Genomic DNA, 61,636 nt, shown 5'->3' with positions numbered 1-61,636 from the left:
TCATTTGTTTTTTTCGATGTGAATTTTTCTTTGACGTGTGGGCTGATTGTTTGAAGTGGAAAAAATGACGATGTTAATTACATCAGTATGAAATGGTTAACTTTTCTCAGTTTAAGGGACTGTTAGAAACATGATTTTAAATTATGGTTGCTATCGCGATGCTGTAATTCAGAAAATCTTTACATCACATAAAACTATGACTGATACTATCGTAATTTCGGTTGTGTGGGGAGCATTACATTATCGTTTGTCCATCTGGTTCATTGCTCCTAGGCAAAATCTCTTCCAAATTGAAACATAATCTAACAAGGCAAAAGCATATACGTATATCCTCGGATCTGGATTAGATTTCACACGGTTCACCTTGCAGTCATGATCAAGTTCTAAATAAAGCATTAAAAAAATGATAATCACATTTTTTATATAATTAAACCGTGTGCATCACACGCCATTTAACTTGCTACATGTACAATTGGTTTGGTTGATTTATTTAACCCACAACAAAGAGAATGACTAAAAGGGGACCATTTCTTTTGGAATTTATCAAATAGGAGTGAATTTTGAATTAGTACCAATATAAAGGTAAGTTCCAGGATTTTTTACGATTTCTAATTATAAAATCATAAAAATTTTACGACTTTGCTTTATTTTTTCACTGAAGTCGTGAAAACTGAACGACTTCAATTTTTTTTTTAAATATTTTATATGAAGTGGTAAAAAAATTTGCAACTTTAAAGTCATTTTATTTTTTAATTATTTATTTGAAGCCGTAAAACATTTATTCACTTCAAAGTCGTATTAATTTTTTTAAAATTTTAAATTAATTTTGAACAACTATAAATTAATTTTAACTTATTGTTTATTTAATATTTCTATATTTTTTATTTAATATATTTTACATGTTTTTGTTTATTTTTTTATTTAATATATTTTTATATAGTATTTTCTATATTTTTGTTACTGATATTAAAATCATTATTTTTTAAAAAATTATAAAAATAATGAAATCAATACACATAAACTTAAATAAAAAATAAAAAGTACTACATATATTTGTTTGTAGACCCTGGATACAAGTTGAAAAATATTTACAAAATTTATCAGAAACATTTCATTTATTTAGAAGCTAAATGACCTCAATCCTAAATATGCCTAAGAAATACTTTGAAGCAAAGTTTATAGTGTATGTCTAATCCTTCGAAATGACGAGACACAGCAAAAAGATCAGCCACTGGATGCATGCATAATGAGATGAACGAATTAATCCTAAATAAGCCTAAAAATACTTATTGTGTGGAACTAAAGGACATAATCATAATAATTATCTATGCAAACAAGTTATCGGCTGATATTATTTTTACTTTTCAATTTTATGTTTGTGTTTAATTTGTATTATTCATTTTATATTAATGTATTATATTGTTTTATTTTAACAACACTTTTATTAATAAATTATTTTTTGTTATTAATATTAAAATAATTTTATCAAATAAAATTAATTAATAATATTATATGAAATTATTAATTTACTTAATGATAAATATAAAAACTAATTAAAAAATATTTTAAAAGAATTTCATATTAGTTGATAAATTTTAAGTTTATATTATTTCTTAATATTGTTAAAAATATTGAAACAAAAATGCTAGAAATTAAAAGGAGTTTAAAGTCGTTAAAAATAAATAAAATGATTTTAAAGTCGTAAAAGATTTTTCAACTTCGTATAAAAAGTTAAAGAAAAAACTAAAATCATTCAATTTTTACGATTTTATTCGAAAAATAAGTACAATGTGAATTTTTTACTACTTTATCACAATAAAATGAATTTTTTACGTATCAACAGCATTGAAACTAGAAAGATAATAATATACAAGAAAAAATTGGAGCATGAATCGTAGGTAAAATAAGGTTTTCGACTGTAAATAAATGTAATTTTATAAATTATTTATTAAAATATTATTGAAAAAAATTCAAGTCTAAAAATAATACTTAATTGTCTTAATTAATTAAGAAGTTCCCCTAATACATAAGCTAGGAACTGATTAAAACTAGGTCATGATCTCCCACTAGAAAACAGACCTATTTATATATTTATACAAGGTGGGTATCAAGCATAAAGCACAATATAAAACTAAATGGAAGCAATAAATGATATCGATGTTAATTACATCATGGATGAAACTCCTCTTCACTAGTGATTTTCGTCACCTCCCAAAGAAACCTTCTCATCCAAAGATGTGGCAACAATATTGGCACCATAATCCCATCCGGAGATTAATGCATTATTACAAGTGTTGGATTCTGAATAGGGAAAGCAGATTCATAATCCTAAGCAACCACCTAGAGAAAAATGCTCTCTGCCACCAAGGTCTTTTTCATGGACTGTTAATTAGTAACTCTACACGGGGTTAAGAATTTTGTTTTTTCTTCGAATGTTTTTTGTTTGTTTTACATATATATATAAATATAAAGGATATATATCTTTATGATATTTTAAATATATAAATTTAAACTGAAAATATTTATATATATACCTTTTTCTTCTTCCATGGCCTTAGTTTTTCTGAAAACCTTAAATTTGTAAAAAATAATAAATCTTATATTACTCCTGTTTTCATCACTACAATTTTTGCCTTCTAAATCTTTCTTTTCACGTTTCTTATATATATACACCTAATAACTGCTTGTCTCTTTCTCTCTCACTCTCACACACAAACACATTCACACCTTCGTTTTTTTTGTGGATCCACACGTTGCCTTTTTTTTTCATACACTACCCAATTTTGGCTTCTAAATGTTGCTTTTTCACGTTTCTTTGATTTAGATATACCAAATAATTGCCCCTCTCTCTCACGTCATGATATTTTAAATATATTAATTATTTAAAATAAAAATATTTATATATTTTATCTTCTTACATGGTATTAGTTTTCGTGAAAACCTTAAATTTTTTTTAAAATAAAAAATCTGATATTACTCCTGATTTCATCATCACCACAATTTTTGCCTTCAAAATCTTGCTTCCACGGTTCTTATATAACAAAAAATGGCTGTCTCTTCGGGGACATCTTATATACCAAATAATTGGTTCTCTCTCACACAGGCACATCAACATCCATACATTGTTTAGCTTACCATGTTTTCATTTCCTTGCGTTCTTGTGTTTCAAATCATTTTTTACTTATATTAGTGCTTCACGCCCAAATTTTGGCCTTTTCTGTCTTCTCAGGAGTTTCTTCAAGATGTTGACTGTAGGCCTTGGAACAGTCTTTCAAAAAGAAGGGTTCAACCCTATGGTTATGATGAGTTTCAAGGATTATTTGGGTTTTTTTCATTATCGGTTGCGCCTAAGTTAGTGGAGATCCAACCTTTTTCCAATTTTCACCAAGTAAATAATTATTTTTTATGAAATTGATTGTCCTATTCCAAACTAGTAGGATATGTGTTATAATTATAATATAACAAGTAGATTGCTGGCTATCAGTGAGAAGATTGAGTAATCTAGACTCTCCTTTCTACTTTATTTGGATTTGCAGATTAGGAATGTTAATACCAGACATTGCTTAGGTGAACTTCCATCATTTGTTGCTCCAAAACTTGATAGAATCTCATCATGTCCAACTTTCAAGAATGTTAAAAATACAGTTTTGGACCAACTTACGGTATGCAAACTTACTACTGTACTCCACAATTTGTTAATTTTCATGGGCTATCTATCTTCCCCCTCGATCTTTGCTACTCTTGTCTGGAGAAGCACGTTATGCATGGCATCATTACATTCCACACCACAAGGTGATCACGTTTTGGAAATGATTATGCTTTTCCCCCTTTTAGATGTTGAAAGAAATTGTTACATTTCAGAATCCTGTTTTGTTATCATGGTCTGAAAGTGATTTGTGGTCATTTAAATGGAAAAATCATGAATAGAATATCTTAAAAGGCATGAGGGTGGAAAGGCAAAGCAATCATTTTTTGGCTCATGAGCAAACCAAAAGTTTCCTCAAATTTTTTATATAAAATTTGCAAAACATACCATTTTCCAAAAGATCCTCGTTTGAGAATTTTTATACTTAAGATATTAAGTTCATTATGTATTTGTTTTGTTAAAAGACAATCTGTATTTCATTATGCTGCCTTGCTGCTTTCTTCATTGGGCACTTCAGATTAAGATGTTTTGTAGCTTTCTCACGTGTTCTGTAATAGGGCAACTTTTCTGTGCTAATTTCTAACATTTTTTCCAAGTATAGTGTATTCTGCTTTAAGTGCAATTAGTTGTGTTTTGATAATATATTTTTGCAACTAAATATATTTTCTCCCTCCACAGATAGACAAACTGAATGGCAAAGTGATACGAATGCAGATTAAAGGAAACTAAGCTAGGAAGAATAAATTTGTACTGAATAATCTTCTCCCCTTTTATTTATTCTTTAATGCTTATATAAGAGTTTCCATACAAGATATTTTTGTAGAATTGGTTATAACAGAAATTTGAAATATGCAGATAACGTGGAGTGATGGAATTATCACGTGGGGAATTAAAGCTGAGAGGGAGCTTCTAGAATGGCGCCAATGCTTCACTTGAAATCTTCCAAGTAAGTGGGTTTGCGGGTCACCCTCTTGGGCCTGCTAGTGTCGCCATTGATGTTGTTATTTGGTTCTCTGTTCTGCGTATTACTATCAACACCCACGCCTCCGAAAACAACCTCGTCCTCGAGGTTGTACGATTGCTGCAAGTCGCTCCAAAGTTCCTAGGATGTATCCTCGGGAGGAAGACCCATCCATTGAACGAGGACCATGCGTTGAGGAGGTGTGACTGACAAATCCCATTTCCAGTCCAGGATTGTCAAAGGTTTGACCACGGGGTGGTGATCAACTGCTAAGGAAGGGAGGGGATTATCATTGGAAGGCGGAGGTCCATGATGTGCCTTCAAGAGGGAGACATGGAAGACGTTGTGGATACGGGAATCAGTGGGTAAGGCGAGCTTGTATGCCACGGGCCCTATACGTTCAGTCACCTGGTAAGGCCCAAAGAACCTTTTGGCCAACTTTGAATAAGTTGGGGTCATGGATTTCTGGCGGTATGGACGGAGGCGGAGGAAGACCCAATCGCCGACGACGTAATGTACGTCATGGCGGTGCTTATCATCATTGACCTTCATCACAAATTGGGCCTTGAGGAGGCGACGTTGAAGCACGACATGGAGTTCAGTGCGATCCGTGAGGAATGAATCAACCGCGTCGATGGGAGAGGAACCCATAACATAGTCGACAATGTTAGGTGGTGGACGGCCGTATATGATTTCAAACGGAGTGAAACCGGTGCTGGAATGTACGGTGGTGTTGTACGACCATTCGGCGAGGGATAAATACCGGAACCACTGGTTGGGTTTGTGATGGACATAAGCTCGGAGATATTGTTCCAGTGTGCAGTTGACGACTTCCGTCTGTCCGTCGGACTGAGGGTGGTATGCTGTGCTCATACGCAGCTGAGTACCATTGAGTCTGAAGAGTTCCCTCCAAAAATGGCTGAGGAAGAGTGCATCCATGTCGGACACCAAGCTCCGAGGAAATCCATGGTGTTTGCACACCATGTCCATGAAACGAACCGCGACCTGATGAGCTGTGTGCTGTGCCGGAAAAGCGCCGAAATGGGCTCCCTTGGAGTAACGGTCGACGACGACCAATATGACAGTGTGGCTGTGAGAAGGAGGGAGACCGGTGATGAAGTCTAGCGACAGATCCTCCCAAATTCTCGCCGAAATTGGGAGAGGTTGTAAGAGGCCTGAAGGTTTCTTTGTCTCATATTTAGTTTGCTGACAAATGAGGCAGTGCGAGATAAAATGACGGACGTCAGCCCTGATGTTTGGCCAGTCGAAGCTCTGCTGAAGGCGATGAAGGGTTTTGGCAACGCCGGAGTGATCGCCGAGGGGAGATGTGTGGAACTCTTCGAGCAAGGAGGATGTAAAAGGGGTGGGGAAAGGTAGCCATATGCGGTGGTCTTTGAAGATGAGACCACGGTGGACTGAAAGAGATGGGTGATCTGCCGGTCTGGTTTGAATGGCGGTAAGTAAGTCGCAGTATTGATTATCGGCGGTCAGAGAACGTCGGAAAGTGTCCAAGAAGTCAAAATGAGGCACGGTGAAGGATAAGAACTCCCCTGAGGGAAGGCGGGATAACGCGTCCGCGACAACGTTGGAAACGCCTGGTTTGTAACGTATCTCGTAGTCGTATCCCAAGAGCTTCACCAGATAAGTCTGCTGCTTCGGTGTCTGAATAACCTGGGACATGAGGTCCTTAAGGCTCTTGTGATCAGTAAGTATCGTGAAGGAGGTGCCCAGGAGATAGTGTCGCCATTTACGAACTGCGGATGTGATTGCATGAAGCTCCCTGACGTATGCTGAAGCTCGCCGGAGACGGGGACACAAGACCTTACTGTAATAGGCGATATGATGCTGCTGCTGAATGAGCACCGCCCTGATAGCAACTGCGGAGGCATCGGTTTCCAATACAAAGGGAATATTGAAGTCTGGGGTGGACAAAACAGGGGCACGGGTCATCTGAGTTTTCAGGTGATCGAAGGCGGAGGTAGCCTCGGGGGACCAAATGAATTGGTCTTTTCGGAGCAAAGCGGTGATTGGAGCTGCGATGGATGCGTATCCTTTGATGAATTTCCTGTAGAAGCCTGTCAGGCCAAGGAAACCGCGAAGGTTGGTAGTGGAAGTTGGAATGGGCCAGTCAACCATGGCCTGGATCTTCTCGGGGTCAGGGGCAATGCCTTCTGCGGATATGATATGGCCCAGATAGTTAAGTCGTGACTGAGCGAAGACACACTTAGATTCGCGCAAGTAAAACTGATGAGTGAGTAAGGTAGAGAGGACCGACTCCAGGTGAGTGATGTGAGAAAGGAGGTCCTGACTGTAAACCATGATGTCGTCGAAGAAGACGACAACAAATTTGCCCAGGTAAGGTTTGAGTGTGTCGTTCATGGCGGATTGGAAGGTAGAGGGGGCGTTACAGAGACCAAATGGCATAACACGAAATTCGTAGTGGCCCTGGTGCGTGCGAAATGCAGTTTTGGAAAGGTCGAAATCCGCCATACGAATTTGATGAAAACCTTGCCGTAAGTCAAGTTTAGAGAACTGTGGCTTTCCCGAGATCATCGAGTAACTCATCGACGGTTGGCATGGGGAATTTGTCTTTGACGGTGATAGTGTTGAGTGCCCGATAATCAACACAACAACGCCATGACCCATCTTTCTTCTTAACAAGCAAAATCGGGGAAGAAAAAGGACTTTGCCTGGGTTGAATGAGACCGGAGGTAAGCATGGTGGAAATTTGGGACTCAATTTCAGCTTTCTGGTAATGGGGGTATCGATAGGGGCGCACATTAACTGGTGGGGAATTAGGAAGAAGGTGGATGTGGTGTTGAATGGTGCGGGGTGGGGGAAGTTGGGTTGGTTCGGAGAAAATGGCGAAATAACGGTGAAGTAAGGTGGTGATGGAGGGTGGTATGGTAGTGGCAGGTTGGGTTAAGGGTGAGTTTGGTGGATGGGTTGGGAACGGGGTAATGTGGAAAAGGGCCGAGATACTGTGAGTGGTAGCAAGTCATTTAAGTTGGTGGGCCGAAGCGGGTGAAGGTGTGGGCGGTACATCAACAATAAGGGTTATTGGACGGCCCATATAAAGAAAGGACATGGGAAGGGAGGCGAAGTCCGTGGTGACCGGGCCGAGGAGCTTAAGTCATTGCACTCCAAGGACTATGTCGACACCACACAGGGGAAGGTGGAAGAGGTCGAGAGTGAAAGGATGGGTTTGTATGGTGAGGGAAACCTGGGGGGAAAGGGTGTCACAGTCAAGGGTATGCCCATTACCCACCATTACGCGTAATGGGGTGGTAGGGGAAGTGGAAAGGTTGAGGAATCGGGCTATGCGGGTTTGGATAAAATTATGGGAACTACCGCCATCGACGAGGATTACGACGCGGTAGGGTCCGATGTGACCATAAAGGCGGAAGGTCTGAGGGGTGGGTGAGCCTTCCATAGCGTTAAGGCTAATTTGGGAAATTAGGGTTGGGTTAGGGTCAGGGTCGAGGGGAGTATCGGGAGAAAGGATGTCTTCGTCCGCGAGGAGTAGATGCAGACGGGATTTGCAGCGATGGCCGGGGGACCATTTGTCATCACAATGGTAGCATAACCCCTGGTCTCGGCGCAAGGCTAGCTCTTCTGCCGACAAGCGTTTAACGGGGAGTTTCGATGAAGGGAGGCGAAGAGAGGAAGGGGGTTTGGGAGGGAGGGGTATTGGGTGTGGAGGAGGGGGTAAAGTCGAAACGAGGTTGGGTGTGGGAGGAGGTAGTGGTGGTCGGTGGCCACGGCGGCGGTCCAGTAGCTTGTCCTCCTGGAGTCGGGCAAGTTCGATTGCTTGAAGGAGAGACACTGGACGAAGCGCCTGGACTTCGCATCGGAGTTCCAGGATCAAACCGGAAATGAAGCAGCTCAGCAATGACGAAGGTGCGATGCCAATGGTTCAATTGGCCAAGCGTTCAAAGGCCGCGAGATAGTCACTCACGAAGTCTGTCTGTTGGAGCTTGAACAAGGTACCCTAAGGGTCATCGTAGTAGGAGGGGGAAAATCGGGATTCTAGGGCCTGCAACATCACCGGCCAGGAAGAGAAGAATCCATTCCGGTGCATCCACTGGTACCAAGAGAGGGTGGGCCCGTCCATGTAGAACGAGGCGATGGTGAGACGTTCAAGCTTCGGGATCCCCTGATAATCGAAGAATTGGGATATTTTAAATATCCAACCGAGAGGGTCGTGACCGTCGAAGCGGGGGACATCCAATTTCAGGTGGTGGTGACGAGAGTCAGGTGCCTGAGGTATGAGCGAGGATGAATTGGGGGTGGAAGAATTTGTGTGTTGCAGGGTAATGGCGACGAGACGATCGAAAAGGGATTCGATCTGTGAGGTAAGGGAAGAGTGTATGGTGTCTATTTTGGAATTGAGTGATTGGTGACCCTGGGATAAGGTAGATTGGCCCTCGGTCAGGCAGCTTGGGTCTGGGATAAACGGAGGACTGCTTCCTCGAGCTTATCGGTGGTGGTCTGGCGAGTATGGTGGTCGGGCATGGTTGGGAGTGGCAGGTCGGACCAATTTGATACGAATGCAGATTAAAGGAAACTAAGCTAAGCAGAATAAATTTGTACTGAATAATCTTCTCCCCTTTTATTTATTCTTTAATGCTTATATAAGAGTTTCCATACAAGATATTTTTGTAGAATTGGTTACAACAGAAATTTGAAATATGAAGATAACGTGGAGTGATGGAATTATCACGTGGGGAATTAAAGTTGAGAGGGAGCTTCTAGAATGGCGCCAATGCTTCACTCAAAATCTTCCAAGTAAGTGGGTTTGCAGGTCACCCTCTTGGGCCTGCTAGTGTCGACATTGATGTTGTTATTTGGTTCTCTGTTCTGCGTATTACTATCACAAAGTCATCAGAAGAGCTTTGAGAAGGGTATCTTTTACATTTCGTAAAGTGTGTGGATGTTACGGTCTTTTTTTCTGCTCTTCCTATAAACACCATATTAAACCCCTTAGTACATTGTATTGTTAGTGATTCAGTATCTAGTTGATCAGCACAAGAGGAAAATAAAAATTGCTATTGCTAATAGAATTATTTAAGTAGCTACCACACCTGCTCTTGTTATTAGCGCTTTTCATAGTTATTATGATCGGTTGGTATAGACTATAATTTTCCTGTACAATATTCCTTTAAATACAATAATTAGCAGATTTGAAAATGAAAAAGCTTTAGGAACACTTGGAACAATTTGTATGCGCACGGTTTAGTGTATGTCTTGAACCAACTATCCTAAATAAAAGCTTTAGTTATTGGATGAAAGCAGATGAATGATTTTACAAGTTTAGCATGCCCTCTTCACATACGAGCCGTTTGTGCTTGAAGCTTAAACAAGACAAACTTACTTTATGATGAATTTCAACATATTAGAAGAACAGGGTTGATAAGATTCAAAATCTAAACCACAGTTATAATTGTGACAAGGATACTACTTTGAGAGAAAAGAAAAGCATGTGCTGAAAATTGTGTTTCAATTGCAGCACAGACTTTATATTTTTATAAAGAGTGTAAAATCAAATACAAAGATACATTTTCCTATTACTATGTTTACATGGTTCAATAAATCTAGACTTTTCCTTACTGATATACATTTGACATTGTTGAAATCCTTAGAAATAAGTCTGTGCCTGCAACTTCTCAGTTACAATAACTATTAACTAATTGTTTGTTCCAAGATTTTTCTTGGCTGTCAACATGTTAAAATTAACTTTTTGTGTGTACCAAGTTAGAGAAGGTTTGTGCAAATGTGAATTTCCTCGGTATTGTGATTCTCAAAGATAAGGTTTACAATGTAATGCATCAAATATCTCTTACTGAGAATTGCAACTTGTAAAACCTGAGGTGTGTTCTGCATTTGTTTGTTGTTCCTTGATATTACTAAGTGGACAGTTGTGGGCTTTAGGGTGGTTTTGATCCTTTATAGGCCACCAGCGCTCAACAACTACAGCTTCATTTCAGTTATATCTTTGTCATCAGTTGATGCGCATACACTTCACATGACAGAACTCAGACAACCACCTAGGCTTGTGGCTTCAAGCTTCTAATCCTGTTATCTCCCCTCTTGCTTCCATTTTCAACTTCCAAGGCCCAACGTTTCTATTTCAACCTCCCTCTGATAAGTGTGGAGTTCTACATGAAATATACGCTTTAACTGTTAACTTTGCAATATGTAAGTGGGATACGTGGTTGACTGCAGAGGATAAAAGCCCGTACTCAATCCTTTAGGCATCGTCTCATTTGTACCAGTACACCCAATTGTTTATGTAGGATTTCTTTTGTATTCATTATGCAGGTGACCACCATCCAGCTGATGAATTAGCTTTACTGAAACAAACATGAAAGAATGACAGTGAAGGTAATAAATAACAAGATGGCCATCAAGGCTTGAGCTAATTTTGCGCAGATAAAGATCAATTGTCTTTTCTATTTTGGTTACTGTTTTGGTTGAAGGTATCATATCTTTGTTTCTTAATCATGCAGATATTCCTCACACAAGTAATCCTATCATTATTCAGTTGTAGCCTCACGTGGCTTCACTAGTATATTCAGCTTATATCAATTATGTCCTTGAATTTTCTTACATTTATTCGGCGAGCAATTGATATTTAACGTTCAGATGATGCAATATACTGACCTAATTTGCCATAACATTTTTTTTCTAATATATATATATATGTGTGTGTGTTTGCAAGAATCTCAATGGAATTCAAATAGTACCACTATTTCATTAAAGTTGTGTTAATTCAGTATCAAACATTAGCACAGCTGCTTCCCTTGTTTGAAAACATCTTAACCGTGCCTTTCCCATGCAAGGTTCGCATGTGATTAGAAACAACTATGGCATTGTTAGCTGAGAACAACTGCTTATAATGCTCCCCCCCCCCCAATACTTTTAGAATAACAAAGTATAGACAAACTACACAGATATATTTGCTTTTTATTATCGTCGATATATTTCTTCATGATATATTACCATCCATACTCACATTTCATAATTGCCAATTTTATCCGTTAGATAGATTAGAAGATGGAATGCCGTAGACTTTGGAATTACCAAGCTTGCAAAAAGCACTGTTACAAATGACATTGCACTGCCACAAGGTCATTATGCCCCATAAAATGCCCTACAGTTAAAACGTGTATTTTGCCGCCATTATAGATCTGACATCTCACCTGCAAGAATAGGTAGCTATAATAAACATTAGACGGAATTTTTTTTGGCTGAAAGGATATATAATCAAAGCTGATAACAATGATTTTGAAATTATGAAGCCCTCTTGAAAACACATTCAGTTCCATTAATATAGTAAAAGAAACTTAATCAATGCTCCAGGCATAATTTGTATCAAACTTAGAAATTCTCTCAGACTATACACAATACCCTGAGAGTGATAATTGGGCATTGCCGTGTAAACAAGAGGAAAAAAAATAATTGCAGCAACAACCTTGGGGAATACCATGCTTTGTGCAAGCAACCACGTAAAAAGAATAATTCCCACACAGATTAGAGTAAATTCTAAGGATCCTTACCATGCATGCATTTGACGAAGAAATCCAGTTCAGACAAGCAAACATTTGCCTGCAGCAAAGATGGTTGCTGATAAACAAAGAAAGAGAAGTGCCGGCAATCAGGATCATTTCTGGGCTTTGCCATCTCAACCAATCTCTTGTATCCTTCTCTACCATAGCAAAGGAGTGCATTCTCTCCAGCAGCCATCAACCCACGATCCCAAGCTGAGTTTAGCACCTGTGAACATATAACATACAATCATTATCATCATTCATAACAAATAGGTGAAAACATCCTTGGTCCAAGTTGACCGAAATAAGTTATGCAAACTCTCTAAATAAGCATCATGACTGCCTTCATGAAAGTAACTACAGAACTTGTCAGAAGAATTATTCTCCTGAAGGTTAAGAATGTAGGAAAACAAAATTACCTGCCAACTCAAACCCTCTGGATCAATCAACGGTTCATAAGCTTCCTGACTGGAAAGATGAAATCCTAAGCAGACAAATTTCATGGTGACAGCATGTTTTCTCAGAACCTCAAACACAGGAGAGTATCCATCCTGATATGTTGGATTGTGATATCCTGCTGTCAACTCTGCTGCATGACTAGGAGTCTTATACCACCAGTATACAGCAGGAACCTACATGATATCGTTGTCTTAGACATTTAATCATTAATTTAAAGAAAATGATATAATTTCAGTTGGTGTACTTGTACTTTCAAGGGCAACATACGATTTTTTCAGGAGATGCAATGACTATGCTTCATAAAAGGTTAAATACCTGTCAGATGTTAGTTTTTTTTAAATCTGCTGTCAAATGTTGAATATGAGATTAAGTTTCCTTTGAGATATTGATATTATCTTATTTCCCAGTTGATTTCCTCACAAGCTTTCACTCTGCTCCTCTTTTGCTTTTACTATTTCACTTTTTTAACCAAAATTTTTATTCATACACCCACATTATAATTTTAACAGATAAGGAAATATAGGCCATTAACATTTATTCCATGAAAAGTTTCTCTCAAAATTAAAATGTGTAGTAAATGCAATCCCAGTTTTTAAGGGGATACCAAAGTGACTCTAAATAATGCCAATCCTGAATATACTCAATGCTGGCAGTAACTAACATCACCCAAATTTAGTCATACAACCTAGACAAAACTACTATAGAAAAAAAAACTGATATACCAAGAAGACTACCTTGACAATTATTTTTGTTTCCTCAAAAGCAAGGGTTGCAAGAGACAAAACGTTATCTGCATGGTCTATTAATGTCTGGGAGTACCAGTGTAAGAAGAAGCGTCCATAATAGTTGTCATAATCGCCTCGCTCACAAAAGAATCCAGTTTCATGTGGCATAGAATTGTAATGTCCAGCATTATCAGGTCCTCTAGCCCAGAAAGAGTGACCATGCAATTTGGCTGCTCTGCGCAGACTATTTTGCAGGTATTTATCATAGCACTGTCCACAGAAAATGAGACAAAAAACAGGACTACTTTATAATATGATAGCACATACACTATTTATGGTACAGAATAATGCAACAATTTTGCAACAGGGCCACAATATGAGATACCTGAAACTCACCAATACCAGGATACCTCCATCCCATTCTTTCTGAGAAAGAAGGATATTTTAGCTCTCCAGATGCTCCAAGTCCAACCTCCACAGCAGAAATCAGACCTTCTGCAAACAGGTCATCAAACTCTGTCCGAAAGCTTCTCATCATATCAAAATAGACCTGCATTTTTTTAGAGAAGGCTAATAAGTAACAAACACACAAGAAATGAAAACGCATCTAGATTTCAATTGAGGAATAATTCAAAGAATATAATCTATGTTCACATAGAATATCACACATACTAGAAATGTTCTTTTTATTGACAATAAAGTGTAACTAACAGAGTAAAATCTAAGGCAAAATGCACAACTATACTAGAAATTAGCATGTAAATGTAACTAACAGAAATTTGACAATAAAGTGAATATCAAATCTTTGAATCTAGGAGTGTTGTGTTTAATATTTTCATACCTCAATTCCAGTTCTGCCTTTGAGAACTCGTTCTTTGTCAATCCCCCAAGAAAGGCATTCAGTATTCCTCCGTCCTTCACGATCTGTGAAGAATATATCTTGGTTGTCTTTTCCAATATCCAAAACCCATTGTGGGAGGGAAATCAATGCATCACTAGAATCGTTCCCTCCACATTCATGAAATGCCATAACAACCTTCAGAATTTGAAATAAGAATCAAGAAAGGTTCTCCAACAACTTCAAAGATTCTCCCCAATTCCCATGAAAAAAAATACACATCCAATTAAAGAAACCTGACCTATTTTAAAACAATATGGTATTTCAAAAGGCATGCAAGCGAGGGAACAGTTTTATATATTAAACTGAACTGCTGAAGACTTTTAAGAAATAATACTACTCAAATCATCCTCTAGTTATTATGTCAAAGTTTCCATATCAGAAGTAGACGCCATAGAGTTGGCAAAATCTACTCATTATGAAATGCTCTGCTCCATAATACGGCCTTCATTTTTTTTACTAGTTTCAAGCATTTAATAGGCAGGACTTCTATCAATCACTCAAACCAAAAAAAGCATCTCTAAATGACTTGGACCTATTACTGAAACCCCAGACATGCACCACATAGTACACATAGAAAAAACATACGTGTGTTTGATAATTCTTTTTTTAAAGGACATCAATGCATGTATAAGATTATGAGTAATTAAAATTATACCTGTAACTTCAGTTTGAATTCTCTAATAATGTTAAAAAGCTCCCTATAACCAGACCAGACATATTTCTGTGAGCTCCAGCCTTCAACAATGCCCCACCAACAATCCACAACAACACCATCTACATTTAAAGACTTGATATGGATGAGCTCCTGCTTTATGCCTTCAGGATCAATCAACTGGCAAAATTTGTTAATAATACCAGCCTGCAACAAAAGACTCATTTTTTAAACCTTATAATCAAATAATAGGAAAACAAAGTACTAAAAGGACACACAAATGAAAGTTGTAGATGTATAATTTGTTGTCTAGAAATACAAATTAAACAGGATTGATGCTAGTTATTCAGCAAGAAGCAAATAGAAGACACTTACTGGAAGCTTTACATAAACAGAAACGTATGGCGTGCTAGTAAAGTCATTTTCATGCACCCCAGAATGAATATCTTGCATAAGCTGTGTCAATAAATGACACTGTCAGCTGGTCCTGGATCACATTCTCATATATAAGGCTCCATAGTGCATATAATGGATATTGATGCATAAGTTAAAAGCACTTAATACAGAGAATGATTTAGGTTGAATCCCAAAACTATCTAGCTTAGCAGAAACCAACACAAAGACATTGAGGAACTGAGATTTGCAAAATTAGCATCAGTTAAGTAAATTCAGGTGCAATATTTTTTTTTCTATATTGTTCTATATCAGCATTGTCATCGAGAATTTTTTTCTTACGAAGAATTACAGTGAATTTTACTTATCTTGATATCCAAGTAGTCCCTGAATATCAAGCAATAATACTTCCAACTTCCAAATCAAGGGGAACATATTCTAAATATTAAGTGATCTGTTAACACACTCCATGACTTCTTTCATTTGTTAAAACCATATCTCATGTATATCAGAATCAATATAAAATATGATAAAAGTCCACTAGAATTAATCACTAAATCACCTGATCAGCCTCCAAGCAGTCAACTGTATTGATGGGTCTAGCATTTGTATATTTCTCATTCTTTGAGTCCCTTTCTGCAATTACAACGGAATCAATGGATGCAGGCGACAAGCATTCATCAATTCTAAGCACAGCTGTCTGGTTCTCAATAGTTTCCTTGACAGAACAATTCCTCAAAGAACCACCAGAGAGTTGACTTTCAACAGACCTAGCCGCAAATGACCCCTGCATCATAACTCATTACATTAGATAAAGGTAAAAAAACTTAAAATCAACATAACAAGTCATTTCCCAGCCCAACATTTCATTTTCTCATTACATCTCAGGTTTAAAAGGTATGCACTCTCAATGTAAAATTTTCACCCTATCAACCAATAAAAAAATCATCCTTTGTATGATTTTCAAAGTATTTATTATAAAAATCAACAAACTTCCGGATATTGTTGTTTGTGATGGAATGACAGTGTAAAAAATTCTTTACATTGTCAATGCGTGTATTGTTTATTCATTCAATTTTTCTTTTAGTCAAGTTGAATAACAAGCAACTAACTAAATTCAAGCACATTGCCACAATAGATCACATCTCAACTTCCAAACCTTCTAAACCATCAACAAATTGAATTATTCTATAATAAGCAACTACAATCATCAGTGAATTAAAGCTCAAACATGGAATTTTCGGAGAATTGAGAGTAACCACGTTGGAAGGAGGGGGGCACTGGCGGTAGGTGGTGCCGTCGGCGTCGACGACCCAGCCAGCCTCACGCGCGAGCGCGGCGAGTACGTCGTTCATGTCGGCACGCGCTGGCAGGGGGAAATTTCCGTACTGGCGGAGTCCGGCGAGCATGCGGCTGGTGATGGCTCGACGGTGTCGCTCGCGGAGCTTGGTGCGCTCCTTCTCCTTCTCCCTCTCCTTCTTCCCCTTGCCGCCGGTATTGGTGGTGACCGGCGCCGCCGCGAAGCCCCGCGGACGGCGGGGCTGAGGGTGGGGTTCGGGGTGGGAGTTAGGGTGAGCTAAGTAATCGGAGCTGTGGTCGCTCTGAGGGTCGACATCTTGGGTTGAAGCGTCGTCGTTTATGCTCTTCATCTTCACAATTCAATTTTCACGGTTCCCACTCACCTTCTTCTCGCTTGGTACACTTGACAGACACAGTATTTCTGACGACTAAACTCAACGCCATTTTCTGAAATGAAACTGGCCCAACGTAAACGACACCTGGTTGGGTGATGCTAGGTGCACCAGCTCTATTACTTGTGTATCAACATTTTTTGTTAATTTCAAAATTATCTTATATCGAAGGTATGCGAGTTTATAGTTGTTCCATATAATTTGTACGGATGAACTTGATCTTTAAGTATAATTTAAATATACGGATCAAGTTGATCCGTATGGTTTGTACGGAGGAACTTGATCCGTATGAGTCATACGAATCAACTTGAGTAAAGGATATTTTCGCTCATTCTCTTAAAATGTTGGATGCACCAGCAATAATTATGGGTGCACCTCAACTTGATCCGTATGACTCATACGAATCAACTTAAGTGAATGATATTTTCATCCATTCACTTAAAATGTTGGGTGCACCAGCAATAATTCTGGACACACCTAACATCATCCCTCCTAGGTAGTGCTTCTTGGGCCTTGATTTGTTGTAACTTAAAAAAAAAGGTTTAAATAATTGGTGTACTTGTAGTTTCGAGTTTTGAGGGTTAGATATATGTTATAACATATCACATGTATTCACGTTGGAAACATATATAAAATGTTATACTAACATGTATGATGCGTGTATCTTATTTGTTTATACTGAATCAACATTCTTGTTATATTTTGAATGATTGTAATTCCATTTCAATTTTATCGTATTAAACTAAGGGAGATTAGCTCACTTTGTTGAACAAAATACATAACTTGTTATAAATTCTTTTATACTTATTTTTAATTTTTATGAAGCCTCACCACATTGATCATGTGATCCTAACCACCTAACAAACTTTCCTACCAAGATCAATTATTTAAACAAATTCAAGGGTCAGGTATGAACAACTCTCTAAACATCTTCAACTTCTTCTCTTGTCACTGACTTAATTGTTAGAGTAATTATATTGTGTAATGTTGTCGTGCATCATCGAATTCATATCTACTTACAATATTTCCTCATAACAACTTTAGAGACATTTTTCACATCTCATCATCATGAAAGAAACACTATCACAACCTAAGAGAATGGTATAAACATGTCATAAAAGCCCTAGGTATACTCTTTAACTTTTATACTCTTAATTTTCCCATGTAACATTGACTTAAGCATCAAAATTTTTACAAGTACATCACTATAGTTCAGCTAGTGTGGACTATAGAAGATTCTACTCAAATATTTCAATATTTCATCCCTTTGACGGGTGCAAAATATAGAGAAATAAGTAAGATAAAACCCAGGAGAAGAAAAATCAATTAAAAAAATAATTTTTTAAGTTGTTTGTATTAAGTGAATAAAGAAAAAAAAAAGGAAAAAAATGTTTCATTTACGTGGTTCAATAGAAAAATAAAAGATAACTATTTCATGATAAAAACATTTTTCTTAATATGAAATATTCATTGTTAACTCATTTTTATATAAAAAAAAATTATTCATTTTTAGTAGAGTTCTCTTTCCTAATTACATTTAATTCTTGTATTGAAAATATATTTTTTTTTAATTCATTATCTTTTCAGGATAAAATTAAGTATCTAATGATATATGCCTCTTTTTTCCTCTTTTATTTTAAGTTGTAACTTTTTTTTTTCATGCACGTATCTCTCATCGTTTCTTTTCTTTCTCTCCTTTTTCTTGTTCCAAACAAGAGATGATACTCCTTTTTATTTTATCTGTTTAAATTTATTGCTTCATGTATTCTCCATCAATCATGGCATAAATGTACTCTAAATATTATTGCGTTATACATTTGAAAAGTTTGTTTTAAAAAATACTATAATTTAGTCAAACATTTGCCACTCTAATAATATAATACATTCGCTCCTTTTTATGGTAAACAAATTTTAGAGGATCAAAGAGAATAATATTTTTCCACGTAATAGAAAAAATGTAGTTAGAAAAAGAAGTTTACTGTTCACTCAAAATAATCAGAAGGTTTCTTGACATAAATTAATGATTAACTGATTAATCCTAAACAGTACGGTAACCTAAATTTTATTTTGCACGTAATAATAATTTCATACATTTTTTTACTAGGCTCGTCTTGTGTAGTATTAAATATAAGTTCAGTATCGGGTTGAAATTGGATTACAATATCTCGAGATTATCAAAAAACCGATATAGTGTATCATGGGACTGGCATGTATGAAGTACCAACGAGAGGGCCGACTTAAGATTCAAGCAAGGATTTTAGGTCCTAAAAAAAAGATTTTAATTTTTTTTTAGAATTAATATACCTAAAAAATTTATTGTAAAATTATATTTGAAAATAAATTTTAATTAAAATATTATAAGTAATTATTAATTTTTTTAATGATACCGTAAGTAACAATTAATAAGTAACAAGCTTGAAAATTTAATTTTAAATAAAACAATGATAATTTTAATAAACTATTTTATGAGTAAATAAAAGATCTTATTCTTAACTTTACTTTTGGTCTCTCAAATCCTTAAGTCATTCCCTGACCAACGACTATCAATATTGGTCTGTCACCTCTGTATGTGTTGTGCCTACCAATGGCAGCAACAACTATCAGCTCACGAGGCAGACTCATGCTCATTTACAGATTTGAAAACTAATCATGCATGTGCTTTGGGCCATGTGAACTACTTTGTTGGACAAGTGACCTTAATAACTTAAGAAGGGAGAGGTGAATTAAGTTTCAAAATTCTCACTAACAAACTTTTAATCTCCCTTTTAAATTGATAGGTTTAGAATGCAGAAGAAGAACAAGAAATAATCAATTTAACAATGTTCTCTTAAACGTGCAAGGAAAAATTGATTGCAATAACATAAATGAGATAAGGGAAGAGAGAAATCCAAACTCGATTTATACGATTCGGCCACGCCCTGTGCCTACGCTCAATCCTCAAGCAATCCACTTAGATTTTTTAGTATCTTTATAAAAATCCTTTTTATAACCTCTGAACACCCAAAGAATCTATTTCCCTTGTGTTCAGGAAACTCACAATTCAAGAGACAATCAGTCTCTTGATTACAATTGACTTTCTTAGAAGAACAGAAAGATTTATCTTCTTTAGAGTGGATAATACAATTTGAAGTTCCTGGATGAACTCTCAATAGATTTGCAAATGTTTGTCCAAAAGTTGTTGAGAGAGCATTTGACAATGAAGTTTTCTTGGAATATCTCTTTTGCTTTTTGAAGTCAGACACACATATGTGTAGGCCATTCGTGCCTTTTCAAGATGGTTTGAAGAAATGTATCTTTTCAAAAAACTTTTTTTAAAATTTTTCAGTGATAATCGATGTGTCTGGTAATCGATTACACAGTTATATTTTGAAGGGTCATAACTTTTGAATTTGAATTTCAAGAATTTCATTATTGGTAATCGATTACAGGTTCAAAATTCAAATTCAAAATCTTTTTTAAAAGCTATTTTTCAAAATTATCTTCTGGTAATCGATTACATTGTCTGATAATCGATTACCAAAGCCTTGGATGTCTTGGAAACACTTTGTTTTGAGACAAGACTTGATCTTGAATTAATCTTGAAAAAAGACTTTGTTTGTTAAAGTAATCTTGAAACAATATTTATCCTTTGAAATAACCTTATTTAATTTTTCTTTAACATCATCAAAATTATGTATTCACAACTGTTGCACTTTGCATGATCAATTATCTAAATTTTACATTATAATGTATACATTATTTACTCAGTGATGATAATAGTTTCAATAAATAAAAACTTATTTACTAATTAAAAATCAGCAAATAAGTTTTTTTTTTTTATTGAAAACCAAGCATTTAATACATTAGTAATATTATTTTTTATCTTGTAAACAATAATAATAATCTATACTACTAATAAAGAAAATACCATTTTTTTGCATCCACAAATTTTAGACAATTTTATCCTTTTTTTTTAATTTTTAAACTTCTATTACTCTTTTAATAATTACTCCCTACTCTCGTGTCGTTAGTTATTTTTTATTGGTCTTATTTTTTATTTTAACTTCTAAATGTTTTTCCTTTTATTTTTTATTTAAAATATCTAGAGAGACACCCCTAGTAATATTAATATAATAATAATAATAATAATAATAATAATAATAATAATAATAATAATAATAATAATAATAATAATAATCGGATAAGTGATTTAACAAGGCTGAGGACACTTAGTGGCTGCACTGCAACATGGAAGATGTACAAGGTTGCTGCATTAATATGATATAAAATTATAAAAACATTAAGCAAATAAAAAAAATTGCCAGTTCAATCAAGATAAGTGGGTGATCCAAAACTTAAGCAGATCATCCTATAACCACCCCTGCAATCCTGCATCATGATCATGCATTGGAAGAACACAAGGCAAACCAAATTGTACAACAAAAATCAGTGTAGCTAGTGGTCTTTTTAGGTTTGTTAGGAGACAACTACCACTTGTCTCCCACAATTTATACTGCAATTGAAATGTTTCTTTTCCCTTTTTCCTCTGAAAAGTGAAAAGGATATCATCACACGCATGCACCACTGCTTTTAGTTTTGAAGCCACTCAGTTGACTGGTCTAGAGATAAAGAGAATGATTCGGTCAAAGATGCTGTGCCATCCTGTAGTTTCCTCCATGACCAAAAGTGCTCATTTGACTGATGCTTTTTTCCAAAAATTGTGTTAAACAAGAAGTGGGGAAAAACAAAAGGATGTCGGATACATTATAAGAGAACCTTTTTTTTTCCTGAAACATGTTGGAAAAATTCTTCATTAAACAATACCTCCACCCCACCTTTTTTGGCCATCTGCTTTCACTTGGTGATAGAGAATGAGCTAGTAGATCATTCTATTTCTACAATGGTATGATGTTTATTCAGAAATTGGAGTAAATAATCATTGACAACAATGAGAGTGCTTCATCTGATGGTGTCTCACATCAGCTTATGTGCAATGAATGATCAAAGCAGCCATGAGTATCTGAGAAGGAGATATTGATTAACAATTGGCCACCTTAGTTCTCCCTTGGCAGTGAATCAGATGCACAGATATCCCCTCGACATAGTGGGCACACCCTGTGTATAATAATATAATAAAAGTTAAAGAGATACACATTTCCAAGCATCTTTAGCACATGAGTTGCATGTAAAGATATTAACATAATGATCATATGAATAGAGAGGACAAGATGGTACATCGGGACATATATAGCTCAATTTGAAGATGCAAAGGAATTTCATCAATTATTACAGTAGGGTCTTATGAATTGCAAAGACTTTAAAAACAGTAGAAATCCATAACATCATGATGTCAGAAGGGCATTCAAATCTTTCATTATCCATCACAGAATATCATGGTGGTCGGACCACAAGTTGAATAAATTGAAGAAAATATGGCAAAAGCTCATAAGATGGCACAACATTCACTCAGTTTTGCCAATCTCCAAATTTTACCATCATATAGTTTTGCAAATATCTAGAGTTTACCAGCATTGCTTTACAGTTTACTTATTAAAGTGCTTCTAATTTAAAAATAGACACAAAATTCACTCATCTATGTTCTTTATTCTTTTGTGCTATTTACTAGATAGGTTCCACAGTACCCGATATGAATCGATACACCATAGCAATAAATTTTATATAAATTTGTTTTTAGCCATATAATTATCCAAAAGGACACCCAACTCCCTATACCCACATACCTGTGAATCTCCTTCAGCCACTTGTCTACACATGTTGTATGAAATTCATGATGACAAGGCAGAACTCGCATGCTGTCTCCATCCTCATACTCCACAAGGCATATATAACATCTGTGATATCAAAGGATTAGCAAAGAAAAAAAAATAAAAACTGTTAGTGCATTCCATGCTAGAGAAATGCCTAAACTAGTTTTTAGTTTGGTAGTGCAAAATAAATTTAAAAATAAAATGCACATCAGCCTGCTCATTAAAAAAAAGTGAAAGCGGGTAAGGCCGCACTACACAAATAGGTACATATAAATTCATACACCTCAAATTATGATTAGTTAAAGCTAAATATGCAGCAAGTGGTGATGACAACAACTGGGTACAGAGGTGGGAAAGCTTCACGGAATATGGTATCAGTTAACATTTTCAAGCTATTATGTAAAACTAAAACATTACAATAACCACAAATGCATATTGCAACAAAGCCGGTGTGGGCCGTGTGGCCTTGCAAGACATGAGTAAATAGTGGTGTTCACTGTTTGCATTCTCCTTTTAGCTTTTCTTTCGGAAAAGTTGCATATGGTCTAAGTTCTGTTTGACATGTCACTTAAAATAGATGCCGGAGAGAATGATTTATATTAAAGAAATGGAAATGAAAGTGTTCAAGAAAATCCAAAGGCATTTGAGAAAATGAACACTGTGAGAAGGGTGAGCCGGAATACTTACTGTACAGGTTCTTCTTGATGTTTGTGCAACTTAGTGTATAATTTGACAGGCAAGGATTCCACAACTTCATTAGGTGCAGGAACAGAACCGATAGATGACACAGAAGGGCGAGAAGATAAAACCATAGATTGCTGGTGAATTTCATCCAGAACCTAATTAAAATATGTACAAATATTCAACTTGTATAATTATAAAATGAATGACCACCAGAACAGCTAACACCGTACATTGAACTTACCTCAAATAAGGCTTCAGCTAGCATAACAATTCTTGATATGCTAGCTCTTGCATTGGTATCATCATTTGAATTGGTATCACGACTATTGATTCTGCATGCACAACGACCATTTCTATGTTGACCAGATAAGATACATGATCTGTCATGTCCAGAAAGATTTTCAAACCGGCTACCCAACCGCTGAAGAGCACGGACCTAAACCATTTTAAATGTACATCATTAACAATGAACAAAATCCAGGGAAGGGAAAGAGAACAAGTAGAGATGTTTCAAGAAAAGAAATTACAAGTCTTGAAGAATTTTTTGTTTGAAAAGCCTCAGTTCAATTATTTACACCAATATCAAACCTTTTTAGCTCTAGGTGGATGTGCCACAGCCCAGTTACTGATTACCTACAAGCAAAACATCTTGGCTTTTTCCTCCTTTTCTTCTCATATTATAAGGGTATGCTTTTTGTTTGGTAACATATTTTATCAGACCATCAGTTGTTATAAAAAAATTCATAGTGTACAAACCTGGGACCGTATTCTTCTCCTCCGTTCGAGGAAATTGGACCTATGCTCCAGTAGGTCCTGATACCTAGTTTCTCTAGATCGTGAAGTCTCAACTTCATAGTCTTGGATGCCAAACAAGGAGCTAGGTGTACTGGGTAGAGGATATCTAGGTGTAGAAGAATTTGTAGCATTACGACCAGATGGTGACAGTCTTGTGTCTCTCTCCCCTGCCCGTCTTCCATTATCTTGACTAGCATCTCTCTCTCGTTGCAGAGGGCAAAATGTGAAGTCCGATACTGTTGTTCGGCGGAGAACCCTGTCACGGAGCCTTCCAACACTTAATGTCCGGCTAAAACGAACATTACGTTCAACAGGCTCTCGAGCTCCATTCCGTCTATCAGTATGTCTAGTCTCAATATCTTCTGTATCAGTATGAATTCTTGGAGAAAACAAGTTCATATCCGGCACTTCTCTAGTACCATTTCCATCTCTGACCACATCCTGAACAGAAGAAATGCGACTGCTAACCAAGTTGCCAGGGGAAACCAATGTCAGGGTATTGGATCTTAAATTATTGGAAGCTTCTTGATGACACTGTATAGGCACTTGACTAGCAAGAGATGCATTAAGCAAGTCACAACGGTGTTGAGTTTCATTTCTATTGATCAAGCTGCCAGGAAGCCCTGGAGGCAGATTAAGCTCATCTTCATTGTTAAATATTGAGAGACTCTCTGAAGAAACCGGGCAAGGCCTAGATGACCCCAAACTTGTGGTTCTGCTAAGTCTGAAGCTTATATTACCAGGAACAAGGCTAAAGCGAGAAAGGAATCGGCTTGAAGGGTTCAAGGACTGATTTGAAGAAGAATGTGCAGAGCTGCTACCAGTTCTGGATGCAGTGTGGCCCCACTCCTCAAGGTCAATGTTGGAAGGCACACAAGGCACTTCATCAGATTTATCAGATTTAACCTTTCTAAAAGACTCTGTCTTCACCTCATCTGAATCTATTTCATTGCCACTACTGTATGTCACATCCTCTCCATTTACTTTATTCTGATCACAAACCTAAATCATGTGTTTCAAACTACAGTTAGGCAGTTAGTACCACAAAACTTTGACCAATTCCAAAACTGTTTCAATGCTTGACAGTTACACACGGAAACAAATTATAAGAACAAATGGGGAAGAGAAACTATTCCATTATATTATTTTCAAAACAACCTGAAGGGCATGTCATAGCATAAAAACAAAATAAGACCTGATAGGACAACGGGGCTAACAATAAGAGAAAAGCGTAGAGTTAAGAAAAACCTGATACACCACCACACCAGAATCTTTTAAAATTTATAAATGTGTAACAGGAACTCAATGTAGATCCTCTAAAGTGGGTAAATCATTTTAGAGAATAAAGTAAGTAATCTCAGCCATCAATGAGAAAATCAATGGTTAGTATTAAAGGCACATGCATAACAAATCATAGATGTATTCAAATATCAACAGTTGATTTTCTTATCAATGACTGAGATAGATTACTTACTTTACCCTTACTTTTGAGAAGCCAAATCCCTGAATGTATCATTCATTAACTGTTGCTTGATTTTAAGTTTGTTAAATCATGTCATTTCCTCTACTAAGAATCGAATTATTATGAGCCTCAGCAGTAAATTACAAGGCAAGAAACATCCACAAGAGTGGTAAATGTCAAGGGATGAACTGAAAGAAAATTATTACTTTCAGTTTCCATATTTTAGAATTTTTTTTATAATTACAAACGTATAGACACCAAGCACCAGTGCAACAATCTTACAAGTAAGGAACCCCGTTATAAATGCATGTAGTTTTAAAAGTAACAGGAAATTCAAGCACGGAATACAGATAACACAGTTTTATTAACACAAGAAAAAATGCCTTCCATACCTGATTTAAAAAAAGAGTAAAATTTCTGAAAATATTGAAAACAATTTGTCATTTAAATAAAAATCTAATTGACGTAACATCGAAAGGGATGCGAAGTTAGAGTTACCTGGTCGTCACTATCAATGTCACGAGATCCAGACGAGGCTCCCAGACAATAAGATGGGAAACCTCGGTGTCCCTTAGATCGACCCTTCCTGCAACTCCCCGAAGAGGACGATGATGACGTGGCCTTGCTGGCACTGGACCCCATCTTCAACGAGAAACTCCGCAAAACGAATGCGTTTCGGGATACCCAATGAGGTGAAGGGCAAGACCCAGAAATCAAAATGCGGTTTTTTTCAGATCCCGGGTGGTTCAGATCTGCGGAGAAACTAAAGTGGGATTTTTGAATGGTGCATTGTTGAGGTGGTTGAGTGATGCAGCGTTTGAATAAGTAATAAGAGGATGAGATTGCGATATGAGAGAAGAAAGAAGAGAGAAGAGGGTAAAGGCGGAAAGAATGGTGTGGTGGTGAGAGTAGCTGGGGGAATGAGACAAAGCAACTCGCAGGGAAACGGGAAAGGAGGCTTTCTTTTGTGAGAAAAGTGACAACGAGAACATAAATTAAATATAAATAAATAAATAAATAAAGTTGTATGTAGCTGTGCACTTTAATTTAATAAATAAAATAATGTAAAACAATTCACAAATCTGAGTTGTTTAAAGTGGTGTTTGTATATACTCTAAAAGAAAAAAAAAAAACAAGTGGTGTATTTATATGAATTTTAAGAGTAAATAGTTTAAGAATATCCTAGTTATAAAAAATATTTTTAACTAATTTACATCAAATTTGTCAATTAAATATATTATATTATCATTCTAAAATTATTATTTTTTATTTATTTATTTAATTATTTTTCATTAATATTTAAAATGAAAAGAATAATTAATATATCCAAAAATTTGAAAATAATCTTATAAAAAAAGTCTTATAATAAGAGACGGAGAGAATAACCTATAAGATTAGTACATTGATGTAAAATTATATTGCTTTTACATATGAGAAAATAATATATTTAATGAATTAATTTGTGTTTAATTTTTTTTATGTGCAATTTTTCTTAATAATAATAGTCACACATCACAAGTAAAATAGCAAAATTAATATTTGACTTGATGATTGGAGGACACATGTTATGTCTAATTTTTTTTAAAGGAAAAAAATAGTTATGAATTTTGAGTATAAAGCGCTTTTACATTATTATTATTATTATTATTATTATTATTATTATTATTATTATTATTATTATTGTTATTGTTATTTACAATCTTTTTTAAAATCAATACATATTAATTTTTATAATTGTTTAAAATAATTGAATTTATATGTATTGATTCTTATACTGTGAACTAATTATACTTTTTGTTGATTTTTATAAATACCTTAAAAATTATTTTGAGAATGTTTTCTTTATTTAGTTATTAATAATAATAAAAACTCCCTCCACAATTAATAATACATCAGATTTAAACTAAAAAAATGAATGCATACGGTGTTAGTTAATATAAGAAAATGAATAAACTAGTAAATGGAATATTAAAGAAAATGGCATTTATTTTATTTTGTGTGTGCCCCAACGATTTTTGGGGTTCAAATATAGGTATGGTGCTGCTGCGTGTCTTTCAATCGCATTTAATGACAGTCAGGTGGAGCTGCCCCAACTCCTATCCTCTCTCTCTCTCTCCCCTTTTCTTTGTTCTTTGGAAAATCAGAGAAGAACTCCAATCTTTACCTTATTTGAATAGTGAATCTCCCATGTCTTTTGTTTTCATGGCAAGAACCTACTCTCATTTATGGTAACGGTAACTGGACTCAGATTCCATGTGCGTCTGTGAAAAAAAAAACATTTACAATAAAAAAGGAAATTAAATAGATGTATAAAACAAATTAAGAAAGAGAGAATTAAGAAAAAAAATTAATATAGACAAGCCATTTTTAAATAATTGTCACCTATAAAAACCAAAATGATTAATTTGACTTTCTTTCTATTATTAAGGTGTTATTGAACAAGAGATGGACTAGGCCGTATCCTTCAAATGTTTTCTTCCTATTCCACCTAAAAAAACGTGTCAAGTATATATATGATAATTCGATAAAATATAACATTTTTAATAAATCTGAAATAATTCAATAACTTATTAATTAATTTAACCTATCTTTTTTGTGGTTTTCCTACGAGAATGAATTTTTAGTGTCACACCAAATTCAAATAGTAACATCAAAGGCACAGATACGTAAAGTCCAAATCAATCCAATATGATGGATTAGATAATATACTAAGGTGGTCTACACGAATCATTTAATAATTCTGAAATAATTCAATAATTTGCTGTTAATTTGACCTTCTATTTTTGTGGTTTCCCTACGAGGATGATTTTTTAGTGTCACACCACATTCAAATAGTAATATCAAAGGCACAGATACGTAAAGTCCAAAAATCAAATGAACAGATACGTAAAGTCCAAATCTACCCAGCATGATGGATTTGATAATATATATTAAGATGGTCTAAACGATTTTGACATATTATATTTGTGTATCTCTTGAGGCACCAAAAACTATTCATGAATGTCAAGAATAAACAATAAGAAGAAAAATGTAAGAATTTTTTTAACAGAAATGATATTATGTTATTTCATAAAGAATCAAATATCAATATATTGAGGGGCATAATTAAAAGTATGTGTAATAACATATAATCTAGATACCTTAGATAAGAAATGGACAATTTTAATGTATGTTATTAGAATTTCAGTTTGTAAAATTAAAGTATCACAATAGTTCTTTCTCTCAAACTAAGTATTTAAATTAAATTTTAGTCTCACAGATACTTTTGGAGAGAGATTAAATGTGATGGCAAATTTATTTTTCTCTCTAAATTAAGTTTGGAACTTTTCCACATAACCTTAATATACTTGTTTTTAGATAAAACTTTCCTCTCCAAATTGTGTTAAGCTCCCCTACTAATAAACCAAACATGACCTTAATTTGTTTGTCTCCAAATAAATCTCACCGTACAATTTTATTCATGAGAAATATCATTAATTTTGTAGATAATTAATTTTTACATAAAACTTGATTACCATTAATAATATCTCTCGACTCAATTATATTTTTTCATCTACAAAGTTTAAATCTAAAAACTTTATTTCAAAATCTGAATCCAATTCCACTTAAAGTAATGACATATTCATAGAAAAATGACGAATTTACTAAGAAAAAATAATATTAAATCTTAATATGTTCAAACTAATATATTTAATATGACTAATTACATAGTAAATTAATGCTAAATTAATATTTTTATCTTCTAATTTTTGGGTTGGCCTTCTAATATTTTTGTTTATTTTGATCGTTTTTTTTATATTTGGTTTCAATTTAATTCAATTTGTAAATTGTAGTGAATTTTGACCATAAGAATGTTAATTGTGGCAGTTTGTTTTTAGGCATATTTGTGTTTGAGAGAAACGAACGGTGTATGAGACAGTGAGAGAACATGGAGTGTTTGTGTAATGTGTTGTTATTGAAGATTTTTATTTTATATCAATTTTAAATTAAATTTATACATCATATTTAAAGATTAAATATGTGTTTGCGCCTATAAATATGATACTAGTGAATCTGGATGCACACTGTGTAGAATGTATAACCCATTAATGGTTAGTGGAGTTCTCATCTTAAAGCCTTATAGAACGAACATCTTACAATGACAACATCACTTAAGCAACTCAAAGAGACATGAAAATGGCCATGATCTTATTTTATTTTATTTTTATTTTTTCCATGTTGAACCTTCAAAACTATAACGATCAAATATTAGTTTATTACAGAAAGAGCAAATGAATATAGCCCTTAGTTGATGACAAAAAAAAGTATCCGCTAGGTGCTATATATGTTAGTACATGCCATGGAAAGATCTTCCATGTGTGGCATTCTAAAAAATTTTCCGCCTTACTTGGTAATTGCCAAGTTAACTGATCAGCAGCTTCAATAACAAGATGAATGGAACTTCACACCTGTTGAATTACAAGATTAGTATGCAAATTGCAGAGAGAATAAAACGAGTGAATTGCATGAGCAGCAGTAACATTCTCTTTGTACTAATGTGCTGTTCAAAATTATATTAGAAGCAAGAATTTAACATGCTGAATGAGAAATTGTGAATTATGTTCGTGATGCTAAGTTCGCCGCAAAAATGATCAATCAAGGAGCCCATTGAAGAAAGAAAGAAATTATGATTAATGAACAGTTCAATACAGCTCATTTATTTGTATCTTCATAAATTCCATGGAGTGACTCCAGAAGGAAAGGATAGGATCTAGTGTTCACTGACGAAGCAAGTCAAAATTCATATTCAATGTAACTCCAATATAAATGTTGATACCAACTGGTATCAAGTGTATACCATAATGCATAACCTCGCTCCAGCGCACACAAAACACACTTGTCAGATGTATCCTAAATTAGTTGAAAAGTTCTAAATTTCTAATAGGAAACTTTGAATTCATGGATTGCCAGATATACTTAAGCAATAAGAGTAAACCCTTTTCAATTCTTTCTTGCTAACATCTTAAACCACTAATACAGTTCATATTTGCATATAGAGTAAAGTTTATTACTGCTCAACCATGCACAACCAGAAACATTCGTCAAGATCACTATCATCCTATATGCTCCATTAGTAACAGAACCCTCACGCAACTCTCCTAGAGTCCTATTTACTTATCTTGAAATGTGGGAGAATCCAGCAACTTAAGAGTATAATTTTCAAAGTTCAGCAATTAAAAGAGGAAAAACTTCAATGTTTCACAAAATTAAGTGTTTCTCATAATAGATGGCATACAAAGAGAAGCCAAATAGAAATACCAGAACATCCCCTCCCCCCAAAAAAAAGAAAACAGCAAAGTTCAAGCTTACACTGACTGAATCCAATTATGAAGCTATGTCCGGAGTTTGTGGCAGTCTGTATGAAGTCAAAAGGTGATTCAATTCAATGGGATTAGCTTTTATTCCATCTTGTTCTGCACAGCCAGTGATTAATCCATTATTTCTAAACAATAAAAAGAAAAGGACAAAACTTAGATTCAGTTCTTTAAGTGCTGTTTATACTATTCTATATTAGAATTGGAGTTTCACTTTAGTAATTTGCATAATCCTTTAATGCAAACCTTTATTTACAGATTGAAAAAACTCCATTCTTATAGGAGAACAATACAAACTCTGCTATAAATTCTTATTGGACAACAACACAAACATCCGAAAATCCAATAGCAGTTCCTCAACAAAGCCAACCTGAAGTTTGCCGGACAACAATTGAAAATTAAAAAAAAAAATACTAAACTTCAACCACTGATAATACCAGAAGGAAGTTTTCAAACAAAACCCAACACGTTCATAATCTCACAAAACATATTAAACACATTGTTCCAGCAAATTCATTTCAGGTAAAACCATTGTTAAAATGTTAACAACAAACTGGCGGCTCATACAATAACTACAAGACCCAAACAAACAGCTTCTGCATAGCAGCTTTACTGTGAATAGAGTCACAGACCCTGTGGTACTAAACTAACTACTAACAAGGATTGTGGTCCCATGAAATGAATTGTGATATTAGCTACTGAACAGAAATGAGAAGTAAGAGGATACTATACTATCACTATCAGCTTGGAAAACTACACCAAGAACATGTCAGACAAACAATAAAAAAAAATTCACATCAGTCACAACTCACATCTCATAAATCATAAATTCACAATTAATCCTTCTTACATGGAAATTAAAACAGTAGGAGAGATGGTCCAGCTGTGTCATATTTAATCAGCAAAGCAAGTCAGCTTTTATAGGATGACCTATAAAATGCAAGGACCATATAAATGTTTCCCATCTGCAGAATTTATGAACTAATAATTAAAAAAAATGACAACTTTAAATTATAGTTATGCTTACCAGAAGAACCAACGTTAGTAGAAGCCCACTGATTCCACGATTAATGCACACAAGTTCAATCCATCGTACCTGATAAGTGAATTAAAAACAAAACGAAACGCTAAGTCTAAAGTTCAATATCACAATTCATGATGTTATTATAGAACACAATATAGTGAAAAATTAAAAAATTAAAAAAAAAATCCTTTCTCTTAGATATTGTTAGGCGTGGTACTGGAAAAAATTGTTCTCGTTAATGAATCGAAATTGACAAATAAATAATACATCTGTACGTGTGTGTGTAGAACATGGAACCCGGGGAATTAAATAAGAACATGCGTGGTTTCAATGCAAATCATCAAAATTCAGATATACATGTGTTCGTACTTTGGTCCCTAGTGAAACGAAGATACAAACGACATGAGTGAAGAACGCAAACGACAAAGCCGTCCAAAACGACACGACTCCGGCGAAGGTGAGTCCAGTTCGCGGCGGCGATCGGAGAATTACTAATAAGTTATCAAGACTCGAATATCGAGATATGAGAATCGAGAAAAGACAATTGCAATCGCCAATAGCTCGAAGCGCGTGTTTAATGTTTACGACGAATTGACTTGAGAAATATACATTATTAAATTAAATATTAATCAATAAGATATTTTAGTAACATAATGCTTCTTTGTTTTGTGCTTCAGTAACCACAAAATCTCACATTGAGTTGAGACCATGGATCGTTTATAAACATCTATTTTTCTCAACTCACCGAAGCGTGTGGACCCTAATGATGTTGTATTAATGTACTAATCGGCATTGCCTATTTTGTTTTTTTCCCGTGTCTAGTTCCCAATTGTGACCTTGGAATAAAATTAGTTGCTTTCTTATTAAGGTTGCTATATATCTGCAATAGATAATAAAAGCATGAAATTTCACTTGAAGTTAAAAGCATATCTTGGCGTGTGAGTTAGGTTATGTTCGGATTGAAGTTAAAAATATATACATTTGCAAGTTTCAATGTATAACTGCGAATATTGCAACTTAGCATAGCTCACCTTGTTTGTTAGTTTGGGGAAATTGGACTTTGTGGCTGATGCATCTGATGTTCCTTTCGCGGTCACATTTTTCTAACATTCACACAAATGTAAAACTCTTACACATCATCAAGTAATAACAGCATAGAAAGAATATACTACTACTAATTTTTATTAAGAATAAGTGACATTAAACAATGGTGGTGATGGTCCCAGCACACAAGTTCAGTGCAGTGGCGGCATTTCCTTATAATTTTGATGGTCTAATAAAAATAGAAATGATTATTTTTTTCTTATTCTATCACATGTTAACCAATAAATTGTGGTTTTATAAGAATGATGGAAATATTAAATGTGTGCTAAATTTTGATGAAATGAATATCTATACTCCTGGGTGGTCTTCTTGTGGATCGAAAACGCGGTTGTGACAAGTGGGGTTGCAAGGGTAAGGGCAATCTATCTGATGGAAAGGTCTTCTTTCATAAAACCAATCTGCTACAGCCTTTGCAATTGTCTGAAAATTGTTATGCAGACAAGTCAGCTATATATTCATATGTGATTGGTTTAAATATTTCAGTCTATACATATATACTAGTTTTTGCTTTTAGTGTTTTTTTTTTTATGATAATGTCCAAACCTTCTGGGTTTTTTTTCTTCTCATTAATCACCATTACAAAAATATTTTAGTGGCTTCATCAGGCATTGACACATGATGGAAGTATTTTTGGTAACATACCATTGTCACGTGACATTGCCTAATGGAATCAGCAAGCCATTTTTGTAAGGAAGATTGATAGGAAAGACAAAAAACAGAAGGTTTGGACATCACAAGGATCATAAAGAAGTAAAAATTAAAGGAACTAAAAGCAAAAAGTGGTTTTATTTATAGAGAAGAAAAAGATATTTATAAGTATGATATATTAGTGAAGCTTCTTACTGTCTTTTTCAGCTCTGGAGAGTCACTTCTCAACCATGTCTCCTGCATTTCAGTTTGGCAGTGGGCATAGCAAGAGTCTATGAACATTCCTTTGGATGAAGAGTTGCCAAGCACAGTTATAGCCCTTAAAAATTCTGTCCTGAACCCTGTAAATCAATCCATGCATAAAAGTGAGGTCATAGAACTGCTGTATAGGCCCCTATAAGCTTTTACCAAACTTAAAGATATGATAACATGATACTGTGACCACAGTAAGCTGTTTTTCTAATGCCAATATTTTTAAGGGCTATAAAAATTATTGACAGAGGTATGACAAACTATAGACAGCATTATAAGGGTGGTGATTACAAACTTAGTAAAATTCTGAGTTTGGATTTCGGCATTATTCTATGAGACACAAATAATGAATATCAGAATATTCACCTTGCATTAGATCGAGTTGATCAGGTGAGCAGTTGTTTATATCAAGCTTGCAGCTATGCCAATGGCCTTCAGGATCAGCAACACCCGGTGCCAAAATGTTCTTAATCTGAGTCAAACAACATCCTGAGGATCAGGGAAAGGACTAGAAAAATATCTCAAGTTATTAACGGCTAGTAGCAAAACATTAAATGCTAAGTTCATTATGGAGTTAAGTTATCGAGAACCATATGGAGTTATTTTTTGGGGGAAAATAAAGTTCATATTGAATCAGGAAATCTCAAGAACAGAAGAGTATGTAGAATAAGTTTGAGTCAATTTCTGATAGCATCCCAGTTGATTTTGCACAAGAAACAATAAGTTTTTACACTTTTTATTCCGGGTCAGTATCATAGGTCTAGTGTGACCAATACAATAACCATGGAACATCACTATGCATATAAACTGATGTATCTGGAGCAACAAAATTAGCTGACCTGCCATGAGTCGTATGCCGCGTTTACAAAGAAGATTGGTGTAGTAATGCGTGACACCAAATATTGTGGGAAAAAGCACTACAATATTGTTCAGAAATCAGAAGTATTAGTACCACCAAATAAGGAATTGCAGAGGAAGAAAGATAAAAATAATTCACAAACTTACGAGTTTTGCGCTAAGTCTTGAAGTGCATGATTGAGGCAAACTCCTGGCAGAGCCCTAATAAAAGGAAAAGAAAAGAAAAATCAGGCTTGAATGTTTTAGATCTTCCTTCAATGAAAGTTTCACAAAGTATCTTCCACATGAAAAGAGTGAAAACATAAGCGGTTGTTTTTTTGTTTAGAACACAACATAAGCTAAAGTGGAAATTGATCAGATAGAAAGGAAAGGTACATGTGTGACAACAACTTGACTGAAATACTGCTCAATGTGTTGTTCTCCCAAAACATCCTTTCTGTTAACAGTAACATATTGAGTCATAAAATGATCTAAGGAACTCAAAATGTTGTGAAAAGGCTAAGTAAAAATCATATTAAAGGAACTTACGCATTGATAAAGTAACCAGCATCTGAGAGGCATTTCACTCTAGCTCCTCTAGGTAATAGAGCTCGAAATCGATCACAATGCAGTACTGATGTTAATCCTCCGGCTGAGCATCCTGAGATAATAGCCTGTAGTTACAAGTTCTGGTGAGTGAATGAAAAAAATCAATAAAGAGAAAGAAAAAGATTGGCAAATCATCAACGTCTCTTACATTTCGAGCATTTTTCATTCCTTTTGCTAGTAAATCTTCCATGACAGCATTGAAAATCCTTGCTCCTCTGAAGTGCAACTTAGTTACCTGATTAACACACCACAATATTAAAATTTAATCAGAAGGACTAACGAATAAATGTTTCCTTAAATTTAGATTTTGAAATTCCTTTTAGCTTTGCTAAACTTACCGGATTCACTGCTTCCACATCACCAGTAAATGACGAACCATCACAATACCTAACCTTGATTCTGTTCCAGTTGTAGAAATCTGGAATTCACAACACTTATTAGAGAATTAAACAAAATGTTGGATTCATTAGGAAAAACAAGATTGTTGAGTGGTGGGAAAGACCTGGATTAAACATTGCCCTGTTGTTCAAAATTCCTGAAAAGGCAATTTGCTTCGCCATTTGCTTAGATGAACCTAGACGATTGGTCTTGCGAGCAAGGCAAGTAGTGACATTGTTGCACCATCCTCCTCCCTAGTAGAAACGAAATAGATTAAGAAATGAAAAGTTAAAAACCATTGAAAATAAACCTTATATGATTTTTCAAAAAAGATGAGGCAGAACAATGAACCAAATTTGATTTTTTAAGACTAATTATTGATGGAAATTTGTAGACAGGGACACACCTCAAATGCAACCAACCAATTGTTAATCCCTGATCCAAATCCCTTATCAAAATGGTAAGCTGGTGGACTCCCATCCAAACAAACTGCAAAATATTTTGAATTTCAATTTCCCAAATAGTATAAACATCATTGAAAATAATAAGCATGAGATTAAGAAGATGATTAATATATGAAAGGACACAGCAAAAATTCCTAACCAGCTCCTTTAGCTACCGCGTTCTGAACAATAGTGATTGGCACATAAGAAGCTTCTGATATCAGCAACAGCAGTGCACACACCAGAAGGTTCAACCACTGCCTTATTCTCACATTCTCCATTCTGCACAAATCCAACAAAGAGAGAACGATAAACATACGCATAGAGAAGAACGAGGAAAACAGATTCAGATCTTTCCATCGATAAGTCAACAAACATACATGATAAAGGAAACCCTTCCACCGGTGAATGAATGAACTATTCATATCAACTTTCCAACTCTTGTTTCACTTCAACCTAACACTCACCAATATAAGATCTATATCTATTCATGTTGTTATTCCGAAAATCATAGAACCAAAAACAGTTTGATTTCATATATAAGAAATAACTTGAATTTATGAATTATATGTGAACATTGGTTTCCGCAGTGAAAAATCCCAATGCCCCCATTCCCATTGGTTTCCACACTAAAAAATCCATAAACTTGCATTTCCATGGAGGTGGTTTTAAATTGCAGCTGTGGTCATGATCCTTGATATTGCAAGAAATTATGAACAAATGTGGCCACAATTGCAGTGACTCAAAAACTTTGATGTTGCGGCCAAAATCCCGGACACAGACAGTTCATTAAAACCTTCATCAGAATCAGAATACAACACAAGGAAAACCAAAAATGTTAACCTGCACTTTACATATCTCCCACAAGTGGCACAAAATGAATCACCAAAAATATCACTGATTCCATTACAATCTAATAACTCTTCCTAAATTCTAAGGCCAAAGGCAAAACAGAATCTTCATTCCAACCCCACAAACATTCAGACGATCTAAGCTGGTAAAAAGAAGATAAAAAAAAAACATTTTGTGCAGAATGGATGATTATGAATCATAAGGTGTACCTGAGATGGAGACTGGGTTGGGGAAACCAAGTAGTGGTGGTACTTTGATTGAAGAAAATTTGTTGATGAAAGCCAGTGGAAGGGTGATGATGGCTTATAAAAAAGGGTGTAGAAACAGAATGTAACTACCAATGGTTAACAAGTCTGTTTCTGAGACAGTGTTTGGAGGAAAAAAAATGGTTGTATCTGTGGAGGGAGAATACTGAATTGGCTCTTAATTTTTCAGTTACTAAAGTAAACGAATTATGGTGTCAGTTTTGTGAAACTGAGGGAGATTAAGTACAAACGTTTTTTTCAGTTTGGTCTGAGAAAACCAAGAGCCGACACTCATTGGCTCAAAAACCACACCAAAAAAATGTGTGGTAATATTTATAGTGTTGTTCTTTATTTGATAGTACTACGTTTGTTTAAAAATAAATAAATAAAATGAAATAATTGCCAATAAAGCACAAATGTAAGTGACAGTCCGACAGAGGAAACTTAGTTGCAGAATGTCCCTAAAATTAGGATCTCAGTCAGTTGAAGATAAAATTTTAATTTATGAAAAAAATGAGAACGCTCCCCATGCTCATGAAATTTCCATATAAAACCGAATCATAATTAAATTATCAAATGAGTAATTTCTAATATATATTTAAATTTTTAAATATGTAATGAAAATTAACGCTTGTATTAAATATATATTAATACCTGTAACACCAAATCTGTAGTTGAAATGATACTATATAAGATTGTTTTAGATTACAAAAAGTGATTTCATGTTCTTAGCCTATGCAACTACGTTAAAACATATTAATACCTGTAAAAAATAAGTGCGACTTGTGAAATTTTTTTTAATAAATATGAATAACCAATATAAAAATCATTTATAGTTTAAGTTTTAAAATTCTTATTATAAAAACCAACAAAAATATATACTAGTATAATGATACTCCCTTCCTTCACATTTTAGAGAAAAAAAATTGTTTTAGTGTGATGTTATTTTACAAAATCAATGTTATATTAAATATTTTTTTTAGAGTTATCTTTAATTAACATTTGATGTGAATAATATATAATAAGAGTGAATAAGTACTTAATAAGAGAGATAAATAATAATATATTAAGAAATTATTTAATAGTTTTTTTAAAATTCAACAAGTTAATTGTATTTTATGGCAAAATGTTAAACATTGTATAATATAAAATGGAGAAATTATATTAAAAATAATTATTGTAAAAGGGAATAAATTTATCACTTATTATATATAACAATAACAAGTTGGAAAGAGACAATTGTACCGTGAATACATTTAATTTGATCTAGGAATAAATAAGAAGGTGTTGTTGTGAAAAATAAGAAAAAATATTATAAAATGAGTTTTGGCAATAACAAGATTGATGCTGTCTCTGGGGTCCGACCCGAATGTCGCCTGCACCGAATCACATCAATCAATGAGTGGTTCAAATGTGAAAACCTGAACCTTGGCGCCGACTAAATAAAAGTTAGAACATGAAACCTCCCACTTTGGAGCCATGCTCTCCTGTGAACGCTCTTATTCTTGTCATCCTGAGCTCGCCTCTCCTTCCACTAGTTTCTTTTTTCCATAATAAAGAAAATGTGAAAAAAGGTGAACTCTTTGCAGTTTGCGTCTGAATGCATTCTTCATCAAAGTGTTTACTCGATGAGCAATGAAAATTTTGAAATGATCTTTCTGTAATTTTCATAAACAAAGTTATTTACTTGATGAGCAATGAAAATTTTGAAAATTTTATAAAAAAAAGTTGTTTTCTAAAATGTTTTTTCTTTATGGAATGATCTTTCTGTAATATAATTTTCATTTTTATTTGGTCTCTTAAAATGAGAATTTCTTCTCAATTCTAAATATGACAAACTTTCCTTTTACTTTCATAAATATCATAAGTTTCTCATTTGATTTGTAATATTTTTTTAAAAAATTAAATAAAAAATCGTAATATTTAGATTAGATGTATCAAATGGATAAAATAAACAGAAGCATTTAACAAAAAAAATCATTTGATAAATTGAAAATAAAAGATTAAATAAAAAAATATTTTTTAAAAAACTTAACTAAACCTCAATTTACACTAACAAAATATTTTATTTTTTGAACTTTAGGTTTTTTAATTTCACAAAAAAGTCTCGAGCATACACTCCTCTTGGTTATGGATTGTGGCATAACATATTTTGGGTTCATTTGTTAAAAAATAATTTTAAATAAAACAAGTCATTTTTTTTTGGCATATTTATTTAAACTATTTTTACTTAAAAATACTGTCTATTTTTTTAAATAAATCATATTTATTTCTTAAAAAATATTTTTTAAAAAAATTATAAGCACTTTTTTAATTTTAAATAAACGAGGTCATACTTATAAAAAAAATAAAGGAATTTATTGTGCCACATTAATTAATGAAGAACAAGTCTAATAGAAGGAATCAATCTCTGATAAACTAAAGTTTGAATTATCACTTACAAATATATAATTATATATAATGTTAAGTTATGTCTTATGTAGAATAATTTATGGTAGAGGGATTTAATTTGATTGATTAAATAAGAGGCGTGTGAGTTATTATATGCCTCTTGACATATTTTTGATTTCTATGGAAAAAAATTATTCTAATAAATATGAATGAAAAACCAAAGCCCCCAAAAAATATAACGTGCCTTAATTAGATGTACATGCACGATTGAACATTGGTCCCAAGGCGTAATTTACTTGACATTTATCTCCTGATTTCCTTTTCTACGTGATCTATGCCACGCCTTCCTTAATTACATTTACTGTTTGTGAAAACTGGAAAACATCATTCAAGTTTTTACACGTTGATTTGATGGAAGTGTGCCTACCTCTCTCTGAAATACCTATCACCTTGATAATGTTCTAATATTGTCTTTGCGGAATAAAGGTAAGCATCTATTGATGTTTCATTGACTCAAAAAAGTAAATTATTACTTTTTGGGTTAGATATTTCAGCATCCATAGTCTTAAGACTAAATGATGAATTTAGTTTCTATAATTTATTTGTTTATAATTTTATCACTTTATTATAAAAATTATCTATTCAATTCGTAAATATTAAATATTATAACAATTTGATTTAATCGTTAAAATCATTCTGTCTTTGTTAGCGGACATAACTTACGTGACTCGCACTCATTCATGTGATAAATACATATGTGCACAGTAAATTTTTACATCATTTTAGATTAAATTGTCATTTTTTTAATGTATTAATTTTCGAAGCAACAAACATAATGACTATGTACAGATAAACTTTCCTTCTAAAGATTTTCCACCAAAAAATATATACTTATTGACAAATTGATCTTTGACAAATATTAGTAACTAACAAACTAGTCCACGAAGACGTATATTCTCACTATGCATCGCATTCTCATTGTGCTCCCACCGGTTGCTCAGGTTGTGTTGCTTCTGGTAGAGTTCTCACAAGCAACCACTAGACGGAAGTGCAACCAGTGCTGGGAAGAATGTGCATCGCATTTGCGTTCTGGTCTAGGGTGGTAGGGATGGCATCACGTTCTATTCGTGTGGCTAACCTCCGTGTTCTCGCAAGTGGCCACCGGAGAAAGGACAATTCAGAGTGGGAATGATGTGCATCACGACAACAAAGAGAGAGGAGTGGGATATGGTCTAGTGGGTGGGGTTGGCTTTGAGAAAAGGAAATGTTCAAGAAAAGACTTTTTGTGGTGTTTTATACTTTTTAATTTTAATGACAATTTAGTCCGTGCATGTTATACACTTACTTTGCCATGTAAACCAGTTTGAGCTAAGTAGACTAGAACCATTAACGGAGTCAAAATAATTTTAACCGTTGAATCAAATTGTCATAGCATTTTATATTTGTGAATTAAATAAGTAATTTTTATAATACATATACAAATTTGTCCGCGAGTATAAATTACTAAATTAACCATTTACCCATAATATAATGAAAAGCTAGACTTGCACGTTAGAACTAGAGAAGGTCAACCATCAAAACTAAATTCCATATCTAATAAATATGTAGCAATCAAATTTCGTAAAATACTTGTATATAGTTACATTATTAATTTATTAAAATAAAAACATTACCAATAGCATGAAAACGAGAAAAACATTTATAAAAAATATATTTACACATAAGATAAATCAAATGGACTAAAAACAATAACAAATAATTTTTTAAAGACCCTAATTAAAACCAATCATCTTAATATAATGAAAAGTTAGACTTATCTAATAATCTTGAATTAAAATGTTTAAACTTATCTAATAAATAACTATTACAATAATTTTTAAACCAATCTAATTAATAATATAATCTTGAATTCAAATGGAAGAATAGACTGACCCAGTAATCCTACAAAGCTCCAACAATTGTGCTATATACCAAAAAAAGGGTTTTGTCAAGGGCAGCATGAAACAGAGTTCATGGAGAGTAAGGTGGAGGCGGGTACACCATAGTATGTACACACATAAGGAATGTGAAGGCCATGATTGGATTGGACTACTAGGGTTTACAATTTGTTAAAGTTCAGCTGCAATACAACTGGCACGCGATTGACGGTGATTTCTTAAATGCCACATCACCGTTTCACTAAACCTTACCCTTACCTATATAGGTTGTTATATTCCCATTCCCATTAATAAAAAAAGCTGTCATCCAATGCCCACCTAAAGGCGCCAACCTCTTTTTCTTGTCTTACCTTTGTGCGCCAAACCCAAAAGCACTTTCTTATACCTTTCCTCCCTTCAAACCCTAACAAAAACGCCACTATCTTTCTCCAAATCATAACCTTCCCAATTAAGTTGTGTGTTTGATTTGATACCAGAGAATTCATTTTGAATTTATATAGATTTTTATATGTTTGATTTTATGTTCTCGAAGATTTTAAAATTGATTTTAATCTAAATTGAATAACTTTTGTATTATTTTAATAAATTTATATCAAATTTTATTCATAACTTGATTATATAATTAAAATATTCAAACACAAATCACATTATTTTTAAATTAATTTTATTTTAAATTAATTTTGTCAACATTCATGCAAACAAATACTAATTCAATAAATACTTTACTAGTTACTATTGAAATTAATGAATTAGTATAATATGTTATGTTTTATTTAATTGATGAATTTAAATATGTCCTGTTCTTCGTTATATGTACCCCAACAGTTAATATTGAGCTCCTAGTTTGTTCACTACTATACTTGACTTATGATGAAATCATCACCACCTTGCCTTGTTTCCTTTTGGCCGGTGAAGTCAACAAACGAGTATCTTGGAGTTCTTATAAATAAGATTTTGTTCTTATGAATTTCAACCATTGAAACATACTCAAGTGGTTGTCAAGTGTACAACTTGTTCTTATATAAACAGAGTTCTTATACAAAATTGGGTTTTTAATAATAAAATATTATTTTGCTGATTAGATCCAATAAAAAAAATAGAAAGATGTATGGTGAATGTGAGACCCATTTCAAGTTTTTAAGAGTTTTATTATTGAAGTGAAATTTTTTAAGAGTTCTTAAATTCTGTCTTACAGCATATGGTTCACTAAACATAAGTTAAGAACCCACTCATAAATAAATTCATTTGTATGATATATTATAATTGAGTCTTGATATCATTTAGAGTTATTTCAACTTAATGGGTGGTCTAAAATTTAAATTTTACATATAGAATTATCTTGAATACTTAGAGGATATCATATCACTAATAAAGTCCAATCAGCTTAAATAAAAAATACCTCTAATAAGAGTATTTATAATTCATAAATGAATTATTTATTTTAATTTTATGAGTCTTATTCCACATAAATTTAAATTCTTTATACAAAATTTCACTCCAATACTAAAGCTACTAAAGTGGGTGGTTAACTTAATTTTATAAGTCTTATAATACTTAAAAATATGTTATGTTTGGTATAAATGTTTTAAACAATGCCATGCTTATATATATAACTTCATGTCATATACTTCAATGAAAAAAAAAAGTTAAATAACATTACTTAAGATTAAACAACTTATATAAACATTCTCATCAAATATGTTATAAGTAACTTAATCCCTTACTCCCTCTGACAATCAACACACTAATTATAAGCCTAATACAGAATTGAATCCTCTTTTAAGAATCTTCCATACAATAATTAATTATAATGATTTGTCTAAACAAAACAGATAAGGATAGGCAAATTATATGAGGCAACCCATATGCGTGAACATAGTGGCAGCTGAAAAATTTAAGTGCGTCGCATGGGGCATGTGATGGCGAAATCTAATTAATTAATATGGAACAACCAGAAGTTCAGAGAACGCGAAAAGCAATACTTGAAAAGGACTTTGTTTGGATAGCATCTGAAGCATTTCATAGAAAGTTGGCTAGAAAAAACCAATCACAAAAAGCCATTGGAAAAATAATGTGGATGGTGAACCTAACTGCATTTCGTCACTCAGTTGGTTTAACTAACTAACTAACGGTGCTAGTAAGGAAGCCAGCAACTGCACCGGTCAAGTTATTGCCTAATACTTAGCTTGCATCGAATCATCTTAACCGTAATAAGCAATTGTGTGTTAACATTAAAGAAAGGAAACGTGCTTCTGAGAATTTGTGTAAGAAACAGTAAGTTTAATAATACTAGTTCTTTGAAGAATTACAAATTGCACACTAATTGTATCATTTTATTGAAATGACATCCAATCTAACAAACGTGAATCGAAACTGTTCAAACACTTTTTTTTTCCAAATATAAATATCAGTTTCGTGATGAATTGAATTCTTGAAAATTCATCTAAACATTGAATTTAGTTGCTTAATATTACAGACTGGTATATTGATCCTTTATCTTGCATTGCTCAATTGTAATAGCCAAGGCAACTTAACTTTGCAAAAAGAATTGGAATATTCCCTTTACTCCCTTTTTAAATTTTTAGCTTTGCTAAAAAAGAAAAAAAAAATATACATATTCTTATTCTGTTATTGGGTGGTGGTGTTTGGTATCAGGACTGAACTGTAGCTACCATTATGTAGAATTAATAGAATCTCTTTGCTTATCAAACACAAACTCTGCATAAAGTAATTATGTCATTTTCAAGACTCAAATTAATATATATCAAATGATAAAAAATTAATGTATATCAGGTGAAATATTCGTGGTTAATTATTAATGGTTCGATATTGCCAAATCGAGAGTAATTTTATATATATCTTGTAAGATTATTTTATTAATATACTTATTTTTTTTAATTATAAAGAAAGAACTAAATATAAATATATTTAATTAATGTCTTAAGTAGAAGATTTAAAATTATTCCAAATAATACATTTTATAAAAGAGCTTAAAATGTGAACAGTTGAGCAGCCGTCAATAATGAGATCTTATCGTAATGGATAATATAATGCAACTAGTAATTGGGCACTGCATGGAATGTAGCTAGTTGATGACAATTTCATGCAATTTGATTAGAAATACAATATACTCTAGATCTAAAGCCTAAAAAATAATATAACCAACATGTGATATATACAAGAAATTTGACTCTTGGATTGCAATATTTTGCATCAAAATGGTTGAACGTGATCATCATCATAACGATTAGGCTTAGGTCCACTGAGCTTGTTCTCATTTTAGAAAAGAGTATGATTTTCCACTCTTTTGAACGAAATTTGGAGACTTGTTTGAAACGCAAGTGGAAACTTATCTATAAGAATTGACGAATTGATTCAGCTTTATCAGCTTATCCATAAGTCAAGTGAAGTCATTTGCCGCAACGAACAAAAGACTGTGCATGGCGTCATTGGCCCGCAATAGCTATTGCTTCCGAGGATGTAGTGTCATAAGGCCTCAGCTTCTCACATCCAATTAATCAAAATAACATGGTTCGTTGTTTCCGTTTATCATCATCAATTCATCATTGGAACTTCTGGTTTTGATAGTGCATACAAAAATATATACGTCCTTCATAAATAGGCGACTTCACCTTCTTCTTATTATTATTAAATATTAATGGTTAACATTATTAGTTTTTATTAACGAGAAATTAAAACATGTGATCTCTTCTCGTGTTTTTTTTCCTTTCACCACCACATCAACTTTATATATGCTAAATAATTTAATTTTTATTTTATTACAAAAATAACATGGTTATTAAAATTTGAGAAATGTTATCTATATATAACAAATTATGCAACAAATTTTACCACTAACAAAGAGACTCGTGGAATATAATAAGAAAGATAAACAAAAAAATTAAGAGTAAATTATATTTATATCCTTGTGTTTTTCTCAAATTGCATTGAATGTTTTTCCTTTTTTATATTACTTTTATCCTATTCTGTAAATGTCGTTAACTAACATCAATTAAATACATGAGTAGATTTTGTCCTAACATCTTTATTACTCTTACATCCCATGTGTTTTTCTCAAATTGAATCTCATACCCATTTTTCTTTTTACATTACTTTTATTCTCCATTCTATTAACGTCGTTAATTAATATTAATTAAAATATGTGATCAGACGAAATTATTCTAACATCTTTATTAAATACTCAATAACAAATTAATAATTTGCACTATAAATGAGTCTTTTAAGGCAATAACAATTTTTTTTTAATATTTGACTCTTAATTCATTGTTATTAACACTTGAAGAAGATGCAACTCTTGATTGAGACATTATATCAAACACTAACCAAATGATCCAACATGTACCAAAACAATTAAACTAGAAAGAAGAAGAAAGAAGAACGAGGAAGAGTGTTAACACATGCGTACCAACAAGGTGAGTTCACGTCCAATTACCACCATTGATAAACACCAGAATAGGCTATATTAATTGGGCCTAGAGCACCTCCTCGAGTAAAAGTTTCTATAGTCAATTGACCAAAATGAGGAGAAAAAAGAAAATTTGAGAATCCATTTCTGTCATTTTTTGTTGTGGATTTCTACATATTTCTTATATTTCTTTATTTTTTTATCTTTTTATTTGTTAAAAAAATACTTATTTGATAGATAATTGCCTTCTTTAAGCATTGAATATCATAATAGTAAATATAGGTATAATTCAATGGGTTAGGTCAACTTACTTTTTGTTAATTTTTCCCTTTTTAATAATTTTATACATTTTAATTTGAATTTCTTTCTTGACTATATGCTAATGAAATTCTATGATTACTTTATTTTTTATTACAATTATTTTTTTTTACAAATATAAACTTGTTCCAAATATCAACAATATTTCTATTATTCCTTAAAAAAAAGGAGGGGATGTGGTTTTGATGGTAGATTTTTTCGAAAGACAACCCAAATGAAAATTTTAATTGAGAATCCATTTATGTCATTATTTGTTATGGATGGGAATTCTACATATTTCTTATATTTCTTTATCTTTTTACTTGTTAAAAAAATACTTTATTTGATAGATAATTGACTTCTTTAAGCATCCTGATATTCAATTCTACATCTTAAGAGATTAGTTTCATAACTTTTGATTATGAAAATATATTATTTTTTAAAATAATTAATAGAAAATATTAATTATTATATTTTTTATTATGTCCTTATTTTAATATTTCAAAAAAAGTTCTTAAATTTGAGTTTTGTTACCGGAAAAAGTGAGTGTGAAGAAAAATGGTACTAAAGGAATTCCTTAAACACAAGTATCGAACATATAAGATGAAAAATATGTCTTCCTTTTTTTCATATTTGTGTTTTTGGTGGGTGAGAGGCCAATACGGTGTAAATAGAGAAATAATATTTATTTATTTATTTTTATATATAAATAAATAAAGTTCATAACATAATTATAATTCTAAAATATGAAAAAAAAAGGTAGTATTACAATAGCTATCTTTCAATCCAACAAACAAAGTAAAGAAAAATAAAATAGTCCTTGTTTTGGACCTTTGGTTGCGCCAACTTTGGGCCAGTCCATCTAATCTAACACTAGGGTTGGACCTTTCTTAAGTTTGGGCACTTAGAATCAAAACGACTAAAACTTTTTAGAAAAAGACGTCACAACCTCATTGTTCTTAGGGATTTGAAGAGGTGAGATTTGATTAAAGATGATGAGATAGATTTTCTGATAATAAAATTAATGTCATCACGATAAAAAATATTATACTTTTTCAAAAAAATAACTTTCTAATCTATAATAATAAAAAAATAACTTTTAAAATACGTGTTCTATAACAACAAAAATAACTTTTTTTTTGAAATTATATGTTTTATGATATTAACAAATAACTTTCTACATGTCTATTACATAACAATAAAAAATAATGGTTAAAAATATAAAAAAAAAACATTTTATACATTGTAGAAATTCTATTTTGTCTTCTGCGTAGCTTTTGGAATTATGTTTCAGAATAATAGTTGAAAATAGAAAGAATTATTCCAGAAATATTATTCTGCAAGACAAAACACCATGGCTTGCATTCTTAACTTCCTTCAATGGCAACGCAGAAGCGAAGGAGGAGGGGGAGGACGTTCTGACTCGTGAGGAGAAGAAGATGAAGTCTTGGGAGAAGTAGTTGCCGTCATGGGTGAAGGAGGGGCTATGGCAAGAGTAGTTCCCACACACTAGGTATTACTCCATTAACGTTTATTTGAAGAACTGTTTTCACTTTTCAGCCCCTTTCTGACACTTTTTGCTGAATGAAGTGTTGTTAGGAAGATGAGTAGTTTCTCCCCAGCGTTTCCCAAGTTCGTATCCGTAGAAGGCGCAGACATACATTCCAGAACTAAACCTGACGATTCTTTTTTTCACTTTGCAACATTCAATTCAATTATGCTCTTTCGCTTCTGAACTTTTGTTCAGGCTTCTGATTCAGTCTTGTTTCGTATAACATTTTGGCTCAGGTACGCTATCTGTAACCGTTTCGAATATTGTACGGACGCATACACTGTTACTGTTTATTTAAAAAAGAAAAATAAGATTTTGATTTTTAATGTAGGCTTATGTGAAGAGCCCGCTGCTCCCACACTCTCCTTCCCCAAGTCTCAAGTAAGTAATGTGCTTTGTATCTTATGTTTCAACTTAATGATCGTAAAAGTTGTATCGGTAATTTCACTAGTTTTGATTTTTACCATTACTAGTTTTGCTTGCTGCAGATGGAAACTTCGTTCAAACACTATTTTGGCCGTTCTCAAGAACTTGGGAGCTGATTTTTTCTGTCTACAGGTTTTTTTCGTTTCTTCTTGTCAAACGATTGTCAATGTGTTTGTTTTTGTGTTAGAAGCCTACTAAACAAACAAGGAGAAGCAAGAATTTGTTGCTTCTCACAAAATTGTGCTTTGGAGCACGTGCCCATTTAATGAAACAGGAAAAGCAAACATGCTGTGTCTCGTACTAATATTTTGCACTAGTATTTTAGCATTTTGATTGTGCATTGTACAAGATACGCGTTTATTTTTATATAATTAAAATTTATAATTATAATATATATGTAATTTTGAATATGCAAATTATATTATGATTAAGTGCATCCTAAGGAGAGAATATTGGGCATGTTTGATTGATAGAGTCAGAAGAGTGAGTCTCGGTCTCCAATTTGTGTATTCTAATTTATAATGTAGGAGTAGATTTCAGCTTTTTTATTACTTTCTTTCAAATGATGTTCTTCTTTTTATTCTTCTTATCATAAATCATTTCAGGAAGTTGATGAATTTGAAAGCTTTTACAAAGGGGAATATGCAGGACCTAGGATATTCTTCTATTTATATTAAGAGAAGTGGACAGAAGCGTGATGGGTGTGGGCTATTTTACAAGCATGACTGGTATGTTCAACTTCTGTGTAAAACTCATTCAACTTGTAGCTTTGAAAGGAAGGGTGTGGTTTAAAATGTAGATTTTACCTAGAGTTACAGGACCTGTGACTATTGAGTGGCTTGGATTTTGCACCTGGATACAAGTTTTTTTTAATAGAGTTGGGGAGAACTAGAATAACTTTGCTAACCCAAGGTCCAAAGTCAGTGTTTTGTTTGGTTTATAATGGAAAATTAGAAAGATTCCAACTTAAAACCTGCGATCCCTTGGACACTGTTAATATTATTCTGATGCAAATGTTAATATAGTTAATGATATGCTTATAATGCAAAATCCCCAATTTAATTTTCTGGTAATTAAAACCAGCAACAATGGTACTCTGCTAGTTATTGGTTAATTAATATTTACATAAGTATGGTTCTGTTTATATCTTCTCTCTTTCCTGTCTCATCTTCTGTGGTTAACTGTTAGTTATTTTTGTCTCCAAAAGAATTTAATAGATGTGATTACATATTCATTGATGCTCTTTCCATCCTTGGTACCTTTGTCTACTTAAATTTATCCTTACTTGTTGCTGTTTAGTGCAGAGTTGGTCTTAGAGGAAAAAATTGAATACAATGATCTTGTAAAGTCAGTTCCTGATGGGAACTCTTCAAATGATGATGAACACGCCAATATCCAGACAGTCCAGTCAGATAAACAAAAGGATGTGGCACCCAAAAATGGTAAATGCAAAGGAAAAGTAAATAATTCTGTTTGAAATATAGATTTTCTTCTTAATATTACAGACAGTCAATCTTGACTCTTGAGCATATACTGTTTTGACATTGTTATAAACTGGCAGAAGCTCAATTCTATGTCTGCTACTTCATTTCTATTGCTGCAGTGTTCCCCTGTTTTCCTTTTATCTATATCTTTTCTTTTGTTATTTTTTTTTAGTTTTTTTTTTTCTGCATTCATTGTTTTAACATGTAGAAATTGCGGTTACATGGATGCCTGTACAGATTAGAGTGTGCTATTTCTTCATTAACTGAATTCCTGAACCAGAATCTAAATCGAATTCAGAAGATCGTGGAGATCTCAATGACCCTCGTGTCAGACTAAAGCGTGATTGTGTTGGAATTATGGCTGCATTCAAACTCAAAGATCGCTCTCATCATATTGTTATTGTGGCCAACACATATTTATTGGCAATGAAGTGACTTGTGTGTGTTTTACTTCATTTTTTCCATTGTTGACTTTATTGAAATTTTGACTCAATGTGGATTGAGTTATGGGAACATGGGTTTGCTTAACATTAGTGTTGGAATTTATTAATTGTATTTATTTCTTCCCCAGGGATCCTGATTGGGCTGATGTCAAGCTTGCACAAGCTAAATATCTTCTATCCCGGATAGCAAAATTTAAAACACTGATATCAGATAGATATGAGTGCATACCTGAAGTCATTTTGGCTGGTGACTTCAATTCTACGCCAGGAGATATGGTACTAGCATTCCTAAAATCTTAACTCCCCTATTTCTTATTTTTGTCTAGTTTATAATGTTCCTGTTTGTTATATTCCTATCTTGCCCAACTCTTGTCTTGTTATTTGAAGCTAGGTGCTAGATTAAGATTGTTGTTGCACAGAAATCCTGCGTGATGCATTAATCTGCTAGCAACTCATGGTTATTGATTAACCTTCAATCTCAAAGGAAAAGAGAAGAATGGCATAGAAATAGTTGCTGGGAAAGGGAAATTGCAAAATGTGTCCAGAGATGTTATAGTTGAGTGCTGTGCACTTTACCTTCTTTCCCAGAAAGAAAAGACAGAGAGAATTTTTTTTAATAAATTGATGACCAAACTTTGGTAGTAATCTTTAAGTACAAAAACTGTGAATTTGACAAGATCTTGAACACAATTCAATGTTGATAGCTATTGATTGAAAACTGTTTATTCTGTTCAAAAATAAAATATAGAACTCTTACAATTAGCTAAACCAATTTAACACAACCAAATATATTTTAATATGTAACATATAACAGCTTTTAAGATTTTTTTAATCAGCATTAGAATGAACAGTGCAATACCTTGAGTGATTTGTATTTTTGCTATCAATATGTTTGTCCATGTTGCTTTTGGTCACGCTTGAGCACTTGTTCATAGCTTTGGATGTGCTTTCAAAATACGAGTTGTATTTCCTGCAATGTTTTACTAATTTATCAAATCTCTCATTTTTTACAGGTTTATCAGTACCTTGTATCAGGCAATCCTTCATCTAACCTGACTCCAGACTGTTTAGAGGAGTCTCCTAGTCCTATTCCCTTATGTAGTGTCTATGCTTCTACAAGAGGAGAGCCACCATTTACAAACTACACACCTGGCTTCACTGGAACACTTGACTATATATTATTTTCCCCTTCTGATAACATTAAACCCATTAGTTTTCTTGAACTTCTAGACTCCGATGCAGCTGATATTGTTGGTGGACTGCCAAACTTCAGTTATCCAAGTGATCATCTACCAATTGGTGCTGAATTTGAAATCATCAAGGAATAAATGTTCTGGTATGCGAGGTGTTATTTTGAGTAATCAGCTTTCATGTTCCATCTCATCTCCCATTTGTGAAGATTAAAGCAAGGTTCTGGAAGCAAGTGTACAATAAATTGTCATAAATTCAACACAGGCACTTGGCAAGAAGGCCAACAGTTACCAAAAAGCAAACATTAGAAGTTTTTGTTTTGTGACGAAAATTTCATTGAGTTTGATTGATTTAGCCCCCCAAAAATTTGCAGCTGAGTCTTTCCGAAGAAAGAAGGTTGTTGTATTTTCAGACTTGACAGTTTCAAAATTTATGTAATTTTCTGATTTTGGTGAACATATATGTCATTTTAGACAATATATTGTTATGCATTATTTTTTGAGATAAAAATTTCTGGGATCAAGTAAATGCCATTATTTATTTCAAAGGAAAACTGAGGAAAAAAGCATCTATATGCCAGTTTTCTGTTGATGTTGAAACTAAATGATCAATTTTGCCTATCAGATGTGTCCTTTCAGGCCAGTATCACTTACTGGCCCCTTCAGTATTACAACCATGATCTTTTTGTTGGTTGCTATTATTTTTTCATGATTGTGGTGCAAGTTCTGAAACTGTCCATACTAGACAGAAATTTGATGATCATCATAATTGTGGTCTTATGTGATGGCCCTACGACAATGACTGGAAGTTAAACTCTTACCAGTTGATTTACGAAGTCAATGTTCTTTGCCTATTCTCTTGTCAGATTGTATAGGTCACTGTTTTCCTCCATAACACTCATTATCCACTTGCTGCTTGTTATCAAATTCTGAGTATCACTTTATGTAAGAATGGTAACAACAGAATCCAGTATGGAGTTGCTAAATTCTGTAGCTAACTATCTATTTTTTAGATTGTTTGCGCAACAATGAAATCAAATTACTTGTTTTGCTAGTCTAGGGAATCTTGAAATTACAGGTTTTCCATTGCCAATTCTGCTCCTAACTGTTGGATGGCGCTCATCTGTCTATTCGAGTGATGCTCAGGACATTTTACTGTTATCATCAATGCATTAGATTGCAGCAGGGCCCTCACGACAAATTGACACACACAGTTATGATTGGAGCGAAATCTTTTAAGTGTGGGACCATGAGTACTGCAAGATGCAAGTTGGGCAGGGATGGGTTAGTTTTAGATTTGTGTTGTGTTCTCAGTTTTCATGCTTTTAAGGTTGGTTGGTTAAGTTAACCAGGCATGTTGCTCCGTGTCAATTAAGGTAGCTACATAATCTGTCAAGTGTGTAGATGTGTTATACTTTTGATGCATCAACGCATGCTTTATTGTAAAAGAAGTTCAAGAACAAGGTCACACATAAAACCCATATCTAATGCTTAGATATAATGCCAAATGAAATCATTAAAAGTTTCTTTAGGCAAAGTTCATATATCTTAAAAAAAGAAAGAAAAACTTAGATATAATGCCAAAATGAGGTTGTTAAAACTTTAGATTGTCACATGGTCATATAAGCCATTAGATAACATATACTTGTCTCTGAAATCTGAACCAGATCCAAAGGAAAGTGGGGAAGTGGGGCTCATAGATCCTTGCATATTCGTCTTTGGATGGAAAGTAAATGTAGTTTTTCCCTCATGACTTGGGAAACTCTTATGCACAGGTACATACCTTCATGGCTTTATCCCCTGGGTCAGCATCAGAAACTATAATTGGGATGCCGTGAGAGGTACATCAAATATTTGACATTTCAACTAACTTTTCCATGAAGCGGAGTCAAGCCTGAACTAAATTCTAGAGGTAACAAAAAATAAATGCTCAATACAGTTTGACCAAATTAATTTTTTCACTGGATCTTTATTAAATATTGTGTTAATGCATATGAAAATCTTTTGACAAATTTCTCAAATTCATTATTATTATCAAGACAAGAAGCATTTATATTATGCAAGTTTATTAGGACGGAGAATTATGTAGCACAATATTATCCTATTTGACTCGAATTACTTATAGTGAAAATACTTGTGATTTCTACCCTGATAAATTAGGCAAGATTATCCTAATTTCTAATCAATCAGACAGAAGTCCAGGTATGTGGTAAACTGGGCACCCAATTTTCAAGCTTCCCTTTAACACATTCATGATTCAAACATTTCAATTTAATCTTTTGCTCTGCTCTGTTCCAAATCTGCCGTTATTCATGATTCAAACATGTTCTTTGTTATTTTTATATAGTTTTTTAATTAGGTTCCATGCTTCACTATCTTTAGAAACTCCGCTGCTGTAAAATCAAAACAAATCCATCAAGGTGAGTGGTGACAAATTCATGGCTCATCCCAATGGGAGCTTTGGTACACATGTTGATTTGATGTTCTGGAGTTTTCTACACATCCAACTGATCCAAGCGAACCTATTTTGACAAAGGAATGGAATATATGTGGGCTAGCTAATCTCACATTTAAGTTTAGTTTGGAACTATGTGATAAATGCGTGTGTCTGAATGTTCTGGAATACGTTTGCTGATCTGATCGAATAGATAGTCTTTGTGTTTGAAACAATTCCTAAAAAAATTGTATTAGTTTAAATATCTCGACGTTACGTGGTCAGAACTTGCAAAATGGAACATATACCCTTGTAAGTAATGTTTAAACAATATTAATAGTACCCACTTTATGTTTTAGTAGTGCAATTGGTTAATTTTAATCTTAATTAGCACATACTATTAAATTAGTAACACCAGCTTTTGGCAAAAAAGTGACCAATATGTAGAACGAAATACTAGTAACATTATGTTCAAAGTTTATTTATTACATCATTACATGTTTATCAGTTCCCAAAAAATGTATTTTAACTTCATAAGCTAGCAGGGAACTTCTTTAAGAAACCTGCGCATAGAAGTACAACTCTAGCCAGCAACATAATTACAAAGTTCTACTCAATTTTAATAATAATATAAACATTCAGATAATATACTAGTGAACTAGACACATGCATGAGAACATGTTGCCACTACTTCAAAGGAGGAGCTTTGTTAATTTGGAAGAACTGGCACTGAGAAATATGCCTCAGTAGGTGCTTCAATGCCCATTTTCGCTTCGCCAGCAACATCTCCAAGAAATCCATTGTAGAAGGCCTTAACCTTTATGACTAAGTAAAGAAAAGATGATGCAAGGTACGAGAAGCCAAACCTGTGAAGCTTTTGTGCTTGTTGTCTACCTCTATTTGTGCCACGTTTTGGACCCTTTTCACATCCCATGGTTTTGTTATTATTATGATGTTCTCTGAAGTTCCATTCTTCGGGTTGGAATCGATGGTAGCCATAGTTTTGGCGATGAGACAGTGAGCAACGGTTTCCTCTTTCTCCATAAGAGGCTGCACAATGCATTAGTTTCATGCATCTTACCTCACTAGCAAATTGGGAGGCCATGTGATCAGTGTTCATTAGCAAGGCTAGGATGGTTTTCACAACAGTGTTTTTGTGTGTGTGGAGCTCAAGGAGTGTTTTCTCTCTCTCACTCCTAAATTCTAATTGAGATTTGCAATGATATGGGGACCTTTATATAGAGAAAGCCAACATGAAGTCTTGAAGATATACAGGCCGTGATTTTGAGGCCAATATTTATCTTTTTTCACACCATTTGATATGTGTTACACACCCACGCTAACCGACAACTATAAGAAATTGTGATAGAAAGAGACCTGAAGAGGGCATAAAAAAAAGGTGTGAAAAAATTGGGACTCTCCTAAGGTTAGTGATAGAAATGAATTAAGTTAAACTAAACTTTAAAATATTATCTAAACCTTAACAAAATGTATTTCAAATCTAAGATTTCAACCCTCATTTATTTATCTAATATATGTTTCTTTCTTAAGGCTCAGATTTTTTTTAAAAAAAATTTAAGTTTGGACTAAATTATTTTATTTTAAAAGCTCATTTTATAGCTATATATTTTTAAAGAGGTTGAAAATATATATTTAAAAAGACTAATGGACCTAAAATATGTTGGTCAATAGTGTGCAAGCCTTTAAATAAGTAATAACTATACAATATCAACTTTCAAAAATAAAAAATATAATATCAGCTTAAAAAAAACTATACAATATCAAAATATTATAGTAAAAATTTAATAATATAAAATAGTTAATAGCAAGGGATGCAAAATATCGCGAAAATAAAAATGGGGTCCCTGAGAATCACGAATAAGTACATGGCACGTGAAGTGTAGGACCTATTAGGACAAGCGGGATAGCATTGCCATATTCATTCAATTTCAGTAACATACAAGTTGGGGATGGAATGGATCACGTAATTTCATGGTAAAGGAGCCTAATACCTCACTCTCAACTTGCCTGTGGAATCTGAGTTTCAATTCAGAGAGAGGATTGAAGATCAAGTGGTTGGATTTTAATTTCAGAACTTCTCTCTTCATTTGAATCACATATTTTATTATTTCATCGAGTTTAAAATTAAAGATCCATTTGTGGCAGATATATATGTGACTTGTGCATATTCATTTGACATTTCTAATTATAATCCTTTTTTTTTTTGTTTTATACAAATATGTTGCCAAACGCTAAATGTGAGTTCCAGCAAAAAATTGAATCTTGATTCACTATGTTATGATGAATTAATCCTTTTTGCTAAAACTAATTCCGTTGGTTTTCCAAATACAATACAATTAGTACCGAATCAACTGATTACTTACTGATTGAACTATACCGGATATATGCTAAACATTTTTTTTATATACACTATCTCAATCATGTATTGTGATTAGTTCACATCTATTGTCCATGAAGTTTAAAAAACGAGCTAGTAAGGGACACAAGTTATTAGTTATTCGACAAAGTTCGAGGCTAGGATATGAAATAAAATACCTTTCTGTTTTGTTGATTGATAATGTGTTTTAAGGAACTGAAAACAACAGCACATGCATATACATGTGAAATTAAGATGGGAGAGAGTCAATTAATCTAAAGACAAGTTAAATGGCACACAGAATCTAAATTTGGAAATAAAAATGGACTTGAAATGAAAGAGAACAAATAAATTATGGCGGTGTTGTGCTTCTTGGCGGTTTATTTGTCTTCACTTCATTCCATAATTTGGAAGAGCTTTGATTATCTTTTGCTTTTTGTCTGTGTCTATATGGATACATAATATTAATGTGCATGCTGTGCTTCATGGTATGGACGTTTATTTTTTGGACAATCAGTTCATCACGTGAGATTGAGCTGGCCAAATTCATCCTTTTCTGCACCACCGCTCTAAACTCTTTTCATTATCTGAGGCCATTCTCATTAGCTAGCGAGGGTAATGTGTTTCTGCAGTCTCAGTTCACCACAGCTTCTCATTTTATGATTTACTATACAAGAGAAGAAGGAAAGAAAAATCTGAGTACATATTTTGTAGGTTTCTTGAATTTAAAACAAGAATGAAAAAATCAAGGCTTAATTACAAAATTTTCGCCCTTACTTTCATGATTTCATGAATTTTTTCCCTGTTTTTAAAATTTTGCAGATTTTGCTCTTTTGTTAAATAAACGTTCGTTTAGTTAGTTGACCCAGAATGTTGTTAGAGCAAGCTAGATACACATCTGTATATTAAGAGGAATAAGAGGAAGAATGAAGAGAATGCAAGATGAGAAAAAATAGGCTTCCTCATTAACGGTATGAAAGTCAATACAAGAAATGAGTTTATATACAACAACATATAGCTGGATGGTTACCCATATATATCTGGAACCATATTAACTAACTTTCAGATTTGGATTACACTCCAACATTTCCGCTTAATCCAAAACATTCAGCTGATTCTAAATTCAGTAAGGTTTTCAACTTCTCAAATCTTTCATATTTCAAAGGTTTGGTGAAAACATAAGCAACTTGGTCATTGGTGCTGCAATATACAAGCTCCAATCTTCCTTTACTTACTTGACCTCTAAGGAAATGATATTTATTTTTGATGTGCTTGCTTTTTCCATGATAAATTGGATTCTTTGACAAGCTAATGGTTGATTTATTGTCAACATACATTTGTACTAGCCTTTCATACTGTAATTTCATCTCTTCGAGCAGGGCTTCCAACCATAAACTTTGACAAGCAGCTTCAGCTGACCCTATATATTCAGCTTCACAAGAGGAGAGTGCCACTACACTTTGCTTCTTTGAACACCAGGATATTGGTGCATCCAGATACTTAAACAAGTACCCAAAGGTGCTTTTCCTCTCAACCTTATCACCACACCAGTCTGAATCAGAGTAGGCTTCAATGCATGATCTGTTTTGATCATTACCTATTGGAAACAATAAACCAAAATCATGTGTTCCCTTGATATACCTCAGGATATGCTTAGCTGCAGTCATGTGAAGAGCTCGAGGATTACCCATAAATCTGCTAAGCAATCCCACTCCATAACTAATGTCGGGTCTGTTGTTGCACAGGAATCTGAGTGAGCCAATAATCTGCTTGAACAATGTTGCATTAACCAGCTTTTCATATAGTTCTTCTGTTAATTTCAAGTTAGGCATCACGGATACTGGAGCTGTGTTGCAATTCTTCATATTAAAGTGTTTCAAAACCCCACCAGTATATTTTCTTTGGTGTAGGAAAATTCCCTTATGTGTATTGTTAACCGTTTGGAAAGTGTACCAAATGTCCAAGTAGTAAAGACTGGGAAGTTCGATATCGATTTCCACAAGAACTTTGTTTTGTATTTGTGTTGTATAATTTCCAATTTATAAGAAGAAAAGATAAGATGATGTATAAAAGATAAATTTAAAAGAGCTGAATATAAAATAATAACTATTAATAAAAAACAAAAGAAATAGTATGAAATTCAATGAGATGAGAATGTTAGGACCTAACATGTCTTATTTGCCTAAGATGTATTACTTTTTTTATTTTTTTCTTTATCAATCAGGTGAATTTATCCAACCCACATTTATTAGATTACTTGCCCCTGATGTCTCACGATGACAAGCTTATTTTACCTATTCATCTTTCAAATTTCTTTGCAAAGATTTAATAGATAAAATGCATGAAATTCTAATTCTAGATGTTTGCTTTAATGTATGATCATAATGCAATCACTCTATGTCTAACAATGATTTTATTAAGTATCCCTTCCTTTTAGTTCTATTAGAAATTACCCTTTGTCGAACGACTAATTCCTAAAACTGATGCATGCAAAACCTTCCTTGTGTTCCTATTAAGGATTACCCTCTGTCGAACACCTAACCCCCAAAATAATGCAAGGATGAATGATGCATGAAATTAAAAGTAAGAAAGGATAATAGAAAAGAAAACACTTGTGGCATTGATAAATATAAAGTATACAATACATCTTTTGGCTTTTTAGGTCTGTTAGGCCTTAACTAAGAGTTTATCCTCTCATAGCCATAAGGGGCCTTACACTAGAAGAGGGGTATAAGAACTAATGGAGGAGAAGGGATGGAAAAAGGGAATAGAAAATGATGAGAGAGAAGAGAGAATTCCGTAAAGGAGAGTTCTCAAGCTTTGGGTGTGTATTAGAGTGCTCTAAGACTCGATGTGTCTTTTCTCCTTGGTTTGACTCTCTTTTTATAGTTGTTGAAGTGAACTTGGATCTGCGTACTCGCGCTTAGCATGCTCTGCTCGCTTAGCGCGGGTGCCTGTATTCACACTTAGTTCATGCTGCTTGCTTAGCGAGGGTGTATGTATTCGCGCTTAGCGTGCTTCTCCCTCGCTTAACACCAATGCTTGTTTTTGCACTGAGCGCGTCCTGTGCGCTGAGCGTGTATTGGGCTAGGCCTTTTTCAACTTTTTGCTATTTTCTTCAGCTTTTAGGCTTTTAATCTCTCTTTTTTATATCTACAAGTCATGAATAGGAAAAACATCAGTTCTTAACAATTAAGAGTGAATAACTTCTAAATAATTATTTTTTAAAGATATTTTCACTCTATTTTCATTATAAAAAATAGTTCATATTTAGCAGTTATCATGTATGCATAAATTCAAAACCAAGGAAATAATGCAGGATTCAAAGGTCTGCCATGTCAAACTCTGACTTCATCTTTTCTTTGAATTGCTCGATTTCTTCATTCGCATCTCCTGTAATGATCAGATCATTCACATACAAGCATACAAATAGCAAGTTCTTGTGCTGAATTTCCTTTACATACACACCAAACTCTACTGTGCATTTCACAAATCCTTGTTTGCTAAGGAAATTGTTAATCAATCTGTTCCAAGCTCGAGGGGCCTGCTTGAGGCCATAAAGAATGGCTGCAAGATGTATACTTCTTCTTCTAGTGGCCCATTCAAAAAATCATATTTGACATCAAGCTGACATATGGTCCAATTTCTAGAACTGGCAACAACAATTACTAATCTGATTGTTTCCATTCTTGCAACTGGGGCATATACTTCTGTATAATCAATTCCTTGTTTCTGAAGGAATCCTTTTGCAACGAGCTTGGGTTTGTGTTTTGCAATTGAGTCATCTGTTTTGAGCTTTACTTTAAACACCCACCTCACATCAATTGAATGTTTATTATGTGGAAAATCAACCAGCTCCCAGGTTCTATTTTTCTCTATGGCATCCAACTCTTATTTCATAGTAGCCTTCCATTCTCTGATATCCAGGGTCTGCTTCCAGTGTACAGGTTCTATTTTTCTCTATGGCATCCAACTATTTTTTAATTATGTTGTGCCCAATTGCAAGACCCTCTTGTGCCATTAGCAAAGCCTATTGTATAACCTGATGACTATTTGTGTCTTTAGGTACAACTCTCATGTCCAATAATCTCTACATGGACGCTTACATTATTTGAATCGACTCTACATGAATATTAAATAAGGAATCACTGAACCACCATGGCTAACCAGCTTAAGCTCTACTTAGGGCTCATCAATCCAAACATGGCCAACTACGTGGTCCTTAATTATAGGATCAAAACAACGTCAAATCACTAGGGCCTCCTCCAAACAATAGTCTGATGATACAATCATCGGGGGATATCTATGGATATGCCTTAAGCTATGCTGCATGTTGTTGCTGTCGTCGAGGCTCTGCATCACGATGTGTTGATGCAATCACAAGTCAACGCCTGTTTGCCTTTGTGACATCACCCCTACCTCCAATGGGGTCTCGTCCAACAACATAGGAAGCTCCTTTCATGTGAGCCATCTAAAATGACCAAATAAAATTTTTAATTAGGAGAAAAAATAAATAAATTAAACAATAATCCAAGTTAATGATAAATTAAAATGGATAATTTTAATATTAAAAAAACTAAAACAATCCAAAGAAAATATGATTTTGTTGTGTTTCTCAACCTAGAACACAACGAAATTGTATTTGTAGGTAAAGAAATACAAAAAAAAAAAACATTTTTTCGTTGGGTTTTTTTTTTGTTTCAAAAAAACACACAACGAAAATACAACTTTATTGTATTCTGGGTTGAGAAATTCAACGAAATTGTATTTTTTGGGTTTAAGGTTATGGAAACACGACTTTGTAGTGTTTCTTAACCCATAACACAATGAAATCATGTTTTCGTTGAACTAAAAAACCAAAAAAAAAAACTTACCACCAAGAGCCTTGACGAAGAGATGATGCTCAGATGCTAAAACAGTGAAGGAAGAAGGGAGTTGGGCACACAAAGAGGAGGAAAAGGGAGAAGGGGCAGGGTGGAAAAGAAAAATGAAGGAGAATGGGAATGAGGTTGAGAAAAAGGGAAATTGGGTGAATGGGGAAGAAGGAAGGGAGGAAGGTGTGGGAAATTTTGACCTTTCACCCTCAATTTCAAAATTTGGTAGTGTCAATAGTAGGCTATAGTAACTGAAAAACTCATGTTGGATATTTCCTTTTTTTTTTTATAAAAGAAAAGGTAGTGCAACTTTATTGTAAAATAAGAAATGTGGAAAGTTTTTAATTATAGTATAAATATTAAATAATCACAAATCATTTTAAATGCAATTAT

General features: G+C 33.6%; 4 protein-coding genes and 2 long non-coding RNA genes across 15 annotated transcripts; 2 read left to right on the top strand and 4 right to left on the bottom strand.

The window, feature by feature from the left end:
- Positions 1-3,037: 3,037 nt before the first annotated feature.
- Positions 3,038-11,178, top strand: LOC106794405 (uncharacterized). Its single transcript, XR_003267098.2, has 5 exons — positions 3,038-3,388; positions 3,537-3,662; positions 4,325-4,393; positions 4,502-4,592; positions 10,929-11,178. It is a non-coding gene; the product is annotated as an uncharacterized lncRNA (long non-coding RNA).
- LOC100816365 (beta-amylase 8) lies at positions 10,069-17,084 on the bottom strand. 5 transcript variants are annotated; one of them, XR_412902.4, is made up of 11 exons: positions 16,547-17,084; positions 15,850-16,074; positions 15,270-15,350; positions 14,898-15,101; positions 14,183-14,377; positions 13,727-13,891; positions 13,351-13,611; positions 12,577-12,789; positions 12,167-12,383; positions 11,623-11,825; positions 10,069-10,960 (listed from the first exon to the last, which is right to left on the bottom strand). XR_412902.4 is itself a non-coding variant. In XM_003516454.5 (10 exons), the coding sequence occupies exons 1-10, from the start codon at positions 16,934-16,936 to the stop codon at positions 11,790-11,792; spliced, it is 1,971 nt and encodes a 656-aa protein (XP_003516502.1). In that variant the 5' UTR covers positions 16,937-17,082; the 3' UTR covers positions 10,069-11,789. The 5 variants fall into 5 exon arrangements, 1 of the variants encoding a protein (XP_003516502.1); XR_412900.4 differs by having other exon boundaries at positions 11,623-11,809; positions 16,547-17,082; XR_412901.4 differs by having other exon boundaries at positions 11,691-11,809; positions 16,547-17,082.
- Positions 17,085-21,213: 4,129 nt separating this feature from the next.
- Positions 21,214-26,660, bottom strand: LOC100815830 (uncharacterized). 2 transcript variants are annotated; one of them, XM_006573430.4, is made up of 6 exons: positions 26,165-26,660; positions 24,166-25,206; positions 23,651-23,845; positions 23,413-23,543; positions 22,699-22,809; positions 21,214-22,072 (listed from the first exon to the last, which is right to left on the bottom strand). In XM_006573430.4, the coding sequence occupies exons 1-6, from the start codon at positions 26,306-26,308 to the stop codon at positions 22,012-22,014; spliced, it is 1,683 nt and encodes a 560-aa protein (XP_006573493.1). In that variant the 5' UTR covers positions 26,309-26,660; the 3' UTR covers positions 21,214-22,011. The 2 variants fall into 2 exon arrangements, with proteins under 2 accessions (XP_006573493.1, XP_003516501.1); XM_003516453.5 differs by having other exon boundaries at positions 23,413-23,564; positions 26,165-26,657.
- A 3,194-nt stretch (positions 26,661-29,854) lies between these two features.
- Positions 29,855-37,737, bottom strand: LOC100818146 (pectin acetylesterase 8). Of its 5 annotated transcripts, none has more exons than XM_041015932.1 (18): positions 37,377-37,736; positions 36,476-36,597; positions 36,279-36,361; positions 35,997-36,126; positions 35,833-35,912; positions 35,643-35,729; positions 35,435-35,559; positions 35,282-35,342; positions 35,054-35,107; positions 34,888-34,965; positions 34,415-34,520; positions 33,992-34,137; positions 33,443-33,568; positions 33,076-33,147; positions 32,048-32,116; positions 31,871-31,950; positions 31,016-31,148; positions 29,855-30,114 (listed from the first exon to the last, which is right to left on the bottom strand). In XM_041015932.1, exons 2-16 carry the CDS (start codon positions 36,594-36,596, stop codon positions 31,939-31,941), a joined length of 1,350 nt encoding a protein of 449 aa, XP_040871866.1. In that variant the 5' UTR covers position 36,597; positions 37,377-37,736; the 3' UTR covers positions 29,855-30,114; positions 31,016-31,148; positions 31,871-31,938. The 5 variants fall into 5 exon arrangements, with proteins under 5 accessions (XP_040871866.1, XP_040871863.1, XP_040871867.1 ...); XM_041015929.1 differs by having other exon boundaries at positions 31,016-31,119; XM_041015933.1 differs by lacking the exon at positions 31,871-31,950 and having other exon boundaries at positions 37,377-37,737.
- Positions 37,738-48,066: 10,329 nt separating this feature from the next.
- Positions 48,067-54,350, top strand: LOC100815298 (carbon catabolite repressor protein 4 homolog 4). The gene is made up of 10 exons (XR_001382498.2): positions 48,067-48,095; positions 48,224-48,251; positions 48,347-48,396; positions 48,504-48,573; positions 49,047-49,169; positions 49,741-49,883; positions 50,206-50,348; positions 50,497-50,644; positions 51,382-53,470; positions 53,941-54,350. It is a non-coding gene; the product is annotated as a carbon catabolite repressor protein 4 homolog 4 (long non-coding RNA).
- An 82-nt stretch (positions 54,351-54,432) lies between these two features.
- On the bottom strand, positions 54,433-55,208 carry LOC102667446 (uncharacterized). The gene has a single exon (XM_006573427.3). It carries the CDS (start codon positions 55,110-55,112, stop codon positions 54,702-54,704), a length of 411 nt encoding a protein of 136 aa, XP_006573490.1. The 5' UTR covers positions 55,113-55,208; the 3' UTR covers positions 54,433-54,701.
- Positions 55,209-61,636: the final 6,428 nt, after the last annotated feature.

This window comes from Glycine max, chromosome 1, assembly GCF_000004515.6.
Source record: "Glycine max cultivar Williams 82 chromosome 1, Glycine_max_v4.0, whole genome shotgun sequence".
Classification (NCBI taxonomy): Eukaryota; Viridiplantae; Streptophyta; class Magnoliopsida; order Fabales; family Fabaceae; genus Glycine; species Glycine max.
This window is presented reverse-complemented; position numbering and strand designations above follow the sequence as displayed.

Coding starts and splice junctions, on each gene's coding strand:
- LOC100816365 (XM_003516454.5), bottom strand. CDS start 16,936: ATGAAGAGCATAAACGACGACGCTTCAACCCAAGATGTCGACCCTCAG. Junction 15,102..15,269: donor CTGTTTATGTAAAGCTTCCA/GTAAGTGTCTTC, acceptor CTTTTGTTGCAG/GCTGGTATTATTAACAAATT. Junction 12,384..12,576: donor CAGAGGGTTTGAGTTGGCAG/GTAATTTTGTTT, acceptor ATATGTTCACAG/GTGCTAAACTCAGCTTGGGA.
- LOC100815830 (XM_003516453.5), bottom strand. CDS start 26,308: ATGGGGTCCAGTGCCAGCAAGGCCACGTCATCATCGTCCTCTTCGGGG. Junction 23,846..24,165: donor GGAGAAGAATACGGTCCCAG/GTTTGTACACTA, acceptor AAAATGGTTTAG/GTCCGTGCTCTTCAGCGGTT. Junction 22,073..22,698: donor TGGCTGAAGGAGATTCACAG/GTATGTGGGTAT, acceptor TATTATACACAG/GGTGTGCCCACTATGTCGAG.
- LOC100818146 (XM_041015924.1), bottom strand. CDS start 36,596: ATGGAGAATGTGAGAATAAGGCAGTGGTTGAACCTTCTGGTGTGTGCA. Junction 36,127..36,278: donor ATTGGTTGGTTGCATTTGAG/GTGTGTCCCTGT, acceptor CGTTTCTACTAG/GGAGGAGGATGGTGCAACAA. Junction 34,138..34,414: donor TCAACTCGATCTAATGCAAG/GTGAATATTCTG, acceptor ATTGATTTACAG/GGTTCAGGACAGAATTTTTA.
- LOC102667446 (XM_006573427.3), bottom strand. CDS start 55,112: ATGAACACTGATCACATGGCCTCCCAATTTGCTAGTGAGGTAAGATGC.